This window comes from Amblyomma americanum, chromosome 10, assembly GCF_052857255.1.
Source record: "Amblyomma americanum isolate KBUSLIRL-KWMA chromosome 10, ASM5285725v1, whole genome shotgun sequence".
Classification (NCBI taxonomy): Eukaryota; Metazoa; Arthropoda; class Arachnida; order Ixodida; family Ixodidae; genus Amblyomma; species Amblyomma americanum.
The window spans coordinates 80,219,739-80,291,827 of NC_135506.1; the positions used below are offsets into that span (position 1 = coordinate 80,219,739).

Below are 72,089 nucleotides of genomic sequence, written 5' to 3' on the forward strand. Positions count from 1 at the left end.
AGGAACAAGGTCCAGCGCTGGATTCTCGCAGCCGCCATCGGTGGTATTGGTTTGCCTGGATTGAATAAGCCAGTAAGAGGCTTGTGGTCGGTTACTAACACGAACCGATGTCCATACAAGTAGTCCTTGAACCGTGCGACGCCGAACACCAGTGCTAGTGCTTCTTTTTCTAACTGAGAGTAGTTACGCTCTGCCTTTGTGAGTGTCCTGGACCGGAATCCGATGGGGTAGTCAACACCGTTCACGCGGTGGGACAAAACGGCCCCAATGCCTACTGATGACGCATCGCACTCAAGCCGCAGTGGCTTATCCGGGTCGTAATGAGCAAGGAACTTGGAAGCCACAATTGCCTGCTTAACTTTCTGAACAGCTTTTTCTTGTTCCTTGTTCCACTCCCACTTGGCCCCTTTAGCTAGGAGGGCGTACAGTGGAGCCAGCACAGTGGCCAGATTGGGCAAGAACTTGCCGTAATAATTTACAAGTCCGAGAAAAGCTTTCAGCTCACTCACTGAAGTAGGCTCTGGGGCTTCGATAACAGCCTTGATGTTATCGTCCTTTGGTCGCAGACCCTTAGCGTCGATCCGATGGCCGAGAAAAGTGACTTCGTCTTGCCGGAATTTGCACTTATCCTTGTGCAGTCGGAGACAGTACTCCCGCAGGCGTTGCAGCACCCTCTTCAGCCTTGATACATCGTCCTTTTTTTCAGCGATGATAATATCATCCAGGTACACCTGAACTCCTGGAATATCGCCCAGCAGCGCGTCCATCCGCCTCTGGAATATAGCTGGAGCAGAACTTATGCCAAAAGGTAATCGGTTGAAACAGAAGAGGCCTTTCTGAGTGTTCAGCACTGCTATCTTTATAGCATCCGCGTCTAAAGGTAGCTGGTTGTAGGCTTGGCGTAAGTCCAACGTCGTAAATACTTCTCCGCCATTCAGCTTAGCAAAAATGTCGTCCACTCGAGGCAACGGGTACTGTTCCATCACTGTGGCTGCATTCACTGTCATACGAAAGTCTCCGCACACTCGGAGAGACCCATCGCCCTTTAAAACGGGTACCACTGGTGCTGCCCATTCGGCGGTTTTCACAGGCGCCAGGACATCTTGCGCAACCAGTTGGTCCAGCGCTTCAGACATCTTGTCCCTCAAAGCTTAGGGAACCGTACGGGCCTTAAAAAACTTTGGACACGCATTCTCTTTCAGCTGCAATGTGACCGGTGGTCCCTTGCATACGCCGAGTCCTGGAGCAAACACGTCAGCATATTCGTTGAGCAGCTCTTGCAGTTCCGTGCTGACAGCTTTTATCTCGATTGGTTGCACACTCGCGACCACACTCGACAGCATTGCCACCCCAGCCTCGTTGAATGCCTTGATTGTGTCTCTGCCGCACAAAGATGGTCCGACGCTGTCGACCACTACGACCGTACCCGGAATGCCTTTCCCGTCGCATGTAGCCGTCATACTGAGCTGTCCGACAACTGGAAGTTCGCCCAAGAGGCAGGATAACTTAAGCTGTGATTTGCGCAACGGCGGCCACAGCGCCTCGTACTTCCGGAACGTCGCTACGGAGATGACACTCACGGGTGATCCTGTGTCCACCAGCATAGTAAGAGGGACGTTATTCCAATTAATGTCCTTGTAAATTGGCCGAACCTTGCGGATGCTGGCTTCTTGGTGGAGAACCGCTGCAATAGTGTACAGGGCTTCGCTGTCGTCCGAGCTCGTGTCCCCTGCTGCTGCCATTGCGTAGGAGCCCTGGCGTCGTTGGCCTCCCGGGTGCGATGCGTGCCGAAGGAAACTTGTGCTGGACTGGCACATTCGGCGCAGATGTCCTCGTTTGCCGCACCGGTAGCACACCGCGTGAAGGTGTTTGCATTCCGCCTCGGTGTGCGACTCGCCACCACACCTGCCACATGTATCGCACTTCTCCAGCCTTGGGCGCGGCTTCGATGAACGACTCTTTTGACGGGCAAAATGTACCTCTCCTGGCTCTGAAGAGTGCATGCTTTTGGCGTTCTGGGAGGCTTTCTGTGCCGAGACAACAAAGTCTTCCGCCTCTTCTAGTGTAAGCTTCCGTTGAGTCAGTAAGTGTCGCCGGACGTCTTCATCTTGCACACCGCACACAATTCTGTCCCGTAACATGCGCTCCAGTGACGTTCCGAAGTTGCACTTCTCCGCTAGCCGCCTAATTTCCGCAATCAAGTCCTGGGCAGACTCCCCGTCTTTTTGCGAGCGCCTGAAGAAAGCATAACTTGCAGCGATCTCGTTAACTTGCGGAGCATAGTGGTCTTCCAAATGCTGGACGACTTCTTGGTAACTCAGCTCATTCACTTGTTTTGGATGACACCGCCCCTGCACCACTCGCACCGCACTGTCTGTGAGCGAAGCTATGAGCAGCGCTCGCTTCCTCGTTGGTTCCGCGATGCTATGGGCTTCGAAGTAAGCCTCCAGCCGAACACGATACGTAGGCCACGTACCTTCTGCACCCGTGAATTCCGGTGGCCGCCCGGCACTCATTCTTGCGCACGTAAGTTCGCCTAGCGCCGGCGCGCTATCTCGTCGCCACTGCAATATAGCATGACATAACAAGAAGGACCGATTTATTCAGGCAGCCCCTTTTATAGCCCGCCGGTGAGGTGACGTTGTGATCACGTGGTCAAGCCAAGGTTTGCCGACGACGCATCAGAGACGACCGCTCACTACATCCTGTGTGCCTCACTATGTCCGTGTGCGCACTTTTCCACTGTGTATTCCGGAATATGCACTAACACGCCCAATTACGAGTACTAAACGGCGGCTATTTATTGTCTTTTTACGCCATCTCTCAATTTCGCACTTTATAGAACGCAGACGTGCAAACGTTTCACAGTCACAAAATATTAAAAATCCTCCACATACTACCAACTGTCTGGAATGATCAAAAAATCTTGATGTACAGGCGCGGCAAGAATAATACGGAGCACGCGACAGGCGACGCGTCAAGGAGAAACTGCATCTAAGCGCCACCTATCAACGACAGAAAAAAACACTTGGCTCTCCGCGCGCAGCGAGATTACCCGCCACCGAGCCCCAATATTTGCTTCAACCGTGGCGTTATCTTTTCTCGAAAGATGCTGAGCTGTTCAGAGCAATTCCGCCAGGTGATGCCTTCCTCCAAGCGGGCCGAGTTTATCGTCGATGTCGCGCGTGGAGCGCCAAGCTGTGCTGCGCTACGAAGCGCGCAGCCTTTCCTTTGCTGCAGGCACGCAGACTATGCGTTCAGCAGTGATGCCGATAGGCCTGCGGCAAAAAAGTGGGTCCGTGCCCCGGCGCACCTCTGCGCGTGCCGACACGAATAGTTCCCCACGCTCATGCTAGGTAGCGCGCATAAGCAGTACCCCGCAGTTCTGCGACCGTTCCTGTGCTCCGTATTATTCTGGCCGCGCCTGTACCTTTTTATGGAACGGGTTGCAGTGGACAATTAATAAAGCACATTTACAGACTGGTTGTGAGAGTGCCATTTAATAGTGCAGGTGGTAGAAGGGCGCTTGTTGGACCATAGTCACTTAACTAGACACTCCAACAATAGCAGCGTCTCTCTTCATCCATGATATTATTCACACTTTTAAGCAATATTTAGTCTTTCCAATACAGCAACAAACACTTTCTCTTCTCACTGTTGTCCGAAATGTAATGATATTCATCAGAAGCAGAGGTCCCAAAGGGTTAGGTTCCAATTCGTGCAGTGGGGCTCTTTTAACATCCATGAAAGTGCTGCTTTAGGAGAAGGGAGAACACTTGTTAATAGGTATAAAATCTGAAGCACTAGCTTTGTCCAAAATGTCATGACATTGCTCAGAGGCAGAGGTCCCAAAGGGTTAGGTTCCAATTCGTGTAGTGGGGCTCTTTTAACATCCCTGGAAGTCATGCTTTAGGAGATGGGAGAACACTTGTTAATATGTCAAAAAGCTGAAGCACTAGCAAAATTCTTACATATGAGATATATACAGTGTTTGAAGGCTGGAATGTAACTACCATGGATGAAAAAGGAAGGCGAAAAAAAGTAGTAATTTAATAAAATAGTCTGCAGCTGGGGGTACCCACAAACTGTTTTAAATTGAAATGGCAGTAGCAGTTAGCTGATAAAGTTTCAGTAAAAGGTAACAACAAAAGGCTCTCCTTGTCATAGCGCCCAGACTTTCATTCACAGAGAGGTTAGGCAAAAGCTCTACTTATATAATCGGCAGTGAACGAAGTAAATATGCAGTTTGTGCACTGCACCGATAGGCAAATTTACTAGAAGTACAGATATCAAGCATCAAGTAAGAAGGTATAACAAGTGCGCAATTAATAATAAGAGCCATTAGTACAATTCACAGGAAAAGTGATATAAAAAAATTGTGGTGGTTTAGCTCTGGTTGTACCTGGAGTAACACGATAGCTACAGCTGGCCGTGTAGAACTTGGTCAGTTGAACTTCAAAGTCAGTCTTTCTCCGCTCCGTTTCGCTGGGCGTTTCTTCTTCATCGTCGTCCCACTTGACAGGGCGCATGCACACAGCTGTGGCAGCTCTAATTCGCCGGAGCGCCGCGCCGCCGGCAGCAGCCGCTGCTCCGCGCCACGTGGCTGGTTGCATGACCAACGAGGTGATGAACCACGTGATCAGACACGGCGCTGCGCCGCCGGTAGCTGCTCTGCACCATGTGACCTACACGTGACTGCGGGCGGCGCAGCCGCGGGTTGGCAGTGCAACAACAGGGTGGCGGCCTCGCCACGCTGACGGCGCAAATTTATTTATCTATTTCTGATACCCTCATGGCCCACAGGGCATTATTGAGGGGAGTGGTACATAGATATAAAATGAAACTCTTACAAAAAGGGGGTTAACGGATACATAGGCATGCCTACAAAAAAAAAGGAAGCTAGCTGCAAGAAAATACTTGATTCAAAAAAGCGAAACAATACAATATTTAGGAATACCAACACCAAAACGAATAAATTCACAAAAACAGTTAAAAAACATTTCATGTAAACACAAAGATAAGAACTAGAACATCACCCTTCGTAGAAACATTGAACGGGTACGATGGCAGAAGGCTATTAACAGAACAAAGTGCATGCGAGAAAAAAAAGGAACAGGGCTAAATACACAATATACAAAACGAAGTGAACCAACTGAGGCTATGGTAAACCATAATGTTACCGTAATGCCACTATCGCTACAGAACGCTAGCACTAAAAGACGGCACTCCAGCTCCTGCTTCGTGATTTTACTCAATAGCATTAATCGGTCCTTTCGATGGCCTGGAGCCTTCTTTCTGCATAGGTTCGGAAACACACTTGTTCTTTTTATCATCATCCCATAGCGCTTACCTTCCCTTGAGAGGAGATTACAACGTGATATAATTAGATTCCTCCCGCAAAAGTGCTCCTCTGTCGCCTATGTTCTTCCTACATTCCTATCCATACGTAATTTGTAATTCTCTACTTTACAATACATGGCCCGACAGGTGTTCGTTGTAAACACAGCGATCGGTGGGGTCTGCGACACCCAAGATGCTCGTGCCAACCAACCTCTCTCGACCAATCGTTAAACGCCACCTTCCACGGTGAGAAGTTTGCTCACTCTCCGGTGGGCAGGTTCCGACCCGCAGTGGTGGCCAGGTTTTGATTACGTCACAAGGTTGCGTGAACTATGTAGCTGGTGGGCCACCTGATTATTGCCCTCAACTCAGCACACGATAACGACAACTCTGACGATGCCGGGTTCTCAGCAGGAAAGGAGCCTTAACGCTCACAGGTTACACCATTAGTGATATCCTTACCGAAATCGACAAAAGGCGATGTACTTGACTAAGGCGTCTGATTTAAAGATCATATAATCGATGATCATTTTGATAAAGGAAGGAAGCGTACTGTATTCGAGGAACAGGGATGCAGTCATGAGATCATATGATTTGGGGAGATGAAGTGGCTGAATCTGGCACGGGAGATGTCTAACACAGGTTATCAGGAGCTTTTTTTGTCATATAGTGGGTGCAGCGGGAGTTTTAACTATTAAGATGATCGTATAGGCTAAAATTACTTCTGAATGCGTTTCTTATATTTTCTCCTGTGGCCTCAGAAGTGGTGACATGTTCAGCATAATGACCACAATTATTGCTTTCTTGACAACAGGCGTGGCTGTCATCAGGAACACTCAGGGCTATGTGGGATATATACGGCCGGAGGGATAATTAAATCACAGAATAAAATAGGCCTGTATCAATCATATGGCTAGCCTACCTGTGCCTGGTAACGAGCCTCTACACAATGTGCACATTTTAAAATGCGCAGTGCTGTCTGCTTGTTTGGACGCTTGTTCTCACAGACCCCTGATGGAACTTTTAGATACTACGTCGAGTTCACTTACAGATGCTTTTAACATCAAGAGACCCGCAGTCTACATGGTGGGCCTTTACTTTTTTAAACGTGTAGTGTAAATAAATTATTCCGTAGGCAATCGCAAAGGCTAATTCCTGTCGGGAAACCCCAAGTGTTCAGCTGACACTTTGCAGTATAAGCCCAGCATAGGTTATCCGTGGTATATAATTCGCTTTGTCTGTGCGTGTCACATCTACCGGGTTTATATTTTGTTTGTGGAACGCTGAATAAATGTGGTAAGCATTCAAGGATTCATTAAACAATAGCACTACTCTCTGAACAAAAAGAGCTGGTGGTTGCCCTCAGCAAGGGAACATGCGAATGAGTTCAATAAGACAGGTATGAAATTCGAGTTAGGAAGTGGAACAGTCTTTCGCTTCAAAAGCCGCAGCGACAGATTTTTTGAGAAAGATTCCTATCGGGAGTATGTTCATTTCTTTGCGGAACTTCACAGGGAATGGCTTTTTGTTTCAGTGAGTAAGTGATTGCTAAATGAACCTTGTACTTCATGCAGATTGCAACCTAGTTTTGTAGCTTTTTTTAAACAGCTTATGAATACATTGCTTCTAAGCAGGCGGCTAGCGTTAGGTTGCCTTTTTGCATGTAAATACAACGATTAAAGTGCATCAAATATCAATTTCCAGGAAACTATTCTTGTGAAGCTTCGTATGAGCAATAAGCAAGGTGTAATTCACGGCCAGGTCGAATTTCAAAATTTATCTTTTTGAGCCTCCCATTATCTTGTCTTTCGACCCAGTCAATTGGCCTAGAATGTATTTAGGGTTTTTGGTTATATCACTATACACCAGTTTCTTAGATATGGTACAAGGGCAGCTTTATCATTTTTATGGACATTTAGGCATAAAAATGTGTTGTTGGTCCATGTGCGGTCTTTACAATGGAAGGATTTTTACTTAATTGTTGGGGAGTGATTGCCGCATTTCCTCATTTTGTCGACAGATGTGTAGATCCCCTACTTGTGATCGTGGCTATGAGAGGTAAATATTGTGTACAGTTGTGCCTTTTTGTGTGAACATTTCGGCCTCCGATCAAAACAGTCCATCTAGCGAATCATCCATAATAACGAATCACGAAAGAAGACAACAAAATTTGTTAGTTAAAGCTCGTGCATACTTTGCTTCAGCACATAGTAGTGGGCAGTAAAGCGGAACCTGCACAAAGCGTTGATTGTTCGAAGTGCATTCACTTAGTCGAATTTATCATTAAGTACCAGTCACTTCCTTATCACCACGTTTGAACCATGCATTTCTTATGGCTTGTTCTCTGGAAAAATATTGTTCAGATTGGGCGTTTAAGTAAAATCTTTCGCTCAGAGAAATCCGTCCTTAGGATAGGACAGCCAGGTAATGTGCAAGACATTTAACTATAAGAGTTTTTCTTTTCTCTGCTACCGGTGTTAGATTTCTTAATGTTTTTTTGTTTTTATTTTCAGAATTACAGCTACTTCTTACACCATGTCTCCTCACAAATCAAGGCGCAGCTTTCCTCTTCATTCCTGTTCATCAAAAACCCCTTCGCTTCAGGAGCGCATTCTCCTCACAGCATTCCGAGTATTTCATGTGAAAGACCCTAATGAAGACAATCTCTCTTCAATGCTTTTTTAGCCGCTTTTATAGATCTGCCTTAATATAAGTCATTCTGCAATGGTCTTCAAATCATAAATTTATTAAAAACCATTCAATCTTCCAGAAAAAGCTGTTTGTGCATTGTTCACCGGCATGGACAAATGTTTCCGTGACACGTATATGCGGGTAAGAACAAATATTAGTTCTCCGCTAGCCACTCCGCTGATATTTTTCGAGAAGAAACACCTATGTCTCCTCGTGCTTTATTGATTTTTATTGAACTGCTTTGTCCGGCCGAACTGAACCACAGCTACGTGTGGAAGTGTATATATCTAGTTGTATAGTATAGCTTCGAACAACGCAAATTTAACAAGAACTGTTCTTTCATTATCTCATGAAGTTAACATGTTACATTAGGCAGTTGGCTAAATTGCATTAAAAGAAAACCTATATCAAGAATTCGTGATTAATCTGATTTACAGCCTTTGTGAATCGTAAACAGCTGAAGGCTCCAACATCTAAGCCATGTAATAGGGCCCTAAAGCGTGCTTAGACGCCCTGACATTCAGGTTGGTCAGGAAGAGAATTCAAGCCATGCAATTCAAGCCGGGGAAGCAAAATTTTGGCTTATAAACTTGTTACAAAGGCTGTACTTGTGTTATGTGACACTGTAGAAAGACGAAAGAGAAATAAGAAACCCATAACGGTTTTTACGCTGTAAATTGTCACCGCATTTTCCCTCTGTCCTCCGCTACTGTAGGCTATTCAGTCAGTCTTTTTGAATTTAGTTCGCACAGCTTCCTGGAATCATCAGCTCAGTCTTTCTTTACAGTTTATCAGTCGACTTTCCTTGCTCAAACTTGGCGGAGTTCCTGGCATTTATACATGTTGCGCACTGAATAAACATGAATAACTCGATATGACGACGGAATTGATAGACCTATGTGCTTTCAAGTGTAAAATGGGCATGCTCACAGGTCTTCAGGAATTCAGCTAGTCAATTTTTCATCAAATCACAAGTCCTTGTAGTTGCTCAGATGCCATGGTAAGTTTTGTTTTTGCATTATTTTTCACTTTGTGATAAACTGAAAATTAATTCCTTGCCTTTCCTTCAAGCGCAATATCCGTACTCTCACAGACTTCCCTCTTGCCATGTGGTTTTCCTTTTCTTGCAATGCCTGCAGTAACGGCAATGCCAGATTGACTCGGTCCTCGAGTTAAGGATCCAGCCACTTTTTATCAGTTCCTCTGAGACGCAGTGCCCGTGTGTGCCTGTTGTTTCGTACAATCCTATTTACCTTTCTACATCATCAGTTCATATTTAAGCTGTATTTTTGTTCTCAGAAACATTACATAGAGCAGAGGCCTGCAAATACATACTTTTTTAAGAGTGTTTTTACTATGTTTCTTTTCTGTGAGGGCATGTGCATCTCAATTTGTATTTGCACTGTTTCTAAAACTAATTGCCTTTTACGCTTCTAAAAAACACGAAGATTAGTTATTTTTGGTGCCAGTGAGACCTGTTCAGCTTGGTTTTACATTTAGTGCACTGCTTTACACTATCTGTGCTTGGTGTTTTTATTCCCCATAATTTTGAATTCACGCATACTGAAGTTAGCTACGAGAAATTAGACTCCGATTTTATTGAAAATGAAACTGCCTTAGCTATCTGCCACAATTAGCCTGAACTATAATGAATAAGCGCCGAACTCGCGTCAGCATTGTTTATCGTGATTATCCGTTAATTGCTTTGATTAGTTTCAGGTGCGCATTTCAACTTTACTTTTTCTAATATCTCTACAAACGTTTATTCTCTACATTTTTAGAGGAATGTCAATCTTGGATATCTTTAGTTTGTTACATTATTCGTATTCTTCAATTTCATTGTGTTAAATAAGCTTGGCATGCTATAGATACGAAACCTTTTAAAAGTTACCGATGTGAAGGTTTCAGTTGTGAGCATAACTTAATAAGTAGTATTTCAGTGACAGTCCACTCCTGGTTGAGGCAGCGACTGTGCCAGCTGCACATCTGGCTCACAAATGTCAGAAGCCCAACTGGTCAGGCGACATTTAAAAACCTTTAACAGCCTGCACTTGCACAGAGCAGCACAGCTCAGTCCAGGAGAATAAACAACGTGCCAAAATACATAAATATGACCTTGAATCAGATCGCTTAGCTGCCAGAACATTGAACACTTAGAACAAAAGTTTGTCAAATGGTCCAGGCTGTTGTGCTGGCAGACAGTTCCTTCAGCTAATTTATTTATCCTATAGGCAACAGCAGCAGACCTCAGGCAGTATATAATATGTCCACATAAGCTCCAGGAACTAGGTATGGAGATGAACAAACAAGATAAAAAATTTATCCCCGAGCAGTCACATAAAATGAGCGCCTTAACTGCACTATGGCTGCATTGTTACTACCAAGTTTGTCACTCACCTTGGTAGCATAAGCCGTCAAGTTTAATTGGCTTGGGCTCTTTGTTTGCTCTTTCATTGAGTTTATGCATACGGTGTCATTAAACAACCATGCACAAGCTGCCACAATGAATCTGCATGAAAATAGCTCAAGGCCTTGCTCTTCTGCACAACTGTAGCGGATCTAACAAAAACAAAATATCATGTCAAGAAAACAGGATTTGTGAAACAAACTTTAGCAAACAGCCTGCCCCTATACAAGAAAGCATTAAATGAAAGAAAAAAAGCATCAAGAGTGAGGAGTGTTTACAAAAGTTGAGAAATTCAGCAGGACAGGCGGTCATCTGAAGACCACTGATGAGCAGATTATGCCCAAAATTTATTATAATATTGAAGTAGGGACAATGCCACGTGTACACGGTGCAATGGTTTACCGAAAAAGTCAAGGTGCCCTACATGCCAAGAGGCCACTTCCTTGCATAGTCACACAGACACCATACATAAAGAGCAGCAACACTGAGTAGACTACCTCAGTGCAGGAGCTCTCAACAGTTTTAAAAAATGTTTCACAAGTCCCTGCAATAATGCTCCCGGACTTTCACTATTCCGTAAGCTCCTGCATTTTTTCACTGGGTTCATAACCAAATGGAGACTTAAGGCAAAACACATAGCTTAAGCTTTGGCAGCTAGGCATATAAAAGGCTAAAACAGTAGATAACACAGCTCAGGACCACCCTGAACAAATAAACGGATTTCAGGGAATCATGACAATTAATCGACAAAGTATTGTCCCATATTTTCAACATGATCTACCACAAACATGCCATTAACGGTATAGTGCTGGGGTTTTTGACTTGCTTGGTTTATGCATGCAGATAGCGAATTCCACCAGATAAGTGCAACTAAAGCTTCATGGTCGCTTGTAAATTATACACTGCGGGCTTTAACGTGCCGGAGCGACACACGGGCAACGAGGGACGCCATAATAGAGGCTTCAGGATTGATTCGGAGGTCTATAGTTTATTAACGGCCGCCGCCCCAGGGCATCGAATAATAGCGCCCTTGGGATTGGCAGCTCAACGGAAAGGCACAGAGCAGCACAATGGGTTTTATGATCACTCCATGAGAGATGAGTAGTGCACATTCCATTCATCAATTATAAGCACAATCGAAGCCTTCTAACTACAAGTGTCACCAATGGCAATCAAAGCAAGTTGAATTGCAACACTCATGTGGCCTGATGAGAGTTGCCTCAATAAGCCACATTGAAGGGAAACAAAATGAGGCGCTTGAATTCATCTCTAACGCTTACAATAGAAGTATCTCTTTTACAAACCTACAAATACGACCTGGGCTCCCGATACTAGAAATGCGCCTTAGATACACTGCCAATAACTAATGTACAACATGGTCAATAACCAATCCAAATCAATGTTCATACTGGCGGAAGTCAAGTGGTTTTGCTAGCCATTTTTTCCGGGCCCTGAAAGTTCGAGAATCAGCCTGAATCTGCGCGTAGTCAATAATCCAGCAAGGGCTGTAACGCTTACAGCGGCATATCCGGCGAGTTGAACCAAAAATCCTTCCAGAATAATAAGGAGAACTCGCCCGAATGCTCGCTGTCCACAATGTCATCTTGTGCACGCGCGCTGAACAGTAGTCACAAACTACGTCGTTATTGCTATGGCCAAGTTTTTCAACTTCAGCTTTCGCAAAAAGTGGCATGAGGGCTACAGCGTAATAAATTGTAGTAAATTATTTTCAGATCCGCATTTCGAGTTTTTTCCTTCCGTCATTATCGAGGAGCCACACCGAAAAATAAGTGGCAGATGTACACCTAAGAGAGCACCCATTTGCAGGCAACAACTCTTCATCATCATGAGCTTGCCGCACCTGACAACTGATGACAGTCTAGAGCACCCAATATGGTACCTGTGTCCTAAAGGCTGGCAGCAACTTTAGCTTCGTTCCGCGTCGAACTCATTCTGTGATTAATACACACCTGCCATTCCTACCTAAGTGGCGTCTCAACAAGTCGGAAGCAAAAATGCTAATGCATAAGATTCTTTGGTTGTTTAACGAAAGAAAAATCACCCAGCAACTGTCTCTAACTTAGGTGGACTCCTCAACCGCGCTGTAAGGAGAGGGAGGAAGGCGAGAGTGAAAGAAGAAAGAGAGTAAAAGGTGCTGTACTGGAGGGCTCCGAATTAATTTGGTTAACCTAGGCATCTTTAACGTGCACTGACATCACACAGCACACGAGCGCCTTAGAATGCTCTAAACACATCCGGGGCATTTCACTAACGCATGCCTCCAAGCCCAGATATAGGAGGTGATTACAGCTTTCACAAATGGCGGGACAAGGTCTCCAGACAAGCGCATTGGAGCTACGTATTGTCATGAAGCTCATGGAGTAATGCCAAGCACCAGCTATCCTAATTCTTATACCTGTTAAAGAAATGCCGGCCACAGCTGATATTTCGATGAAATGCATATAACGCGCTTTTTCTGCGAGACGAAAATACTTACCAGCTGCTTTGTGCCAACCACGGCCCTCTCTTTCTCGTTTTTAGCCCTGTTAATATCTTTTCGACAAAAAAACGCCTATTTCTCAATAGAATTGCTTTCGTCCGACTATAGCAACGTGATGGAGGGAAGTTGCATCCTATGCAACACCACATGGCGTTTTTTTTTCTCACTCTGTGCCTGACTTCTGTTTCTTAGTAGCGCACATTCTGCTTGTAAAAAGGCAGAATAGTTCCGCTATTGCTCTTGCACCCACGATGCAGAATAAACTTAGCTGTCAAGGTGTTCGTCGAGTTGTTAAAAGAATGATAGTGCTTTACGTCCGTTACACCGATGGCCAAGTGAAAGCCTTTGCCTGCTTTACTAATATTTTGCTGTTTCTTATCTCTTGTCTTGAATTGTTTCTGGCTGCTATTTGTATAAAGTTAAATTACACATTTGCAAGATTTAATTGCTTAACCCGGGTAAAATTAGCCCAGGTCAAATGTGGACGCCATCATCGTGTTGGCCATAGTCAAATTAGCCTGGTTATCGATATTGTTCTAAATCGACGAAATACTAATTTCAGGGGTTGGGGCGGGTTAAATGTTGGGAATCGAGGTGGGCCAATGTTGATATTGACCAGGGACAAGTTTGAGGACACCGTCGCATTGGCCATAGTCAAAGTATGCTTCCGCACCTCATTTAAGGCTGTTTCTATGAAATCGCTGAGTCCGAAGCTGATTAAAATCGTGAATCGCACTTGGTACTGCGATCGCTCTAAAACGTTCCTATTTTTGGCAACAGTAAAAAGTGACAATTCCTGTAAACAGCAACAAACTTGCACTTATACATTTACAGCCATTAGTGTTAATGATGCCGCTTGAGGCTGAATTCATTATAATGTGCGGCAATCATTAGACCGCTTTTACTATAAAGGATGTAGACGACGAAATACTAAGAAGAAATAAACCTTCTCTTTATACACTCAGCACCAGAACATTCGTCTCGTGCATTCGATACCTTAAGTGCTTTGCAAAACCTGCCGAAAAGCTGCTAAGATCCTCAAAGGAAGAATTACAGCCACAGCGATTCAAGCAGTCAGGGCAGGTCACCAAATAGAACAAGACCGCACACAGTCGCTTTGACATTAATTCGCTCTGTATCATTCGGTCGTTCACGAGCATAGCCAGGATTACGAGCACACACGGACCAACGGGTCCGCTAGAGCTTGTAAGATATCAATAGTGCCGTGGACTAATGTATGCAGTCGGCCCCACAGGGAAACCAGGAGAAATGGGAAGGTTTAAGCTCTTATTGCAGATTTTATTAATGCAAGGATTTGAGGTATTTCCGTTCGGATCCCATTGAGAGAAAATTACTGTCGATAAGATGCGGAGAGGTGGTTGGAAGTTTCAAAATCATACTGCTAGATAACTTCCTCCGAAAGATAATCAGAACTCCTTAAAGAGGTATCTGTGAGGAGATCGGGTCGCGAATCCAGTGTCGACGTCGTAGGCAGGTAGGCCACCTAGGACACGCTACCATGTGGTGTCATCACACGCAGCAAAAATGATTGCGCGAAAACTGATCACCGTGGCAGGTTGTCGTTAAATTAATGATTGGTCTCGAGAGCTTCCTCGGGAAGAGCAACATGGGTCGCATAAGCTGCGCAGATGGCAGCGCCCGCCATCGCAGGGTAATGTTGCATCACTCAACAGCTGCACCACTCCGACGGGAGTGGTGCATCGTTAAAGAGAGAATGACCAGTTCTGCACATTTGGACATTGATCCATTAAAGTTTTCACGCGATACCCTCAACTCTCCCCTCCAATTTTTTTTTGCAAGATGGCTGACGCATAGAGAAACCTACGTAAATTTGCCCCACATAGCTTCAAAATAAAAGTATTTAAACAATCGTGTCCATGCGCGTGAGGAACTAGAGTTTATTATATCAGTTTCAACTCCACCAGTGCATACTTATGGAAAATAAAGCACTCATTCTAAAAAAAATTGAACACTGAATATTTCATCTCAAACATTTAAAAACACACTCAATTCCGTTTCTTTCCCCCCAATGCAATCTGATTTTAAAACGAAGCCAAAATAACTCGCAGACGTCATCCGATTGGACTCTCGCATACGCGCGAACAGGATTGTCCCGGGACAATCTGATTACAGACACTTAACAAGACTCCAACTGCCAGTTGATGCTAGCATGTATCAGTAGATTTCCGCGTTCTAATTAAGAAGAGGCAATTTCAATGGACGCGGAGTTGTTATAAGGTAGAAAAGGCATCACAATCGCAGGATATTTTCTGAAATAGATTTCCTTTATTTCGAAGCACTTTTGCGCCGATGCTTGAGATTGTGCTGTACAACTATTCACTCTAATATTGGCATGACGGATCGTTTTAGGTCTGAAAGCCGTCTGTTTTAATCGTGCAGGCGGGAAAAAAAAACTTCGTATCAATAATTCATGGAGCCGAGCTACAGTAAATAGTTTAAGTAAACAGAAACCAGAAACTCTCACATGGTGACAGCAGGCACATCGACAGATAGGCGCCTACACTGATCTCCGACGACGGATGCACGTGTTCTATTTTGCATTGCCTTCGGCTCGGTGAAAATCAGAGTGGCGAAAGCACTCTCTGAGGTGCTCACTACCATGATTTTTCACTAGAATTAGTAAGTAAACGCCAGAAATTAGCGGTGTTGACCAGATTTCTTAGTGAAAATTTTTGACTAGTGGGATGTCGTAATGTACACTTAGGAACAAACTTCAGGTAAGGATCTATTCTTCTGATGCCTGGCAAAATCTTTCTTTTCAAGTTTTCTACCATTCGCATCGAGTAGTTAGGACAGCAATAGTAAACCAATCAGTAACGTCTTCGACTACAGCAGGAACCTTAATAGCAAAAAATGCAAGCCTTCCGAGGAAGGATCTGCCGATTTATTGATTATTACAGTGGAATCTCGCAATATATGAAAAGACCTTCTGAAATACTAACCTTTAAAATACTCTTGTGCCGAAAAGCTTGGTATGAAGAAATGACAAAGGAGTATCCAATGCTCTTTTTCTGTATCTGCAAGCTGCAACATTGTGACAGCGCCATTCTTTACAGCCGGACAGCACCACATGCACAGAAAGGACATTTTTTTTTCTGAAACAGTCACACCCAGTGTTCACTTCATGATTGTCTGCACCGGGAATCTCATGCCTGGAGGCGTACCTGGATGCTCTAAGACAGCCCCCGTTTGAGGGAAGCGCAGTCTTCAAAGTACCATTGGATCGACTACCTAAATTATGATTATATGGCTTACTGCACTTCGACTAAACCAAGTGTGGATTACAGTACTTTCTCGCACAGTGCTTGGTCAAACTTTACATTCCACACACAATAACTCTGAAGTAGAAACACTTTATTCAGAGGAGGAAAACGTGAGTATTGTACCAGCAGTAAGTAATGAATTATAAAATATTAAATAGATTCTCCGGCAAGCACTAGCACGTAAAGAACAAAAAATATAACTGCGTGCTCGCCACGCAGACCGCATGTTTTTGAGCTTTCAACCAAGGTGCTCGGTGCCTCAGTAGTTATGGTCCTCAGCTGGTTACCCGAAACACATCAACTTGGATCCCTGCCGTGGCGGTTCCATTTCGGTCGCGGCGAAGTGCTGGAAGCCCCTGTACTGCGCGATCTCAGTGCACGTTAAAGAACCCAAGAGGCCAAAAATATCCGAAGCCCTTCACTGCGGCAGCCGTGCCTCATAGTCTGATTCACTTTGGGACGTCAAACACCGCAAAACGAAATCAAATATTCATGTTCATAACATGAATATCTCTCTTATCACGTTGTTACACAGATAATTTCAGACGTACATCTTCTCCAGAAAAAAAATAAGAGACACAGATGGAATTGGGCAGGAGAAAAAATTCTCACTAACTTAATAACCGGAAGCACTGCTAGAAAATTATCTTGACCCAGTAAAAACGAGCCTGTTCTGAAGAGATCAGCATTATGCCCCTCTTAGCAAAATTCTTGTTATTATTCACGCAAATCCCAAAATCTCTTCAATATCGTTGATCCTACTCAGTCTGGTCTATCGAAAGGAATTAATGGACACTACACTCACCCGCTCTCTCAGAACAAAGAAACAGGAAAAAAGCATCCTAAACTTTTCCCTCTCAAAGGTCATCTGCTCTCGAAGGTCGCTGAGTTCCTCCGAGGGTATGGATACATCGGTTTAAAAAATTGGAGGGGACACATCAGCTCCCCCTCAAGGGTATGTAGCGAAAGGGAAATGGGTTGAAGATTCCCTAGCTAGACCAACTTGCTATTCTTTTTTTATTTATTAGTCCTCCCGGGATTTTTCGCTCACGTCCAACGCCTTCGACGCCGCGTGAAGCTGATGCCGCTGATGCTACGTACGGTGAAACGGACGCGTGGAGCGGTAAACGACGTAGAAGCGCTGCCAGGCTCCTTGCCGAAACGCGTGGGACTAAATTTGCAGTCGTAGTTCGTCTGCACATCGTTCTTGACGAACCCCATGCCACGAAAGCCGCATAGTTTCCGCGCCGAATGCGCGGGCACCGAGCCGCAAGCTTCGTGGTGAACGCGCCTTCGAAGTGCACTGCGTTGTTCGGCGTTCACCGCCCGATTCCTGCGTCCCCGCACGGCCCCACTGCGCCCGAACGAGACGAGAGGGAGGCGCTGCCGTCGCGCTCCATCTGGTGGCGGTGTGACGTACGTTGCGAGGAGGAGAATGAGGGAGTGGGTTTAGTGCACGCCGCCTGATGGCGCTTCGTGCGCGCAAAACTTACTCGCTTAACTGCGCCTTCTGTAATTCCCATTCTCATAATTACTAATATACACCACAGTATATGCCTCTGAAACGCCCGTCTAAGACAACACCGTATTCATTAAACGCGCCTTTGTTCATTCCAAACCATCGAGCTGGCGTGGCGGAGTGGTTAGCATGCTTCTTTCGCACTTCGGAGGCCCTGGCTCGATTTCCCAACTCGAACAATTTCCTTCACGGTTTTATCTATTAATACTTCTGAAAGTTTTCGCTCACAGCCAACGACGCCGGCTTTTCTGACACAGGCCCTTAATGCTGTAGCGTTAAATAACAACCAGTACTTCGTGAGCCGGCCAGATATACTTCTTAATAGTCCGCAATACTGCGCCCTCTTCTATGCTAGCTGGTCCGTCTGCGCAAAAACTTGAGGGCACGCCTTTCAGATCGTCTATGCTCATGCGTACCAGTGGACTCTGCATCTTTGAGAGCACCCGCTTCACTGAGCCATTAGGACAACCCTGTCACCATTCGCGCCATGCGCCACTACTCCGAGATTGTTCGGGATTCATGTTTTTTTTTCGTGAGCATTCGCTACACCACCACTTGCTACCTGAAGCGCATGCTCAGTGGGTGCGTGTATCCAATCTGGTCGAAAGTTATAAAAAACAAATTTCTTCCAAATATCTTGCTTGCACCCCAGCGTTGCTTGCGGAGCAGAACTCAAATTACTCGTTTCATCTGCTGTTCTTTGCACCATTCGACTGAGTTCCTATCTTAGCGCTGTCGCTGGCGCCTCAGCTTGGGCGAAAGTCGAAGTAACCAGTCGTTTGTATCGTCACTTTTATTTTATGCGTACAAAATGTCCATTACACTGCACTATCGTTCAGCACATGCAAATAAATGAACACCTAAGCTGCCACAGGTAGATAGTATTCATGAACTACCTACTCTGGTTCGAATCCGGAATTCGCTTACCTCTGAGGAATACAAACGCAGCTTTTTCGTACTACGCATCACTTATTACACTTTAGTCAGACACGTGTAAGTTACACGCGTCCGAATAAAGGCAAGTAATCCCTTTTTCTGCTCGAACGAGTAAGATGTTAAGCACTGTTTCCACCCTGCGTCGGCAAATATCTTCGCTTGAATTTAAGTTTTCATCAAATGCACTCACCTTCAGGTGCTCCGTCGTGGCGAGGTCTTTCTGCGAGTGTCGGCAGATGCTCTTGGAGCGTGCGCAAGAACTGCGAACTGCGCTGGTACGCGGCGAGCTTGCTTAGATATTGCTAAACAGTACGTTCATCATTTCCGCATCACTTGTTTACAGTTGCCCGACACTGACCAGATGTCTGTCATCCGAGGCAATGTCCCGACGTACACATTCACCGTCGCTGGCGCTTGGAAACTGCCTCAAAGAAAACTCCCACCGCCAAGGTTAGGAACTTTGACAGCATTGTCCAGATAATCCAGACGTCAGCGCCAGTTATCATATCGGCCGAAAAAAAGCCGACCGGATCTTCGTAGCGCTGTCAAGGCAACGGTATCACGCGGAGAAAACTTCACGCCTGTGCGGGATTCGAACTACTGTCTTCGAACGCGAAGCGAATTCATTTTCCGGTGCCTCAGATAATTAGGCCACCTCTGCGTTTCTGGCGCTAATTGCATCCGCTCAAATTGTCCCAGTTTAGCCATAAGTCCTTCAGTCACCAGAATGTGCTGGAGTACTTGAGATCGAAACCAGCTGGATTTTCTTGCCCCTGGCTGCCGCCGCACTGTTGAGAGCGTGACGCATGCGTGCCGGGCGTTTTTCATATGAGCACAAATCTATTTTCTGCTTTTTTCCTCTCGACTTTCAGAAACGCTCAAAAATTATCCGCTTAATTCTTAAACTTTCTCAGACATAAACACAAATCGCAATAATCGGATGTGATCGCAGCTTCCGTCCAGCAACAAGAGTCGCTATCCTAGCACACCTGTGTTTCGAGATATTCGCGGCCATGCTTTCAGCTCGATTCCCGTAATTGCGCACGCAAGGTGGTTGCAATCGAGGTTAAACTCTTCTCGGCGTGACGCTGCGTTTAGTCTGACTACGGTGCGCAGAGCTACCGGGGAAGCAAATACCTGTTTCCCTTTCACTTTCGGCTGTCGAAATAGACGAAACGCCAACGCAGCAGCTGTGTCACACTAGGCAGGAGTTTAACGCCGACGGCCACCGCCATGCGTGCGTAACTATGCGAAACGAGTGGTTACCTTGGGGGGCAAATACCTTGGACCCCACTTAGTAGAACCCTAGCAAAGAGAGTGGCCTAGAAATGCGACCGCCTCTGTGTTTACAATGAAACCTTCATGCTAGCCGCAGCGCCTAAAAAGTTCATATTGCTTAACAGGGTGTGTGTTGAAAGTGTTTGGCCGATCACATCAGAAAGGTGCTTGGTCCAGGAAAGAACAAGCACGTGATAAGGACGAGAACTGCGAAAGCTGAGGTGGTGCATGTTGCTACTTTCGTGTCCGTAGTTCGGTACATGTCCTTTAGCGCTCAGGGGTCTGCTGACAACCGCTCATATCGACAAGTTCTAGACGCCAGTAAGAGAGATAGAGAGAGAAGCTCTTTAATGAAAAAAACAGAGAATTTATCCGGTGTTTAAACACTGGCATGCTACACGGCGCTCGGAAGGACATTGGGAGATAAAGGCGGAAGGAGAGGGAGGCGGAAAAAGTAAAATAAAACAACTAAAAATATTAAAAAATAAAATGCAGCCATTAAATGCGTACAAATGTACATCGGCGGTTAATGATGTTACATATCAAATGATGAAGTGCATATTTTGATAAATGAGCTAACAAAACTCACAGCGTAAAGAGTGCATGAGGGCAACATGCAAGGCGAAATTAGAGCGTGTCAAGGTATCCAATGTCCTTTGGATGCGCAAACAAAAAGTTCATTGCATGTCTGTTCCCTATAGCGCAGGCTAAGGGACCTAGAACAATGGCCATTGTTAGAGGCAATGAGGAGAGCTCAGAAGCGTATCCAATATACGCATTCGGACAGAGAGACCCAAATCAACCGCACAGGTGGGTCATTTTACAATCCTTCCAACTTAACCACTCAAGAAACTCACGAAATAAGATGTGCCATACAGGACGCCTCTTTATTCAATAAACATCACAGCACTCACAACAGCATCTATACCGACTACAGAAAAGCCGTCCGCAATATACAACGCGCACTACCGGAAACCCACCCACATGACATTTTAGTGCAATCCTATAAGAGTAATTCGAACATTACAATCACCCTGCGTTAACACCTCGTTTCTGGGATCGGGAGAAATGAGTTGTGCAACAACGGACCCACGACATCAACATTCGGTGCCTTCGATCTCCTGTCCAAATGCAACGTCAGTGGAAGACGCCGCAACATAATAAGCGCATAGAGCTGAACACTACTGCAACACCATAAAAAATCGCAAAATGCTACTCCAACCTCCCCCGTCACAGAAGACGGAACAAGAACGCGTCCTTCACAACAAGGGACTCGTAGTGGTCCCGAAACGTCATATTTCAGAACCCATTTTTGGCGAGTGTACGTTTTATTCATCCGCTATGTTTCCCCTCGTCAGACAGGATTCTGTCGAACCCTTGACTACATTCTCTACTCATGTAACATCGTCATGGCTTCTCCATATTTGCCTTACCCTCCCCGTCTTTACTGGAGTGCTTGGCTTCACTCGGGCTCGGCAGATTGTCAGTAGGCCTTGGCGGAACAAGCGCAGGTCTTAACTGGGCCTTAGTGCTGGCCTCAAAAAAACTTTTCCCTCCTCCTCGGCCCACCGGCAGTGTTCCCCGCGTTAACAATACCTTTCCTGTCATCTCTCGGCTAAGGGACAAAACCATAGGTCACGGGGTTCGCGCTGCCAGCGGAGAGAGGCGTTGTTACCGTAACCTCCGGTGCTGCGTTATTGCTGCAGCCATTTTTCTTCCATTTAAAAGTATAAAATGTGCGGAAAATTTTTAAAGGCAAAATAAACACGCGGAAAAATGAGTATTCTTCCAAATATCTTAGAAATATTGGGAAGATGACGAAAACAAGAATATACAGAACATTTCTGTGCAGTGATGCCCGACATTTAGCCCGAAATTAACCTTTTCATGATCGTCTTGACATATATCCTTTATTACCTCGAGATTTGGCTCCCTGAAAACAGCCCGTCGCTGGAGTGTGGGGTCGATGGTGGGGACAGTTGTCGGCACTCAATATCATAATGAGTCAAAAAAACATGCAAAGCAATAATGAAAGGGGCGGTGTGTGGCCGCCGGAGGGCCACCTGCTCAATTCCTACCCGACAGCGTTTCAGGAATTCACTCAGATTACATTCTCTTCAGAAGCCAAGCAGGTGCAATTGTTGCATCCAGAAGTGTGCAGTCGAAAGCTGATTGAGCCAAGGAAAACAAGGAAGTTGAAAGTCAATCCCATTAATGCATCTTTCAGAAACAACTGTTGAGCAGAATCCACTAGATTCCCAGAATATGCTTGATGAGGCACTCACACAAACGATATGGACGTGTGGGACAGGTGTTTTTTTTTTTGGAGGGGGGGGGGGTAGAAAACCGGTACTGACGTGAAGCAAGTGAGCTTCGAAAGCGAGCATTCGAGTAGACGTCAATTACACTCGCCAAGGGAGCGAGTCTCGGCACTTTAATAGAAAAGGTTGATAAGAAAACCAGTAGAAAATTCTTGGATTGCGATGCCATCACCTAATAATGGTCTTGGATTGCGATGCCATCACCTAATAATGGACCCCAGGTGGACGGCATGGTATGGTATGGAGAAGGTATACGACGTTAAGATTTACGTGACCGATCGTTTAAATAGTGATTTATTGTAAATTATCTGTGTCAAAGAAATATTGAACTATAGACAACAATTTCAGGGAAAAAAACTGAGGACGAAATACGACGAATACACAAAGTAGCGTATGCTTAAAAACAGTACACAGCCTTTATGGACAATAGTGACATACATATAAGCCAAGAGTAATGATTGTGCTCGACTTGGAGGTCAAAATATTAAAAAGCGTAAAATCACCGCGAAGAAATGCTAGTAATTTGCAGTATGCACACCGTCACACATTGGCGGAGGGTTGAACATAGCTGAATTGGCCTAATAAGACTTAAAAGCATACATACAGAATCATGTCACATGATAATGAGCGCCAAATGAATGAAGGCTCGTATTCGAAGACAAACATGTCCGATCGCCTTCTCACGTAACAATTAACCAACGCGTTAATGGTTGACATTTCCTCTCACCTCTCAATTGAGATGAGATCATACTTTGTTGTGTAGAGTTATACTGAACATATCAAGGTATGAACACTAGCACCTCATTCATGCACAGTCATGGACAAAAGTTTGCAGGATTCGGATTCATCAAAGATTTCTGCTCCGTCTCGCTATCCAGTTAGGTTGTATTGTTTCCATTGGATAGAGTGCGCATGTGTCCGCATAAATCTAAATTTTCATTCAAATGATTTTGCCTAATCTGGCTGAAATAAAGTTTTTAAACCTCGAATCTGACACCCGCATACTTTTGTCCAAGACTGCGCTACCTAATAACACATTATCACCTCTGATCCACCACAACACAAACACAGCGTTGACAATAAAGAGAAAAGTGTAGAACACAATAGTTCTGTAACAGGCGAACTGAAGGCAGAAAACCAGAAGCTCGGTTGGGAACTCACAGAAAAACAGGTCCTGAGGAGCGACATTCACTAAACATCACTAGGGTGATCATCATCACAATCACAGCACAGTAGCGTTTTCTCACAAACACTTTACAAGTTCTCTGTGCTATTCCACAATGAGCAGAACAACGCCTAGATGCAAAAGTGTACAGTAGCAACCGTTCAAATAGAGCAGGGCACTAGCTATGGCTTACATCAGCAATATCAGGAAACAGCTGAGAACAAGCGAAGGTAGTGGCTTCGCGCTGTCAATTTAAAGAAGTCCTACTTAGATGTGCACACAGGTTTCACAAAGAAAACGGATAACTTAAGCGCAGCAAGATGTCAAGCATTGCTCTCGGTGTGAAGAGGTGCGGGTCAATCGAAGTAGGTGCACCTCCTCTCCGGGTTCATGGGTGAGCCACTGGGACATTGGAAGGCCCGAGCGAAAGGCGATAGGTTGCTGACCGCCTTGTTGCAGTCTCCTTCCAGACTGCCGGCAGAGCTCCTGCGGCCGCACATGCTGAAGCACGCCGTGATGAAGAACACCTGCGTGTGAAAAAGGAAACTCGTCAAAGAAGGGACGTGGATATCTGCGGCTAGGTCAAACCGGCATCAATTTTCGACCAGTGATTATGAAGTTGATTTAAATCGTCACGTTGTCATGAATGTCACGCAGCAAGTGTTGACGAGAACCTGTAGTAGTGTTTGAATGTTTTGTGCGCTCTTATCCCGAGCAAGAAAGTCGGGGTTAAGTCTTGGTTGGGGAAGTCATGTTTTGATCCAAGTCGACTTCAAAAGATAGCCGTATATTGTACAATATCGGCACACGTTTAATAACCCAAGATAGCCAAATTATTCTTCAGGTCTGTACTGTGGCGCCTCTTTCTCTCTCTTCGCTCTTTCACATCTTCTACTACCCATTCGCTGACAGTGTGGCTAAAGTGTTCACCGGGAATGAAATAGCCCTAGAGAGCTTTAGATTCCTCATAAAAAAAAACTAGTAATATATTCCTGAGGATCGAATATATACAGCGGAAGCTGCCTGTCGAAGAAGCCTAAATGCAAAAAACTAAACGTGCTTTCAAATGTCAGTACCCTTTATATTATAGTAGGTTAGATTATATTTAAGTTGCACACTGAAAGTAAGCCAGCTACTAAGTATTTACTTTCTTCATGATGAGCTTCAATTTGTGCCTGATCACTAAAAGCTCTTTCTTATCAAAAAAACCTCAAAGCGGGCCTTTAAAGATGCCCAAGGTTATAACGGTGCTTTCAGTGACACAGACGGGAGAGCAACACGCTTTTCGCATGAGTGGTTCTCATTATGCCGATTGTATTATCCGAGCGATTCTTACTGGGTTCTGGCAGATACCCATACAGTTCGAAATTTTGACCTGAAAATTCCGCCGTCCTGCAAAAGACAGTTAAGGCGTTTTTAACACAGTGGCCTTTAAAATAAATATAAATACCTCTATAACACTTCTGCCTAATTCAATACGATGTAATCTGATTCGCAAATTTGACAGGCTAACCACCTTCAATTAAGGACAATGGTGATCTGATAATAGGCGGTCTGCTGTTTGCCGGCAGCTTGGATTGTTTCTGGCAATAATGCTCTTGCATATGAGACATCATTCGTCTAAGTGACATCTACACTTGGTTTCACCAAGTCTTTATATAGATGAATAATCAAAGCGATAAATATTGTTGTATATTAAAGCCCAAACTTGTAGTTTTTAAAATTATACACTTAAACTCAACGCACCTTAACCATATGTCATGAGGAAAGCAATAAAGGAAGCAATTAAAAGGTATGTGAGAATTAGAGGCTGGAGCGGGGGCCTCCGGATTAATTTCTGTCACGCGGAAATGATAAAGCGAACTTGCACTGCACAGAGCGTGGCAGACTTTAGGATTTTGCTTCCATCGAAGTGCGGTTGACGTGGCCGGGATATTTTCCTCGCTCTACGTGGTCATTAACGAAATGCCGTTAATAGCCATGGCGGCGAGTCGATTGGCAGAACTCATGCACGATGCATTCTATCGTCTGCCATCGCAAGAAAGCAAAGGCGCCGAAAATGTGTAACTATATGCGGACAGATCAAACTTCGTTGCTCTAGGTTATGAGTGGCGAGAAGGAGCCGAATGTGTCTCACTCTAGTCGACACTTTAACGGAGATGGGAAGGCGTGAAAGCAAGTCGAGAAAATAATCTCTACCACATTCGTGCATCCGTTCGTGCAGAGGGCTGCTGGCTCGTGACTGCGAACTACTTTTGTCCCGACTCCGTATGCACACCTTGCTACGTGGATGGCACCGAGGAGACAGGCTAAACATCGCACATGCCGTTCAGCCCACTTACGTGTTCTAAGGACAGCAATTTTTTGCATATTTTAAGCTTCGCGTCTTATCATGCTACAGACATATTCCGTGGCCTCTCTTTCATCCCCAGATGAGTTTCTGCTTGCTTTCCAAACAAATGAACTGCACACTATGAGTGTGTCATGCCCCACAAAGTCATTATCCACTTCTTCACTTTCCAGCTTCCCCATTAGCGTATCAGGTGCTACAGGAACCGGGCCCACCCTGTTATGATTACAAAGGGCACAGTTTTCAAAGCGCCCAGTTTCTGACACATGTCGATAAGAATCCCTGATTACAAAGGCCTTAAATTTCATTTCCAGATCACCATTAGTAAGGTCGAGAGGTTTAACTAACGGCGGAATAAACCGATGGTGGTACTTCAAACTCTCGAGAAAGTCCTGAATTGGCGGTTGTCACATTGAAAGCGGCAAAAGTAGGGCGTGCCTGTTGGTCGGACCAGAGCGGGGAGAGGCGCGTGCCACCCGCCTCTCGACGGCGGCACCGCAGGAACGCATCGTGGGCGATGCGCAGTGCGGGCACCTCCGGGAAGATGTCGTCGCCGGAGGGAAGGCAGCGAGCCCTCTGCGCTGTGTGCTCGCGCCACTCGGCCGGCACCCACGAATCATCGATGCGGCCGGACGGATCCACCTGCAATAATAGAGGTCTAGGAGCGCAAGTCGGAAGCCCTGTGCCGCCTTGATGTCTCTTCATCAACATTCACCTTGACAAAGTGGCTACAGCAGCCATGCCTCTGAGAAGCATGTGCGTGTTTCGTTCCCGACAGCGGAAAGTTTGATTCGATAATGCGGATAAAAAACGCCCCTGCAAGATGATTCCAGACGTGCCCTAGGATGAGTTCGGTTTCTTCAATGTTGCCTCGAAACTCCAAAAATAAGCCTTTCCAAAAAAGGTAATAAGACCTTTCTGGCGATGGAACTTTTTATGCTTTCGAGCGGATTTTAATGGTCCAGACATAACGAACTAGCAGAGGAGTTTATTTAATGCCTTCCAGAAATTACTCTGGATCCGTGAAAAAGCCTCCAGTCAGATAGGTTCGCATATGAGTGTTTTTTGTAAAAATAGTGACAGAGCTATATTCCACAACATTGGTATGGAGAGTGACATATCGGCCAGGCCTGCATTGACGGTACTGAAAGACTGTTTGGCATGAAAGACAGGAACCGACCGATGTTGTTCATGAGAGGAAGGCAATGCGTGGACTAGATTGTTTTACTTTCATTGGGTCGTAACTACATTATAAACGATACAATATTCTTTGCGCTTAACTATGCGTTGACACTATTTTAGAATTTTATATTGTACAAAGTGTTCACTCTAGCATCCAATCTTCTGGTGCGCCTCTCCACTTACAAGCGTTTCAACCCAGAACGCCACCTATTTTAAACAAGTAATATTCACATATCCTGGGATACATTTATTATAAGCTCATTATGCAAACGTTTTGGTCATATATATTCGCCGATCTGCAAAGCCTGTGCACTGCACCGCTCACCATGAGCCCCGTGCTGTCCACGGCCTTGACCAGCTCCTTGGCGAATGTGAATCCCAGGCCACCGTGTGTCATGGCGGGCGTTCCGTAGAGGTAGAACAGTGGCCTTTGCAGCGTCGCCATGGACACGGACACAACGTTGCGGAGGTAGTCGTAGCGGATCAATGGCATGAGGAAGTTCGCTCGCTGCGCCAGCGCTTGAGCGTATTGCGGTTGCTCTGAGAGCTGCCTCAGGCGCTCGTGGCCGTGCACCCAGTAGCGGGCAAGCGAGTCCTGTGCGGGAGCGAAGCTGCTGTACATCTCGCTGAGGGCACGCCACTTCAGCAGCGAGTCGGGAGGCCACAGAGAGACGCGAAGCTTGTCCAGCTTGCTCTTGGCGGCGGCGGAAGCGTTGGAACTGAACGAATTGCTACCCCAGGCGACTGTGGCGAACCTTTCCCTGGCCGATTCTGTGATGTCCTCCAGAGTGCGGTCCACTATGGAGCGGGCCTTTGAAAAATTATTCATTTATAAAAAGATTCAATGTTATCGCTCCTGAACCAATTCAAAATGAAGTAAATGAAGAGTAAGTATGCAACATTCATTTTTCCTCCCGTAAACTGATGAGCGTTACAAAAAATGACAGAATATAGCATTGGAATCCTCCTCCTCTATAAATCTACTTCGCAGACACATTCAATAATGTCTCCGGAACCACTTAGTGCGCAGCTAATGTATGTGACAAATGTAAAACGATGCGCAGTACATAAGAAGACAGTAAATGATCGGTGGTATTTTGACAATTCATTGGCATAACAGGTTGTAACAAACGTTTCATATGCAAGAACAAAAGCTGGTTTTCTGTCATTTTAAGAGGTGCAAGAGCTGCGCTCTTCCACGGCTGACAGTGTCTTGGTGTGACAACTTTTATTTAGGAAAATGACCGATAGACGCAACCAAGTCTTTAGTTCCTGCCCAAGAAAATCTATTTATGTTAACATCCAGGATGAATGACGGAAAATACTATAAGTGTCAAGGTAAGTTTTCAGAAAAAGAAAACAAAGCCCATAATGGTTTTTACTCATGCTTGAAGTATCGATGCTTGCATGGCAAACAGATTTTGTGTTCAACATGCTTGAATCGAAAATCATATGTGATGATATACTGCGCTGCCATTTTAATACAGGGCATATCAGGTAACATCTGCCAAAATTTGTACAGTAATGCGCGCTATGAATGTTCGTCAGCGCAGAGTTTTAAGCAATCATGCTTAGATGGCTTTAGAAGGTTTACAAAGTGTTTGAAATATACTAAAACTAATTATGTTTTAAGAATTAGAAGAAAACACACTTATGCACATCTGATTTCATTACTAAATCATTAATAATAAAAATGTCAATTTTAATACCCGCGTCTCCCCTTAAAGGAAGCGTGGAATTTAAAACACACACCTTTTTGCAAGTTCTTTATTGTGTAAAGCACATTGCAGCTTGGCAGGTGAAAGTTTTGTTGTCGTCTAAATTAGCCCTCACCGCTCCCAGAGTCATTTGCATATCTGATTCTTATAGCCAGTGAGATTACGAATCGTTTCCGGTTATTTCTCTTAACACTAAACCCCAGCCTACCACCCTATATAAGTGAGAATCGGTCAGCAAAAATACTCTCAGGTTATTACACAATCCAAATGTGATTATGGTTGCTGGTTTTAAGCATCTCTGCCTTAAGGTACAATATCATGACGCTAACCTTTGTCGTGATGAGTGCTTCCAGGAACAGCAACCTGATCAGCACGCCGTAGGATGCTTCAACCTCGGTGGCACAGAAGACCGGCCGATTGCTGATGCCGCGATCGAATTCGCCGAACTTGTTCTTTAGCAATTCGATGTTACCAAGTGGGGCGAACACCTGCGGCACAAAACCTGTTCTGCGGCTGCACTCTTCTGTGTCCCAATCTCTTTACAACACTAGCTGTTGAAACCTGCAGTTTACCCGATATCTAGTTGTCCCCGTTAAGAATTAATTTACGACATCACATAGAAAAGTCACAATGTCACCGGACATACACCGGCGACAAAGGGACACCAGTAAGGAAATCATACCATGCGATATTTTGCATCTCATACGTTGATGTGCCCACCAGCTGCGCAAATTTCGCTGCATGCGACTAGTGTGCCCTTGGCATATTCCCTAATGATGCAAAATGGCCACCATCATTTTCTAGAAGGGTTTGTGAACACGAGTGCGGTGGTGGTAGAAGAGTACGTGCGTCTAATGGCTATGTCACCAAAAAGGCTTTGCAGCTTGCGAAGAGAATATTTCGCCTTTCTGCTTGCAGAGGAAGTGTTAGAGATATACATGTCGTTGTGACTATTTTACATTTTCACTTACAAAAATACCCCATCCCTCAGGCAAAACGATGTGTAGACCTCTTGTAAAACTATGTAAAAACAGATATGTCTCCAGGTGGACGTCAGGTTTGACTGTGCCCTCCTATCAGCTCTTTTGACTCCCCGTAAGCCTGAGGACCCGAAAACTGCAGCACTGTTGCCTCATTTCAAGTTACTGAATACCTGCACGAAGAACCACGCGATGTGCTGCGCCATCTCGCGCCGGCTGTACTTGGCGAAGAGCTGGTCGACCGTCGTGAGAAGCGCTGTGTCCTCGACCAGGACGTGGTCACCAGCACCAAAATCGGGCCACAACGCCAAGTGCAAGCCGATCTCGGACAACCACTCAGAGGAGTTGATACTCGGCGTCAGGCGTTCGATCTCCGACAGAGGGAATTCAGCCGGAGTCTGCGCAAAGGCCCGTCGGGGCAAGGAAAGAATCGTTCTTAGGGGTTTCGAGTCTGCAGCTGTGAGTTTGCGTCAGGATGCACTGCTGTCGCGTGACATTTCTCCATTTTTTAATGGTGGTATGATGTTGCGGGAATTGAAATAAGCGTACGAAACCAAAATTAGAAATAATAAGAAATAGCCCTTTGCACGACATAATTAATGACTACTTTGTACATATACCCTGCATGGAAAACAATAGAAAGGACCATTAGGTAAGTGTCAGCACTGGATGGCCTGAGCAAGCAGCTACAGAAAAAACTTTTCATAGATACAACTACATGATATTTAACTACATGCATGCGTAGTTTTATTGGCTTAAGACATTAGGCAATTAGCCTAGATAGCTCTCTGTTTTTTTCATGTCACGATAGTTTTCGCAGCATATGTGTTTAAATATTCTTTCGCCTCAAAACCAAGAAGATACGAGACCTAGCCGCCTATAAGAATATTAAGAGTTCATGGTATTTTTTCTTGGCCGCTAGCTTTGCTTTTCGTGCGTTCACAATTCTTTCTAAATCACCTGCCTTGTTCTTCCGAATCAGCACCTCCATGAAGCGCCTGAGGATATCCGATTCTATTGCCGCCGTCTTCGCGACTTCTTCTTCAGTAGGCTTCGACTCGTTAACGCCAGCAAAGGCCTCGAAGTAGCTCATGTAGTACTTGTAGTAGACGCGCTCAGCTATCAGGCTCTCTTGGAACTTGGACCAGAACACCATTAAGTTCCCCGAGCGAAGCATGAGCGCGTTCCGGTTTCCGCTATGATTCTCCCGCACCTGCAGCATATGAGAGTTTTTAAATATGGCCCGTGGCAATTGAAACCAAAATTGGCACAGACGTGCAAGCTGGTACGTTTATTTCTGAAGTGTATAACATTTTTGGTTATCTCTAGTAGTTAACCAGTAATCATAGCTCACACCATCGTAAAGTCCTCACAATGGGTAAAACTTCCAGCGAGAAAGAGTTGATGACAGCTTCATAAAGCGCACTAGCATGCAATTAGGCTATTAGGTTTTTTTTCTCCACAATACTCATAAACATATGTTAAACCACAGCGTGCACATTTTAATGAGAGCGTTTCATACTGTCAGAAGTTTCAGAACTTAAGGCACCTGTGGACACAAATATCAAGACCTCTATTGCACTCCTGAATGTCTTTGGATTCAGTGAATTCCGTCGTTAAGAGATGACAAAGTAATCACTGCTAGCAATTGCAGAAAATGGAAAAGATGAGGAAAGGGCCCTTAAATCTTATTCCCTGGTTTGCCTCACTTATCGCAACATTTGAATTTGCTTTTGGTCAGAGAAGTGTTTCATGGGATCCAGCTGAAGATACAATTTTTCTTCATCGTGTCATTGAAATGGTGTCAGTTGAATGAACAGCGCAGCACAAGAGAACAGAGAAAAGGAGAGCACAGTTGTGGTGCTCCTTGCCAAGAAGCCCTAACTACCATTTTATTAAAATGATGGTTCTTGATCGTCGCTAAGATACGAATGCGGGAGCGCCGGCACCATTACTAGCATGGTTTGCTTAAAATCTTCAGTCACCGCGCACTAAAAAATGTCCTTTCCTGAATTTGTACGGCATATTTCTCTATAATTTTCAATCACGGAAGGGGATAAAACTCGTGGATTACGAAAAAAATTTTGAAAATTGATATTTCTCTGCATAGGCATTTTCATTTGCCGAACCCGCCACCCCCAAAAGTTGCAAATGAGTCATTCGATGCTTGTCATAGCTAATCGTGCGACTGAAATGGCACAGATTCGTGGTTAATTATTTTTTTTCCACAATTCTTCCGTTCTCTGGTGAAAACCTTACATGACAAAAGGCTCCTCTTGCGATTCATGGTGTCTGCTGTAAGCTTTAATGTTACCAATTCATCAAGTTAAATGCCACATAAGCTGCGGCAGATTAGCAGACTTGACATTGAGCTGCTGGATCCCAGGTCACTGTATGATATCCCGGACGCGGCGGCCCCATATCAAAGTACTCTACGCAATAAACGTTCGTGTTATTTGCAACCCACTTTAAAGAACGCTCAGCGGTCGACATTTACCCGTTTCCCCCCTGCATCATCTCTCGTTGCCACGTGGACCTTGGCGACATTAGACCTGATATGCCACGCACCACTCCAAATGCCACGTGCTGTCAAGGCCACAATTTGTGAAAACAGCACCTGTACGTGGAACCAGAAATGCGTCTGCCAGTTGAAGGCCAAGTCCAGGAGGATGCCCAATGGACTCGCACTGGCATCGGGCTCTCCGGGCCACGGGATGCGGCGCTCCCGCATGAACGCCTTGAGGTCCGCCATGCCGGTGTCATCAGTGGAACCCATGCGCTCTGTGTCCATGCAGGCTCTGTACATGGCCAGCGCCTTCCTGCCTGTGACTCTCAGTTGGGATCCCTTGCTTAGGAGCGTTTCGAAGCCCTGAAGCGGTGACAAACCGAATGGCGAAAGGGTTAGGGTTCCGCGTGGATACCCTGCAGCTTGCATGAAATATTCTTAACGGATGCTAACTGGACATTGCCCTGAAAATGGCGACAATCTGTTTCATGGTGCTAGCTCACTTTACTAGTACATGTTGTCCTTTAAAGGGCATGCCCCAACATTATAGGTTAAGGACTGACTACGGTGCATGTTTGATGTCGCATTAAGAAATTTTATTGCCATTTCCTTCGATACTGCCACGTTACATTCATACGCACCAGATATCAGTCTACCAGAATTAGCACCGCTCGTCCTGGAGGTTATTGTGAGCATTTGAGAGAGACTGAACCCCGATTACATCGCTTTGTGCGTTTTAAGGCTCCGCAAAATACACGGCACTGGAATTTTTTCGCTCTCCGTACTCAGCTAAGCCAAAGTTCACTTGTAAAACAACGACCAATAGAACATACTGTGCGTAGATCTCAACCGCGTCAGAGAGCGAACGGAAAGCGCACCGCGAATGTGTGCTTGTGTGTGTGTTTGGATTGTAGGGACCATGTCTCGCGGTCGCAACTTGTCACAGAACAGCTCTAAGTGGAAGGGGGTCGGAAAGCTGAAGCCGGACAGAAGGATAGCGGAAGTGGGAACAGATGTAGGAGAGCGCGACGACCTTGAAAGAGACACTGAATCCTCTCGCAGCCATTGCCAGCGAGGCCCGCCTGTTTACAAGTGAACATAGTTGACGTTGCAGCTGGGCCTTCCAAGAACTTGACAGGCACCCGGTGCCGTTTCCAGGAGTGGCGACGAGCAGCAAAACACGGGGGGGGGGGGGGGGCTCGAGGAACGGGAAGTCTTAGACCAGAAACAGTCGCCAGAAGGAAATAAAAGAGAACGTAAACGGGGATCGAGCGGACAACCCGAGCCCTGACCGAGATTTTTTTTTTTGCAATGATACATACATGTAAATCACTTCATTTCCATATTGGTAACCAGTTATTTTTCAGTAGTCAGGCTCGTCAGAAGGAGTAAAGAGCAACTGAAAAGTGGAGAGAATAACCTGCTGTTTAAAAACATATATTGAACAGTCTCTGCGATCCGGCTTTACAGCCTTAGCCGTGAGAATCTTCCAGGAGTGGTCATGATATGGAATTGCGCGAGGGATGATTCGTGTAGTAGGGTGCTTAAGATTTGCCCGCGGCATTGCTGAAAAATTTTTGAGTCTCAATATGCGGAAGTTAAAAGCAGTTCATTTTATTCGCTGTCAGAAACGTTCATTGAAATCTGTCGACTATCAAGCCGACAATAGCTTTCCAATGGTCACGCTCTAAGTGATAAAAAAGCCTATGAGACGCTCAAAAACGTTACAACTTGCAAGAATATGCGTTTTAAAGAGATAAGAGACCGCGTTCATGCACGTGCCTTGAACCACGCTTCAATGGCGTCACTTGTGGTGGCCGCGGCGTAGCTCACAAACTGTTTGGACGGGCTCCATGCCGAGCATGCGTAAGCACTGAAGTCCTGGCACGGGTCCACACTGCCGTTAATGTTTTGGCGCAGGAGTCGTTCGTGGATCACGCAGTCCTCGGTTCGGCAGATCTTCTGCGCTGTCACAATCGCATTGCGGTAACGCGCGAACATGGACAGCGCCAACATAAACGCCACAAATAGACCTGCGCCGACTATGAACGCCAACCAGGCGCCGTGTGCCTTCAGGTAAAACTGCCAGCCGTGAGGGGACGTCTGGGCCGCGGGTCCCATCTGCGGAGAGGATAGACAACACATGTGGCATCAACTTGATACCTCGCACAAATACAACTTTCGTAATAAGCAAAGCCTAATGAAATTACTAGTGTGTGTGGCGTGCTGTGTGATCCGGAACTCACCGCCACCCGTCTAAGACACTGGAATCTTGAAACTAAGAAATTCACACATCATGGGTGCTAGATTAAAACCAATACATGGATTAGAGGAAAAGCCCCTGTTATCTTCAGTCTTGACAAATACTCGTCTTCCTCGGTTACAGAAGGTAGTACTATGGAATCAGTTTTAGGCGTTTGGAGGGTAAACATCAGTATCCACACGTTGCAGGTATACAATGTGCCGACTAGACGCCATGGTGGCTCAGTAGTTATGGTCCTCGGCTGCTAACCCGAAATACGCGTGTTCTAACCCAGCCGCGGTGGTCGCATTTCAGTGGAGGCAAAAAAAGAGAAAGGAGTACAGATGCACCTAGAGCCAAATTTCTTTATGTAGAAAGCCTCCAGGCTGACACGCGCCGTCTTATCTAATCTCTTGCCGAGAATCTTCGTCTCATTAAAAAGCGCCTCACACCAGTCGTAGCTCATTACGTGTGCCACAAAATATGCGTTATCTTTTAAGTCTGACAAATGTCGGGGATGGTCCCCCAAACGATAGTTGATGCAGTGGCCAGTCTGACCGACATAAAACTTCCCACAAATCAAGGAGACAGCGTACACCACTCTTACCGAACACTCGATAAACGGAGTGTCGTGCTTTATCTGGCAACCCCGCTTCCTAGAGTTTCGAATTCGGGGGCACAACTTTTCCGGCTTGTTAGGAGCCGAAAAAACGACTCTCAGGCCATACCTGTTGGTCGCATTCCTCAAGTTGTGCGAGGTCTTGTGTACATAAGGCAACACTAGCGGTTTCTGTGTCCTGAAACGACCTTCCCCGGTATTTCTTCGGGTTCCGTGCTTAAGTTTTTGAAGGAGGGTCTCGCAAACAGCAACCAACACAGAGCAGGGGAACTCAGCCACCGAAAGTCGGCTCATCTAATTGTGAAAGCTATCTTGGAACTGATGCGGGCACGATTTCTTGAAAGAAAACTCCAGGCAATGTGACGCTATTGCTGTTTTTACAGTCTTGGAAGACTTTAAAGACTGTGGCAATTTTTTGTGGGCTTTTAGGGCTGTCTGGAGAACGCCTCATAATACGGAGGTCGAGATCTCAAGCGCAGTTGCGCCCACATAAGATTCCTAATCAGAAATGCTTTGGAAAAGCTGCAACGTGCTGCAACTAAACGAACAACATGTAATGCTCTTTCGTGCCCTACCTATGCAATACACAAATCAATCAAAAACGACCAGTCTGGGCAAGAGGAACTCGAACATTATTGCTTTCTTCGTACCTTAAATACTCTTGTAGGCGCCTATACAAGTGGTGCGCTCGCAAAAAAATGTATGTGTGTGTGCCTTTTGTGAGCCTATTAGCGAGCCAATTAGACGGCATGGCAGAATTCATCTCCCTCAAGATCACTGAGCCAAGCCTTTACGTTACGCTCTCTGGTCGTCTGATAGGTTTTTGAACGATGATTTTCGATTAAAATTATTGAAGTGGTCAACAAAAAGGAGATTTTTTGTGCCAGTCTTCTTTGATTAACTTTGAATGCAAAATAAAAAAATACCCAATGAAGTCGCATTTACATAGGGGAGCTGACCACCAGTTTGCTCATCTGTAAACTTAGCGCTAATCTACAACAACACAGAACTGACAGGAGAGAATTCTCTTCGTTTAAAGACTACCTCTCTTCTTTGCATTCTTATTCGTTCAAGGAAAATTTGTTCGATTTGTTGTCTTCATAGCGCTGTTTAACCGCGATGTGTAGTGATGAGCCTTTTGTAATACAGTGGTACTTTAATATTGGCTACATGAGCTATGCGGTGTCCCCATAAAAAAGAGCTCAAAATTATTTTAAACAATTGTGTTAACGTGCCCAGACGATGCCACAGCACACAGACGGTATGGCATTTTGCCTCAATCGAAATGGGGCCACTGCGGCTTGCTGATCCTTCGGGAGAACGGAATGATTTGAGGGCCTGCCTTTACATATTTATTTTGGAGGTAGGGGGAAGTACACAATTTGGTATATGGCCTTCGTTTTTCTTTGCCTTGTAATTTATTTAGAGACAAATTCATGTGCGAAGCTTTACGTGATTACAATGAGGCATTGCTCCAGAGTTCTTTGGACTAATGTGCTTAAATGAGCTGACTGACAGCTCGATTGGCTAGTAGGACCACTGACATATGACCGAGGGAGGACTAGAAATGATACCAACAAATCCCAGTTACACTGGAACGGCACCACTTAATCCCAGATAGACGGAAACGACACCACTGAATTCCAGCTAGACTGGAACGACACCACTGAACCCCAGCTGGACGGAAGCGACAGCACTGAACCCCAGCTGGGCTGGAACGACACCGCTGAATCCAAGCTTTAGAAGATATTCGTTACCATTTCTTGAAGCTTGCAGGTGGTCTGCCACAAGGCCTGGGCTTCTTTCACTTCTTCGTCGGGAAGGAGGCAGACTGAGAGATCTTCATCCTTGGCGGCAGGCTCCGCTTGCGGCGTAGGAACATGAGAAGTTCCCTGCGAGAAAAACGCGTTGGACAACGTTGCACGAAAGCTGGTATCCTCCTCCTTAGCTATTACCGCGCCCACTTCCTCCTCAGTACACTTGTGGGCCGCATGCCAGCAATGGCACGTGAGGTTGGAACTTGGAAGCGTGTAGCGTATTTACAGAATTTTCCAGACATGTCCGGCTCAAAGATACCATTAGGTCTCCTCTTGAGGGGCGTATTGGGAACGAATGGATTACGCGCGACATGCATTGCAAAGAAGGTCAGTGCGCGGCTTGGCATTCATAGATTTGCTGCGGTCCCTTGTCTGTCGTAATGTCGGGCAGGGGAGGGGGGGAGGAGGACTGTACCGAAATGCTGCGTAGCCATCGATAGGGCGAACGCACCCATCGAATCTGCAGCTTCCATGCGTTTCGAAGGGCCGCGGGCACAGAAAGTTTCGCGCATATGGTGGAGTGTTTTCTTTATTTGCGCCTGGAGTTCCGGAGAGGCCTTTGCTTGATTTTTTTGCGCTGATTTCGTTCGGAAAACAATTTTTGCAAAAGCTTTTCCACCCCGCCGCGGTGGCTCAGTGGTTAGGGCGCTCGACTACTGATCCGGAGTTCCCGGGTTCGAACCCGACCGCGGCGGCTGCGTTTTTATGGAGGAAAAACGCTAAGGCGCCCGTGTGCTGTGCGATGTCAGTGCACGTTAAAGATCCCCAGGTGGTCGAAATTATTCCGGAGCCCTCCACTACGGCACCTCTTCTTCCTTTCTTCTTTCACTCCCTCCTTTATCCCTTCCCTTACGGCGCGGTTCAGGTGTCCAACGATATATGAGACAGATACTGCGCCATTTCCTTTCCCCCAAAACCAATTATTATTAAAAGCTTTTCCACCAGCGCCATCTATCGTCGGAAACGAAAGAACAGAGACGATGCGTCTACGCGTAAGACCACTCGGCCATTACCACGGTTCATCAAGCTATGTGTTCTGACTGAGATTCGCGAAAATAGCCAAGGGGTCAGTGTGCGCTGCCTAGCTGAATACAAAATGCATAGCTGAATACAGAGTGGCACGTCCAGCTCCCGAGGAACATGCCAGTAGCCGTGCGCAGAACCTGCACAATTCACCAACGACCGTATAATAATCTACGCCTTCTCAGCGGAACATTTCATGATTACTGCGACTCTCTACGGACAGGCAGAGTGCAGATCTTTATAGTTGATAAAAACGAAGGCAGTCGAACGGTGTTAACCAGAGAACAACGCAGCTGCCGTATTTGTTCAGATATTTGCGTTCTTCTTGCCACATGACACCGTTCGCACCAAGTTTCTTTGTTGTTTTTTTGGAATTTTAAAACAAAAGCTGCAGGCAGAACGCAGAACTCAAATTCGGCTGTTGAATGGAAGTGTAAAGCGAGAATTAGCTGATCGCTGCGCCACCCTCGGGAGCTATAGGAGGGTGAGAATTCGATGACACACCTTCATCACACTAAAGAAGAATTTTGTACATTTTTGGCCTCACAAACTATATTGCTCAGGCGTGCCCACATTTAGAAGACTAAATCAACTTTGTTCAGACCGGACGGTTGCGGTATGAGTATGATTTCTTATTACCAATCAACATCTGAAGCTGATTTTCGTACAACCGTCGCAAGAACTGCTTAAATTGGAGGTTATATGTTGCTGTCCAGAGATGAATTACTCAGCACGTTCCCTACAAGGCATACCCACTGCAACAAAAGGAATGACGACACGCACGGCGAATCGACGGGAATACTTTTGGCTTTACTACGATAAATCTCGCAACTCCAGCATTTTCAAGCAAGAGAAAAGGCGCGAACATCAGAGAAACGTAAAATGCTTCACAATTGTGCCAATTTACACACGTGAACGTGCCTGCTAATAATTAATATAGTGCAGCTTGTTCAACGAGAAAGAAAATTTTGAGCATTTAAGGGTCAGATTTTTTGGAGGTCTTACCCGCGTTAATTTTTTTGGGGTGTGTCAAAGACTTCTCATAAAAAAATTGCAGAACAAGGCATGTTTTTGTGCCAAGGCTATATTGCAGGCTGTATGAAACACGCTGATGCGACAGTATTAAGGTTGATATTGAATAGCAAAGTTTTTAAAGCAAGCTAAAATAGAGCTACAAAGGGGCTTAAGCATTTTTATTTCATGTAAATGCGTTCAATAGTGGAAGTGCGTTCTCAGAGTAATTCTGTTAAAAGAACGAACGCGGCAGTCACGGAACCATATGCAACGTAACTTTTGCGAGACTTGCAGGTATAACTTAAAACTTATGAGAGTAGTAGAGATTTCGACAACAAACTAAGCAGCCAACAAAAAATTCCTTTAAACCTAAAACGTCACACGCAAACCTACGACATTTGTTTCACGCAACTTCAAAGTTTGAACATGTAATCAAGCCGGATTGCCAGGGGCAGCTGTAAAGTTGTGGCCACGGTGACAGGTGGACAGGTGGTGAAGTGGAAGGGCCTATCATTCCTGACGCCTCACGGTCAACTAAATTGTCGACCCGACGTGATGAAACATGCTAGTTGAGCAAAAGCGCCAACTTTGAACGCTTAGGCCTCCTTTATAAAACTACAAAATGAAAACAATGCATCTAAAAATCTTGTTCAGTTTGGTTTGGTCTATAGGGGTTTAATATTGGAAAGCGAAGCAGGCTATGAGGGACGCCGCAGTGAAAGGCTCCAGAAATTTAGACCAGCAGGGGTTCTTTAACGTGCATTTACATCGTGCAGTGCACGGGCGTCTAGAATTTCGCCTCCATCGAAATTCGACTGCCGCAGCCGCGATCGAACCCGCATCTTTCGGGTCAGCAGTCAGCAATTAGTAATTTCTGCCTTTACTCACTGTCATTGATTGCTTCGACAACGAGTGCCGCAAAGACGACACCGTGGCAGCTCGTTCTCCTAATGAACAAAACTACTGATCGCCTGCTAGAGCAGATAATGGCGTCTTAGCCACTGTGGCTACATTGGGGTGAAGAGCATTAACTGGGCGCCTTGCTGGCTGTCGCTGGAGAACCCGCGAATTATAGACCGCCGTTCCGGCTGAACTTTCTAGCGTATGTACGAGCCTCGATCGGCCTGCCTTCCATAAAAGACAGCAACGAATAACAAACTGTCCTTTGGTCGACCTTACTTCAGCGGCTGGAAATAAATTTGAGACTAGTTACCAACAACCACGGCATGTTTTACGCCAACTATTTGTCGTTAACGCCTACCTTTGACCGAAGCGCAAAAAACGATACGACCCCTTCGAAGGCCCTCAGGGTTGACGACGGGGTGGGTGCTGGGCGGACAGAGGGTGCCTCGGGTGGTGAACTGGGTGCACTGTTCTTGGCTGGGCTTGGCGCTGCGTTCAATGAGCAGGAAAATGGGATCGCTATCTTTCAGCCGAATCACTTTTGTATTCAGCTGTAAGGGCGTCGAATTTGTCTAGTTCGTAAGGACTCATACTCAGGTTGATCACCTCGAGAAGGACGAACACCGAAAGGAGAAGACAAACAAAGCTCTACTTTGTGCTTATCTTCTTCTCACGGTGTGCGTGTTTTTAGAGCAGGTTTGACCCGAGCTTCAATTTAGCCTACGAAAATCGTGCACTCAGCTGGGCATATGGTGCCCTTTTCATGTATACTGTACTAATGTCAACCGGCTTATGATATGTGGTCTTAATGATGTATGTGTTTAGACTAAGGTATTCAGCCTGAAGGAAGCACAGAAGAAACAAAATGGAGAATATCCTAAGCACTCCGCTCCGCGCTAGCACTAGCGTGCAATTCCGCTCCGCGCTAGCACTCGCGTGCAATTGTTGAATTCGATTTCCCATCGATGGGGATATGCGAAATGGTGCAAAAACGCTGTAGACTATGCGTTTCTCTGCATGTGTCACCGCGATCAATCTTAATATGTACAGTCCGGACAAAATATTCTGGACCACGTGTTCCTGAAACAAAGCCGATGGCTCTATTATTAGCCAGCAGGTTGGAGACCAGACTTGTAGAGATGAGAGAACAATATTTTGTTCTTTCATCTCCCCAAGTCTGGTCTCCAACTGCCGGCTAATAGCAGAGCTATCAGCTTTGTTAGAGGAACACGTGGTTCAGAGACTTTTCTTCCGGACTGTACTAGTTCGTTATGATGGCAAATGTTCCGACGTGCACAACCTTCAAATTCATCAAGTAAGCTGCACTCATACGCATTCCTGATATCCTGGGACTAAAAGTTACCACGTTAAACTAGTCTCATCCGTGCCATTGTAACGTTTTAAATAATTAGGATTACTCTCTTCGTACCCTGCATGGCGATGGGCGGAGCCACTGTGCCTGACATAAGAGAACTCAGAGTGTGCATGGGCATGTTTTTGGGCACCAGCTCTAGTACCGCACGGGCACCGGCTTACGCTGGGCACTCGAAAACTCCTATGGTTTTGTGGACACTTTCGGGATCTGGAATATGGGACCAAAAACCTGCTGGCGCACACAAGGAGAACATGATGCTGATGTTCTTATTTCCTCTTTGTTCACTGAACGCAGAGTTAAGAATCATCCTCTCTGCGATATTTTATCACTTCATGTTTGGCATTCTTGTCTGAAACCACGTTTTTTGAAGGTGAACCTCTTGCCTGAACATATTAACAAAATCATTCATAACTATGTCAAGGTAACGTAAGCGGTTTAATAATATCAACAGCGCCTGCCCAAAGTCAGCGTATTTGAATAAGTTCTTTTATGTTCAGCATTCTAACTTCCTATGCATATCACGCAAGCAAACTGTAGAGCGGCATAGTAAAGAAACATGACAAATGTAAATCAAACAAAGGTGGCAGCACGGATTGGTGGCGGAAAAGGCGCACCGGTGCACGAAAAGTAACCGTGTATGATATCTCTGGTCGCCGTCCAGTCTGTGTATATACGAGTAGGTTTACCTTTATGTTCCTTTTTCGAGTGTTCGGATTTCGCCGGACCCCGCACGATGGTCCTGAGGATGTTCGATCCTGGTGTCGTCGTGCCCTTGAAGAGTGCTGCCTGCAAGACAAGCATGTTTTTATCTGGTTGCTATAAATGTAGCCGTGACGGCTCCGTTATTTGGCTGTGCCATTTGCATTTTGATGCAAGAGAAATGCAAAAAGCCTCTGAGTGCACATTAAAGAAACCCATGAGTTTTAAATTATTGCGATTCTTTGTCTCCCACTATCTGCATGCATCTTTTTGGGCAATAAAATTTAAATACCTGTACATAACTGCAATTGTCACAACGGCTGAATTTATTATTTTCATCTGAAGTGCCGATAAGCACTTGAAGACACCAAAAATCTGAAAAGCAAAATCATTTAGTTAACTTCACCTAGAAACGATGAATGACGATTGCATTCGCTCGTTTATGGGAACACGGAGGACGCTTACAGCTTTGTTCATAGTAAAAATCGGCCCTTGGATCATTGCGGCAATTGATAGGCGTTGAATAGAACTGAACTAATTCATTTTTGCAACGAAAAAGACTCCTTCATTATAGCATGATTAGGCCAAGGCACTCAATTTAGATCGGCATTTTTGACGTATAGTTTAGAAAGCATGATAAGAAACCACCCAAAGTAAAAGACAGTACCCATAAGAAACTGGATTTTTGTCTGGGCTGGATGGCTCATTGCCACAACTGATTAATCCCGCACGAAGGAAGGAGCAGACGAGAAAAAAAAACAACAGAGCGTCCTCCTTTTCGCTCTTAATATGTTGTAGCCTAACAAAATAAGCATTTTGTGTAGTACCCCGTGAATACAAAGAAATACAGCCACAGCACATTCTATGAACTAACAAAAACATGCACGTTATCGCTGGAAAAAATAGAATAAAAATGCAACATTTGTTTCCAGTGGCTCCAGTCGAACCAGCGACGTCAAGACCGAAAGCACTCCTTGATAACCATTCCGTAGTTTAGACCTTAAGCACAAAAGCGCCGTGGACATGGCAAATGTTGCAACGAAACTCCTTGCATCTGTGGAAACATACTGATTTTTTGCACCAGAACGATCGCTTGTATGAAGGACAGATGAATTTGACACACAGACTGCTAGATGGCATGGAGACATGTCCCCTGTTTCGCGTGTGCGCTGTTATGGTGCGATGCCGGAGAACTGGCGCGTACAGTCACCTGCATCGTTTGCCTCTTAACTCGAGCCCCAATCGTCCATCCAGTGTTGATCCCTACTCGGTCGGCGTGTACAGCTGGCGTATACAGAGCATCAAAGCTATTTGCGGATGCGATACTCCGGCTCGTGCAACGCGCTGAAGTGTAGAGGTGTCGATATAAGCTTTCGTAATGGTCTCTAGCATTTGGCGTCCGTTGGCGTAATATGGGTTGCGAGAGGCGAATCAGGCTTTAGTGGGACGAAAAGTGCACAGACAAAAATATTGGAGGGGACACTTAAGCTTCGCCATAGGGGCAAATGTTGCGATAACATAATGGGTAAATTCCCATGTATGAAAAGGTCATTTTCTACTTTACATTCAGAGATCCGTGGGAGTCCTGATACCCCTCCTGGCAAAGTGGTGCAGTGGTTAAGCGGCGCGCCACTGTTCTACGATGGCAGTTGTTCCCAGCGGTTGGCCTTTTGTAGTCCAGGTTGCTCTTCGGGGGCGACCAATCATTCTCTTATCTCAGACCTGCCATCGTGTGCAGTTTGCTCAGTATCCGGTGGTCAGGTTGTGTTGACGCCGCAAGATGACGTGACCTACGCGGCCCATCTGCCTCCTAGTTTACTCCCTGGGGACCACAACCCAGAGCCATGCTCGCTATTTTTCGATCACGACTCCAACGCCAACAACGGATGTTCTGGAGAACGGGCCACCACAAGTGACCGAATGCACGAAAGAGGAAATTGAGATGCGCGGTGCAGCGAAATCGTGAAAAATGGGAGGACGAGGCTGGCTGTTTTCTTTCTCCGTGGAGCCGCCGCGGTGGCTGAGTGGTTACGGCGCTCGGCTGCCCGCCCGAAAGACGCGGGTTCGATCCCGGCCGCGGCGGTTGAATTTCGATGAAGGCGAAATTCTAGAGCCCCGTGTGCTGTGCGATGTCAGTGCACGTTAAAGAACGTAAGGTGGTCGAAATATCAGAAGACCTTCGCTACGGCGTCTCTCATAGCCCGAGTCGCTTTGGGACATTAAACCCCCATAAACCAAACCATTTTTGCTCGGTAATCAGAGGAGTGGAGGTCAGACTAGGTGGAAGGGGGGCATGAAGAAATACTTTCAGGAGTGATCGACTTAACTTGATATCAATGCTTAATAGTGCTTTACTCACATTTTAATACTCAAGCTTTGTCGGAGTTAATAAATACAATACCATTCTTACACTGCCACATATCTACACTGTCTCGCATCAGAGTAGTCGGTTGTATCTCTTTGAAGCAGTAAGCGTCGGTCAAACATTCGCTTAAAAAATTGATAACGCTGCTGCTCCCGACAAGCAGGCACTCTGAACTTGTGTTTCAAGTCACGCAAGGCTGTAGCGAAAGGCTGTAGCTGCTGACAACCCCTGGAATAGATAATCTGAACGGCCTGCTAATGTCCTTGGCGTTTTCTTGCGCGAAGGAGCACCTAGTATTAGCCTTCTCTCGTAATAAGAAAGCCGCGCTTGTAGCAATTTCGTTGCGAGCATACAGCGCTGTTTTTTTTCCATTGCGAGACAATCTACATTTCTCTATATGGTGGTAATCAACTGGAAGAAATCAGCAGACTTTGCAAGGACTCTACTCCTCCGTGGCGGTTGCCTGCTCACGATCCGAAAAAAGAAAGCGCCACGTCCCTACAAAGTGAAATGGTAAACAACAAGACCTCAGAAATCCCTTTTTCAAATCGGCCTTTAAGTAAAAGGAATGTACCGTTAAAAAAATGTTGTTGCTAAAAAGCTAAAAAAGAGTATTATGAACAGCTCTTCTCAGACATACGCAATGAACCGAAACTGATATGGGATGCTGTGAATAAAATAACAAGTAGAAAGTCAAGTATCAGGTCACGAACACCGTATCTGGACAAAAGCCAAGTAACAAGCAAGAACGAAAGTTTCCAGCAAGCTGGGTCTTGTGCTTCAAGAGCAGGTAATGAAAGTGTGGCTCATGCAATCGATATCACACCTGTGACTAGCACTATTTTCATGCAGCCCGCAGATAGCGCAGAGATACGAAATTAATAGACAAACTGAAAAGTAATGCCTCGCCCGGACCCGACGGAATTCGGCCGGTGCCGATTAAGTGTGTCTCAAACGAGATAAGTGAAGTTCTAGCTTACATTGTTAACTTGTCAATATCTTCAGGAATTTTTCCGGAGGCCTTAAAAACTGCACGAGTGACACCAATCCACAAAGGCGGCACGAAGGATCTAGTCTCAAATCACCGACCAATATCTGTCCTAAATATATTCTCAAAGATTTTTGAAAGTGTGATATTTGACAGGCTGTGGTCATTTTTCGTTAAACACGATGTGATCTAAGACTGCCAATATGGCTTTCAAAAACATAAGTCGGCCGATCAAGCACTTCTTAGTATTAAAGATAAAATATTGCAAACATTGAAAAACAACGCGTTAACACTCGGACATTTTTTAGACTTAAGAAAGGCTTTCGACTCAATTGATCATAAAGTGTTATTACAAAAATTACAAATCTACGGGATATGTGGCATTGCTGGTGATTTAATAAGAAGTTATTTAACGAATCGAAGCCAATTTGTGCAGGTAAACTCTATTTCTTCTGACATTTTGTCTTTAACAAAAGGTGTACCTCAAGGCTCAAAACTGGGCCCACTATTGTTCTCCTATACGTAAATGACATTGTACGAATACCTGACCCACCAGACATGGCAATGTATGCCGATGATAGCAATGTGTTTTTTATATCTAGTGACATTTCCGAATTTGCTTTCAGCGCAAATACTTATCTAAATCGTCTGTCAGAATGGCTGAGCAAAAACAGCCTCGATCTCAATACAGCAAAAACAACATACATTTTATTCAGGCCTCGTAACAAAAACATGCATAGTGACTGACTTAAATTTTAATGACACGGAAATTAAACGCGTTAAGTAACAAAAATTCTTAGGTGTATGGCTTGATGAACATTGGTCGTGGAGTTCACATATAAGCAGGTTATGCAATGATATTTCGAAATCCGAAGGTATTATTAAAATAATAGACCACCTAATTCCTCTTTGGCTCAAACAACAGTTATACAATGCCCTTTTTTATTCAAAGCTCTGCTATGCGATCTTAGTATAGAAAAAACAACAACGAACTACAAGCTAAGTCTTTTACAAAAACGCATTCTTCGTATATATAGCAATTACCATGGTCGTTACGCAGATCTTGAAACCGCTCTATTATTCCAGCGTTATTCACTTCTTCGCGCAGACAAAATTTATTATAAGAAGCTTCTGCTTAGAGTACACAAATAAATTATTCTCTAAAACATTCAATACAGATACATCTCGGCACCTTCTACGGCGAAACTTCCGACACAAGCCGAGAAAAAGAACAAATTATGGGAAGGAAACTTTTTTATATGTCAACTATAATATTAAACAAGGTTGAGGAACTGTTAGACTTTAGCGCTCCATTGGGTACTTTCAAAAAAGCGTTAACCGCATTGCTACTAGCCGATGTTGTTTCCTTTTCTTGATCAATGTCATTCAGTTCCATTTATGCTTGTTTGTATGTACATATATCCCGTCACAAAATGAGTATATACAGTGCAGTTGTGATATGTGTGCATTGTGGCTGTGTAGTGCGTATTACAAGTGTAATATGTTTGTACTTGTGTAAATTTTGTACTTTTGCCTTTTGTATGTATTTCCTTCTTTTATCACTGCTGTCGAAACTGTTTGCTGTAGGGGACTTGGACCTTTCGTCAGGTCATTTGTACCTTTATTCCCAATCTCCACTCGCTATGGCGAGCAAATAAAGTTCATTCAATACTTTTGATAACAGCCAGCATAGGGCGCACCTGTATTATCCTTTTTTATCGTTGCGTAAATAAATAAGCTTCATAAGTGAAACAATCCTCCGTTATTAAAACGCAGTCGTCTGTTGACAAGATCAACTTCAATTGGTCCTCAAACCTTCATTGGGAGATGGAGAAAACTTTTTGGATTCGTTTCTTGGAGCAGGAAATAGCTCATGATGAACTGAACGAGCAGCTTTCGGATTCTCGTAGTTATTCTGCATTTTCAAAGATCAATATAAGAAACTTTTTCTTTACAATATGCCTTTAGCATACCGCTACGCACGCGAGATGAAATTTTTTTAAGTAGCACAGCAAGCGAAATGTCACAGTAACGCGTCCCCAATTAACTGGGATTCCTTTGCAACGTTCGATTCGTTTTCTACACACACTGAGCAGCCACCGCGTTGTTACCTAAAAATGATTTGATGTCTGTAGAATAAAAGCACCCATGCCCAAATTTCGGTAACAAAGGTAAACGTAAGGACTACATGGTCATCCATGACAACATATTGCAACGAAAAACATAAAAACAACCCACAGATAGGTTAAGGCACAAGTTGTCAGGAGTCAGCGTTCTTGTCTCAACTTGTCTAAGTTCTATTCTTTTATGTTGTAATTAAATTCTTCGTCAACTCTCGGTGCAGACTGAAGATGATTACAAACTTAAGCAAAAAAGAAGGTAGATCTCACGTGAGTCTTTCTAGGACTCTGCTCAGCCGCAGGATGTTCAGCCACAGGTGCCGATGTTGGGACAAGCGCCTGTCCTGAAGTTGAGCCGTGCCCCAACCCTGACCCCGAACTCTTCGAAGCCTCCGCTGCCGCGTCCGGAAGTACTGGACTCGGTGAGGCCTCTTTCCACGCACCGGTGGCTGCGAAAAGAAGCCTGTAAACAAAGAACTCCTCCCGAAAAGGAACAGCATTCTTTAATTCTATAAGGCAAATAGACTTTGAAAGCAGTCAAATTAGATTTAATTGAATGCTGAGGTTTTTTAATTTAGCGAACTCTGCCGGTGTTTCACACGAAAAAGCCTGAACAAGATTGGCCTTATACGCAGCAACCTATTTATTTCGTCGATCAAACTGAAAAAATTGTCAGTATATTGCAGTTTTGTTGAATGCATGCAAGGCTATCTGATGGAGTACCTAGCAGATGCCTACTAAGCCTGCCATGGTGTATCGCCACGAATATACTTTTCTCTGCGTGCTAACCTAGAAGAACCGTTGCCGCAGTCTGGCACTCCATCTTACACAGTGGATGTCACTTAAAAGGAGTTCTTGCTGTATGATTACTAATGGTACTGCTTAGAAAGTATATGCGCCCTGCACGTTCCACGGCGAAGTCACCAGCGTAGATAAACCGTTGCGCTCGCGACTTATTCTACGTGAAGTTTGAAATGGGCTCTGAGTTAATCTCTTTCGTCAATATTTCTTTCGTGTAGCATTCCTTCGTAAAGCCCCGCATGGTCTATAGTGCGCCTCAGAGATGTCGTCCTCATGAGGGAGAAGGCGAAATGCAACACAGTTATGGGCGCCATCCATGCCGAAATTCCTCGCAGATTTCGGAATGCCTGGCAGCTTGTAGTGCCCTTTATGGACCGTATAAACCACGAGGATTCAATGAGACCGAGACAACTATACCGACGGTTGTAAGCCGACTTTAGCTCTTCTCTGTCGAGAGGCTAGTGGGCTGAATAAAAACCTCTGACTGCGAGACCCGGCACTCCTACGGCCTAACATTTCAGTCTGAGAACTGTCCGTTTGAAATAATGCCTTCGGACGGCTATGAAATTTGTCTGCGGCTAATCGCAACGGTTTTTTGAATAAGCAGCCAAAATAAGCCCTAAGTTTGGCCCAACACCTCAGTAAATCCAGTCGCAAAAATCATGAGTTAAGTAAAAAGAAATAGATTAATCCTCTGTATGGTAAACCTGCAGGATTGCGAAACTCGGTCGAATCTGCTGCATGCTACACTCACTCGGTTCACGGTCTACGGCTGTTGGTGAGCGGGCCTTGGTAGGCCTGGACAGCCTGGTCTTGGCCTTCTTCCGTGGACTCATTTCCGAGCTTCCCGCGACGAATCTTTTGGTCGCCGATGAGCCTGTACGCTTGGGGCTCTTCAGGGAAGGTTCACCTGTCTGCCCGGCGGAATCCATTCTGTATTTTTGGTCTCGTAATAAAGAATCTGGCCCTGTGGACGGGTGCTGCTCGTCAAAAGCTGCTTCTTCTTCTTATCACGCGATAGGCGCGGGGCTCGTGACGTCCTCATTTTTCTCTTGCTTCGAAACACGTGAAATTGACTCATGCACATTTTTACAACGCAACTAATTACTAATAGTGTGTCGTTTTTTGATGACGTACACCAAAAAGGAAAAGATTATTGGTTAAATCTGCTCTTGGTACAGCCCAAGAAACCTGCCCTGAAACTACTGGCGCGAATTCTCTAGCCGAGAATATATCGGGAAATTCCGCTCGGGGGTATGCCGGACTGGCGTCGTGAGGCGCGCCAAAAAGGATGATGCTGGTCATTGCCTCACAAGGAATTCTCTTTGCTTCTACGTAGCAGTTCTGCCCCTGAAAAGCGATCTGAGAGACTGGCCTTTGTTCCTATCATGCGGCGCAACGTTTACTGAAAATGAAAAACCTCAATAGAGAAACCCTACCCAGAGGCTTGATATCTTCCTATCATGCAGCGCAACGTTTCCTGAAAATGAAAAACCTCAACAGAGAAACCCTACCCAGAGGCTTGATATCTTGCTCATTCACACCAGAAAGGAATATGAAACATTTTATTTTGTTAGCCGCCACGATGGCTCAGTGATTATGGCGCTCGGCTACTTACACGAAAGATGTGGGTTCGACCCCGGCCACGGCGTTAGAAATTCGATCACGGCGAAATTTTACAAGCGCGTGTACTGCGAGATGTCAATGCACGTTAAAACCCCAAGGTGATCGATATTTCCGGAACCCTTCACTACGGCGTTCCTTATAGCCTGAGTCGCTTCGGGAAGTTAAACCCCCATAAACGACACGAATATATATATATATTTTTCAAATAATGCAAGAGCGAATCATTTTTTGTATGCTGCTAAGTTAACAACATGAATACTTCTCGATGCAGTGAATCATATTTCCCCAGTAGTTTTAATTACTTTTACTAAAGCACCGGTGACTTGAAACTAGTAGCACGCCAGTACGCGAGTGTGCTTCCTTTTGTGCTAAAGCAAAACAATAGATATTGAGGAATGCATTCACATTTATGGAGAAATTAACATCAGATTGATCAGCGCAGCATTTAAGCAAAGTGAGCAAATAATTGCCTTCATTTATATATATAAGGTATAAACTGTGAAAGCAAGGTGGCAGGCGAGGCAGGTATTTATGAAGCATGACAAAGTGCGAAATGTGAATTGAGCATCAGAGTAAATTTTTTAATCCTAAAGAATTTAAACGCATCTGCGAGAACCTTCATTCCTCCTTTACCGCTTCGATAACTCGGGAGCGTATTTTGGTATCCGCAGCTAATGATGGCAGCTTCGCGCGAATTATCTCTGAACATCTCCAAGAGCCCAACATTTTGACGCATAGGCGTTTATGCAAGCTTCGCTACCACTTCATACCTACTTTGATTGCTGCTTCAAACCTCTCGATTGTTTCTTGCGTATCAAAGAACGCGATTGTGTGGCTCTTGCGGAGGCGCTAGACAAAACACATGAAAAGAACAGTCAGCACGTCCATTCAAGGGATAATACAAACTTCAACAAAAGCCTGGGTGGTGCGACACGTGTAATGCCTGTTGGGGCGTTTTAGTAATTCGGTACGGGTGAGTACAACTCAGTAACTACGGAGTGTTAATTAGAAATCAGCATTAGGAGGAAAATTAAACTGAGAGGAAAGGAAGGAGACAGAACAGTTATTTATAGCGGATGGCACTCATGACGAATGGTTTTGATGCACGTGCCATATGAAGCTACAATGACAAGCAGGAGAGGAAGAAGGGGGGGGGAGCTGTGTTAATACGGATAGCTGATGCTTATCGGAGTGCCTCTGTCCCTTTCTGTAGGGTAGTGGGAATTTTCGTACTTCGTTTTAGGAACTCGAAGCAAAAGCGCAGTAAGTTTCATTTTACAGCGCCTTGGTCTGAGATAATAGGTGACCAAAAGACATAATAGGTGACACACACGACAGAAAATAGATAATAGGTGACACACACGAAAGAAAAAGATTGTATGTGGGATATGAGCCGGTCCCGAGAGGCACAAGTGCACCACACAGCCAAGCATCAAGAGGTCAGGTATTTCGCTTTGCTGTGTGCTCATCCGTGTGTTCTGGTAGCGAGAGCCTGGATAACTGCACGTCACGACTTCCGAGATCCTAAGACATGGAAGAGCGTATATAACAATGCAGCTTCTACTACTCACAGACCCCACGTGACCCATCGCAGGAAATATGCGCAGCATGCACAACTAGCGTAAACGCAAGTCGTGTGATGCTTCATAACTCGCAGGCAACTAGAAATTTTGCAGTATTCTTGGTAAGGATATGTGTTGCATGGCAAGAGCGATTGAGTTTACAGATCCTTTATCCGCCGATCAGCTTGAAAACCGGACGACGTCCGTTGCCGTGTGCGCGGAGTTTCACCCGCCGCAACGTCACCAACACAAGCGCACGCTGTCGACGCCGGGCCGTGCAGGTAGCGCCATTAAGGAATTCCCGAAGCGCTGCCGCTGCGAACCGGCGAGAATGGACGGACGACACTAGGCGCATGCGCGGAAAGCGCAGCCGGCCGTGCTTGCTGCTCATGTTTGTTCACTGCCGATTGTTTCCAGGTTTGCGAAACCCTGAAGCCACGAGCTTCTGTCTCATGTTTAATTTCATGTTGCCGACCCATGAAATTACATCAGAGGCGGAAGTGTTACGGCAGACTTTCATAGGCCTCAGTTGCGACAGGCGCCACTATGCAAAGAATCGCGCCGCTCGTCAGTATATATCAGCAAGCTTTTCATTGAAATGCGGCCGCCGTGGTCCGGACTTCATCCAGGGACTGTGGGTAGACGAGCCGAATGTCAAAGCTACGGCGCGACTCCGGCCAGTTGGCTCTTAGCGCGATGGCGCTAAAGCCTCCGTTCCCCAGACAATCCGGTGCTGGCGTTGCCGGCGTCGGCGTTGTGAGCGAAAAATTAGGAGCATGATTCTCGCAGGTGGTCACTAGAGAGCAACCTAAGAGGTGGGTCGGCCACTTAGGTCACGTGACCTTGCGGCGTCATCACAACCTGGCCACCAGATAGGCGGAAAACTGGCCACTGTGGCAGGTGCCAGTAAATTAATGGTTGGTCGCTCCGGAAGAGCCACCTTGCCCCCTCAAGGCACCTCTCGGGAGCACCTACCATCGCACCACTACGCCGCAGGGGTATGAGAACTGTCAGGGATCTAAAGGGATGTAAAGTGGAGAATGACCTTCTGCATATACTGAAATCATACCATTATGTCATCGTATAATGGCTTAGTTCTCGGCGCTTGATTCTTCGTTGACGGGAAGCCTTATGCCAGGCAATTACTTCGGGGTCGGTAGAGGCAGCTTCCCGCAGGCTCTGAAGATGTCGCTTGCAATACACGCGGCCATCAGAAGCGACGTATGTTTCCATTGCACCTTGTCCGAAGGCGAGCGGCCGCTCCGCAGCTTATATCCTCCGCGGCGGCTTAGCCGCTACCAGCACAGCGCATGCGCACTTCCTTTCCTCAAAATCATCGGCGCCTAGAAAGTTATCAACGCCAACGTCAACAAACGCAATGAGCGCCGACAGCTTTCATTTTGTATCTCCTGGGTTTGCTACGCCAATCCACATTTATTTTTCGTTTTTGGGTCAGTATTTGTACCATGTTTCATATAACAGATGCTTTCCTTTAACTTCGGCTTTCTTCTGGTGACTTCTGCTTATTACTTCTCTAGGGTTTATGTGTACTTGAAAAGAATAATTATTGGGACACATAAGCTCCGCCTTACGGGTATCACGTATTAGTGTGAATCGTTATTAATGAATCCATCACCGTCGATTGCACGCCATTCCTCAGCGATGTCACTATGCTCTAAATGACGCCAGCACTACACCATAAGATTTTGATGTCTACAGCAAAGGAGAAAAAATAAAAATTCCTCAGAAGGTACCGGGACTCGAGCTAAGGAACTCCAGATTTCGAGGTACTCACGCAACCCACCGACGAAAGAACGGCGTTGTTTTAACTGAATAACGGTGAACCTTGTGTATCCGCTTTGTTACGTGTGTACGCTAATAAGCAGGCGTTTCATTAGCAAGGGGGGAATCTTCAATGAGCATCGGAGCAGAATTCATTTCGAGGCAATGCTTTCGCAATCAATGCGCGAAGGCACTCTCAAGTATATTTTGTAATTTTTGCTTCTTTTTCTGAATTGGTACCACTTTCTATTCACACTGATTCGTCTATAACAGTATCCATACTAGGCCACGTGGTACCAAACCAACCTGTCTCAATGGCCTCGGGCCAGCCAGTCTGACTGCCAACGCAAGGGTCACGGCTACTATTCCCAACTCATTATCCCAGATTTCTTTAACACGGAATAATTTACTTTATTTCATATACGTCACAGTCACATTTTAGTCATGCTTTACCTCAACATTTATCGCTTTCTATCCACACAGTAATGACGTTACAATCCTCGCCGCCAATCTTGAATTGCTTTGACCACTGGCACGGTTTTTCCTCCCAACGTACGCTCTAACACTGCTGCGTTAATATCACATTTGCCCTGGTTTTGTTTACTTGTGCGTTTTGTTTTTAGTTGGTGCCGCATGATGGCGCCACACCTAAAGTTAAGAGGATATCTGCGAAGGTTATCGGATTGGTGGCTAAAATCAAGACAAGAATAAAATTTCACAAGTCATGGCTCGGTGGCTTGAACCACCGCCCGATTAAAAGGGTTATGCCTTATCCATCCACCCACCCATCCAGAGAGCGTGGGAATGGTCGTCAGACCGGCCGTGCTGGGAGCAGCATTCACATAGTTCACTTTTTTGCGCTTGCTACGCTGTCTAGCTGCTGCAGAGGCAGAGTACTCACAAAGTTCTAGCCCGCTGAGCAAGCCCACGGTGCATTGAACGACGTAGCTGGATTTCCACACCTACGAGCCATACCTGAAGAGAGCCAAAGTAAGTAGATCTGCTCTTTTACGCAACCCTCACCTCGTGTACTTATGCTCATACACCGCGAGAAGCGTCGCGCGCTCCTGCCTGGGTCTTGCAGTCGTCAGCACACCTTCTTAGAGCGCTGGAGTAGGGGGCTGCGGAATCAACGGAAACCTCCACTCAGCTCATCTATTGCTGATGCTGAAGGGCAGAAAAGAACCGCGACAGGAATCGGTCGTGGGAAGAGAAGCGGACAAAATGAGCGGTGCCACTCGTCAGAGCAAATTGTGCGTTACTCTTGCTTCGTTCCAACCCAAGCATTGTCTTTAGGGCTGCATACCTGTTGAAATATTACCCTGCCTTTGTGTGACAAGGCGGCGTTCAAAACATCTAGACGGACGTGCTTACGACTGTGTTAGCCGCATGTGTTCTGAATGTAGGCAAGGAGCCTTCACCTACAATGCAATTACCTCAAGAAGCTAAACCGTCAGCTCTCGCCCAGGCAACACGTTCTCGAGCGATACCAATTCGGAATGAATTTATATCTGCTTCTGGCGGAAGTTCACACCACCAAGTGAACAAAGAAAGTGGCTGGGAATTTTAGTCAACTGCTTAAGCTTCCAAAATGGTTCAGAATGTTTGGTGGCACATTAACGCCGTCATGCGGCTTTATCGCGTTGTGGCGCGTGATTCAATGAGATTTACCTGGAATTATCGCAGCCAAGCACAAGTTTTTGTTTGAACAGCGGTATTGCTGACATTGCTTTTTACGTTTTACCTTGGACGTTTTTTTTTAATATACAATAAACCGCGGTTGTGAGCAGTGGTGATTCTGTTCGCAGACGGTCGGCGAGCAGGGCTTTTCCTATCGCCGGTGGCTGGTTCTTCGAATCTTTGTGGGCGGAAGTGAGCTCTTTATCGCGTGCGCTTCAAGCTCATTACAGCTCTTTGTAGAGTGCGCCACGTAAGACTACTCGTTTTTTTCACAACGGCTTTATCATCACTCTATGTTTTTTTTTAGTACCGGGCCCCCTTATTTCGATAGTGTCATATGCAATGGTGACCGCTGGTTTTATGGTTCTACGGATTCAAAGGGGCCGTTCAGCGAAGATGTCGGCATCAGAATTGGCGTTCGAGAACATCGCGATTGATCAACCAAGTTGCTGCATCAACACCATATGATCTAGCGTGGGCAAATTCCGACACCCAATTTCGTTTAAAGGAAAAATGGGGAAGCCGGATTCGAACCACTGCTCCTTAGGCCGTAAGCCGGTGTCTTCACCCCTTTACCTTTGAGGAACATTGGTTCGACATGGTTAAAGGGGGGGGGGGGGGAGGGCGAAGAGGGGCTTCTCTCTCTTGTGCAAAAGAAGACAATAACTGGGCAGAAATAAAAAATAGGTACACGACATTCCCAGCGTCTACGAAATTATGTGCAAAAAAGGAAACCAGGCCACTGAAATGACTCATTATGGCTATCGTGTGATGCCCTTCAGGTGGAGATTGCCCCCCTAATTTTTTTCTTCTGATACTTAGCTGCTTCTGCGTACACCAATTAATTGTTATTTCCGTACCGTCTGAAGAGCTTCGGCGTGGCTTATCTGCGATTCTGTGTAATTAGGGGGGCATGTTCTTTCGTGTTGTAACGGCACTTATTTTCGCATTCAATCTCGATGAGATTTTCTGTGCTCACTCATGGAATGGGTCTTTCGCTTCAGTGTATTCTAAGCTCCCTATAACAGTCATACCCGTCCAGAGGCTTTGGAGGCATTTTATTTGACTTATTCTTTGGACCTTGGTTAGTTCTGCTCCATTGTGCAAAACCAAATGGTGCTGTTGCTGGGTTGATGTTTTCGAGGCTAAACATGTAGACGAAGATTTGTATGAAAATATTATCGACACGTTGAGGCTGTACATTCGTGTTAAGGCAGCAACGCTACTGGCCAGCATGGTGGGGTTTTCACCTGATCAGGAGTTATAGCACAGTTCGTACGGTTTTTTTTTTCTAAGAGGCCACCTCGTCTGCTTGAAGTAACGGGTAATTATTTGAGGGGTAGCAAAATCGGTTTGGTTGTCCATCTGAAAGAGGTTTAAGCCGAATACTTTTAGCATTTCCTTATTCGGCAGAGGCATACTGCTCGATTTCAGCCCTTTTCCGGGTTTGTTCTTCACGGTTCTTGTTCGTATTTTTATCACAGTTCTGATTTCTCCGCAGCGCAAGTATTTGTCTGCATTGAGTTTTACTTCTCAGCGTTACTTTATTAACTTCTTGTATATTTTGTTGCGTGTGGTGGTCCAACCGTTTCGCTGATCATATCAGTACATCGTCCGCATATAGGGCGCGCCTCAAATCAGAAATTTCATCCAGCCGTGACGAAAACCCCAGCATCGCTAGCTGGAGCCATTTCCCCGAACCCCTCGGTGTCCGTTTTCCTGTCAGGCGGATCCTGTTGGTTAGTGTGGCTGTTCTCAAGGATAGCAAAGCTCTCACGTGCAATTTCCTCAGCTTGTTGCGGCCAGGCCCTCCAGGACAGCCTCATGAATCGCATTATCAAATGATCCGTTGAGGTCTACTGCGAGTACCGGTTTAGTCACGGTCCTTGCAGTGTGTTTTATGGCACACAGTTTAATTTACAGAATTATGCCTGCATTATAGGGATGCCTTCGGGAAGCAAGCATTTTGTTTTGCTTGTTGTGATATTGTGCCCTGTGTGGGGCAGGACAACACTGGCTAGTATAGCAAAAATATATTCCTTAGAAAGATAGCTATGCGTGCAATATCCAATCTCGCACTCAGTGAAGACACAGAAGTAGTTATTTCTTCAGGTTAGATTACTTCTAATAGAAAAAAATGTATCATAAGAAGCTTCCTATATACATAAGAAACCGAATAAAACAAAGCGGACACATTTTCGAGGAAGCCTCTCTTGACACCCCGCAAATTTGTAACTTTCAATGTAATTCGTTCCACCCTTCTAAGTCCCGCATATATTACTGCCATCAACAGCTGACGTCTATAATTCCCCGTGTTTTACATACCTACCCCGAGCTATTCACCACGATGTTGTAATCTCAGATACACTGTATGTTTAAACGATTTGTTCGTAACCAGCTATTTTTTGAAGTCTTCTTACTATTTCGTATGTAGATCGCACTGCCCAATCATGTACGTAAACGTTTTGAATTGGTCATTATTATTTGTGTTAAATGTTGTTTGTCATTCGAGCTTGTATAGTGCTTAGTTAAAAGCTGGCATTGCCAAATGTGTGGAATTTTTTTTAAGAAGCCATGCCTTAGACAGATATTTTGGAACGCCTTTTCCCTACATCCGCTTGGCTTTTGCGTTGTAAGCCAAAAATTGAAGAGATAAAAGTTCGTTGTTTTCGAGGCGAACGCGTAATCGACTGAGTACTGCGTGTTCGATGAGATTCTGGAGGCTGCCCGGTTTGCCCGGCTTGCGGATGCAATTTAACTCCGCATATCGCCATCCCTCTGGGAGTGGGTCCGCTCTCTAGACTCCATTGTGATACTCTGTCAGCGCGGTTATCGGTTCGTCGACCTCATGTTATAACATTTTCATGGTTGTTCGCCGGCCTCCCGCGCCATGCTTTTGGTTATTTCTCTGAAGGGCGCTTGTCCTGTGCCTCTGTGTGTCGTCATTCATTACTGTCCCCTCTGTCGCATACGGTTAGCTCGGGCACTGCTGCTTACGGCCCTTCTCTATGTATCTGTCTTCGAGTACGTGGATGATCGCTGCTCTCTCGTGCGCCTCCTTGTGCAGTAGTTTAGGGACCGCCTTGCAGGTCTCCGTTTTTGTTATGGTTCCATATGTGAGCCCTTTGACAAGAGCCCGCGTTGGGCTGTCCCCATTAATGCCTGTATTTTATCACTCTCTCGATTACAGTTCATTTGTCAGCTCCGCCGCATACAGCTCTACCTCAGTCGCTATTGGTGTTATCCTCAGTTTTAGTTTGCCCTTCATCTTTTTTGTAGACGCCACCTTCGGGTCAGCCCTCTTCTCGCCTCCCACGTGTGAAGCAACTATAGGTCGCCTTCAGAAGAATGGCAGATTGAGTGCGTTGGAAATGCTCCATAATATTCAAACAGCGCTAAGCAACAAGGAAAAAAGCAAAGGGAACACACACAGCGGAAGAGACACAGCACACACGTAAAACGTTTTTCCTTTGTTCTTGGTCCTTCTTGCTCAGTGCTGTTTTGATATTATCGGTCGACTTCCGCATTGTTTGCAGTAGCCTGTACCCTGTTGTCACACCGGTTATATCTGCCTAGAGTTTCTTGAACAATTTTGCAGGAGCCGTCTTTTTTTCCTCTTTCTCTCGGGCTACGCTCTGGTTCTTAAAGTATCCCAGGCGATCAGTTTTAACGTACGTTTTCTTTTGGACTACGGTGTGCAGTGTAAAATGATTTCTACCCCAATTTTTCGCTCAATTACTCCACCCACACCGTTTTTTGAATCCATGCCAGAGTCAAGTCTGGGTGCGCGTCCAGATTAATGTTCTTTGCCAGTCTTGTCGAGTGCTGTTGTTCAGTTTAGCAATGTTAGTTTTTTTTGGGCCACAGGTTCTCAGTCCTACACCCGCTTAGAATGTGAGCCGAAATAAAGTGCCCCATTGCCACGAGGGAGTTTCATCTAGGTATAGGGAACATAAGTGCGTCATTGAAAAACTCCTCAGGCGTGTCTCATTTCCATCTTCCAGGCGCTTGTGAGCATTCAGTACGAACATGCTTTCTTCCTTCACATTGTACATTAATTAGAGCAGGACGTGAGGTATTCTCGCGTGTCTGACCATAGCGTCATCTAAGACTGTCTTCTTTTTAGCCTGGCAGGTTACCCACAGCCCGTTGGGCAGACTTCAGATGACCGAACAGACAAATGAAGAAAGGAGCACACAACTGCTAAATGCAAGAAAAGCCACTAAAATCAATAATGCACTAAAAATTCCAGTGCACAGTTAAGCTCCTTCTGATGGGTATAATGCCGTGTCGAAAATTGGTCCCTGAAGTGGCCTGGAGTCCGCATCTTTTTCGTTTAGAGAAGCAAGCCCTGCAACAAGCCATAGTTATCAAGAGGTATTCGTAAAGATTGTGTTTCTTAACTATACCGCTAGGATCCCCAACTCGACGTCTCTATAAACTTCCCTCTTTACCGCTGGTAGAAAGTCCGCCATAAATCTTCGGGGCACACTTAGGCTCACGGCAGATATATGAGGGCACATCTGGAGAAGGAAGTTGGGAGCATGGTGGGAAGGAAGTGGAAGTATTTTTCAGACTTTTGTGGCCAGAAAATTGGCTTTAACATAGTTTTCTTATGTAAAATTTCTCGATTGATGAGGGAGGGCGGGAGGGCTGGCCACCTGCACCACCCCTATGCTTAACATTCGTGTTAAGGGTATGACACGAACGCATTATACGGTCCCTTCAGCGGCCTGCGCTCCTCTTTGTGTGTCATTTCGCAGACACCGCCCTTTGCTATTTACATTCATAGATAGCGGGCAGTAACGGTGCCATTTTCTGAGGCAGTGGTGCCGCAGTTAAGCGTCCGGCCAATGCCCCGACGGGTGGCAGTTGAACATTGCGTTGAGGAGAAACCGCTGTGTTGTCCCAAGCGATAGGAGCTTGCACCTTTTAGCATACGTATATACCGACGCTTCCCGTTAATGCAGCAGATAAAACAGAAAGCATTAGAGGCGTTCTCAGGTTTCCTTCTAAGTTGCCATGTGCTCCGAGGAATGATTGAAAAACGATAGCTAAAAAAATATTTTGCCACCCTGCTTATAGAAGTGATCGCTTCAACACAACCATGTATTCGGTCAACGTTACAACTTCTAAAAAAGCGAGTATCTCGTAAAGTGCAACGCAGCGCTGCTTGGCGGGGTGTCCGTAGCTTCCCGAAGGGCATCCCTGACGAAGTCAAGAGCCGGGGGACGCTTGCACCCGTTTTCACCGTCAGAGTGAATGGCGTAAAGTAACAGCGCTAAGTAACAGCTTTTGCGGACACCGCTGATCCGATAAACAGTGTGCTATATAAAATCACTAAATATTCTTGATGTCACGGTAACATTTCCAGATAATTGTATTACTAGCTTTACATATATCGTCGAGGTATCGAAGCACCGACGATACACGAACGAGTGTCTGTGTCGGAAGTCACTTTCGGTTCTGTACCTTGTATCTGTATCGGAAATACAATTATCGCCTGTATCGGGTTTTGGTATCGAAGATACTTTTTTTCAGCTTTTTTGCAGAGGCCTGCAACGCGGAACCAGCGGCTACCGTCATGCGAAATGGGTTGCGCGGCTGCGGGAGCTTCGGAACTTAGCCGGATATGCTTAGCTTGAGACGCAATACCTTTAGCTTAATAGACTCGTTCTTTCTTGGCTGAGTTCTTTCACTCCAGTGTTCAGGGTAAACGTAAGGATTTGCAGTTCTTTCAAGAGCATTAATAAGGCTTTTCTGCCTGTTAGTTCTTCAGTTTGTTGCACACTGCTTTGAGGGATCGTATTGTATGTCACATTTTTATTGCACCAGCTGTGTTTAATTGCCACACTATAGATGACCTTCTGGCATGCTGTGAGGATTATGCTAAACATATAGATACTGAGGTGTGCTTTCATGCAATAATAATTGAATTCGTCAACAGGAAATGCCTCATCGAATAATGTACCGTTTGCTTAACAATGAAGTAGATCAGGCAAATATCTTCAACTTTATCGGAACATTGGTCCTTAGAAATGCTCTCATTGCAAACGATCATCCCAAAATACTCAGATTTCTCTCCGCCTAGTCCCGTTGAAGGCTGCAGCGTTAAAACCATCGTTTAGGTGAAAGACCGCTGCCTATATTGTGGTCTGCTGCTGCACAGTTTCAAAGATAATGTTGTACAGTTGGTTATTATATAGAGATGCCTTCCCACTGGGCGAATTGAATATACTTCGAGCACTGTTCACATACAACGGGCATAATTTGAAAAACTCCATAAATACATTGCTAATAGTGCGTGATGCCGTCGACGTAGTGTGCTTCCTCAATTTGCCCTTTTAATTTCTGTTAACTTAGCATCAGTCTCTGCCCGAATATTGTTTCACTGCAGCCAAATATCCGGAATGCTTGAGCCATTGATTGCAAATGACGATGAAGGATTAAGCAAGACAAACAAACACACCAATTGTTTTTTTACCGTGCTAATTTTACTATCTTTATTTCCAGAAGCGGCGTGCGTTCCTCCATTTCGTCACACAAGTTCGGTTCTGGGCACATTGGCGGCAACGACCAACGTGGAAAAGCAGCGAACGCAATTCCAGCAAAGGCGCTTGGTTCTCGAATTCCTTGATGGAAAGCAGTTGCTCGATTTCGTCACACAAGTTCGGTTCTAGGCACATTGGCGGCAACGACCAACGTGGAAAAGCAGCGAACGCAATTCCAGCAAAGGCGCTTGGTTCTCGAATTCCTTGATGAAAAGCAGTTGCAAGAGGAGATCTCTTCAGGTGCGGGCAATGTCCGTACACTTCAGCGAACGATGCCGATGTTAGGAGACACGAGCAGGGTCACACGGGAGCACAGCCCTTTGAAAGCCCGATAGATGCAGTGGCGCTTGTGAAGTGTGACTACAGCAGCCAAATTCCGTGCTATACAAAACAACGACCGTTTAAACCCGAAATGCGCCCTTCCACAGCTGCTGAGTCTAAACTTACAACTCCGCAGAAGCCTACAAACACTGACGAGAGACAGTTCAAGTGGGACCGTTGCTCTTATGCATCTATTTATATTTTTAATTTCCGTCGCCACATGCTCGGACATACTGGCGAGAAAAACTTCAAATGTGACATGTGTCCTTATGCTGCTGCTCACCATTCAGGTTTAACAAACCACCAGCGCTGGCACAACAGCGACGGACCCTTCAAGTGTGACTAGTGCTCATATTCAACTACTACGCGTCAATCTTTCAATCTCCACCTGCGCTGGCATTCTGACGAGGAACCCTTCTAGGGTGATTTCTGCTCATTTGCTGCTATTCAGTCTGAATATTCAGCTGACCAAACGCAAGCACGTAGTGACGAGCGGCTACTCAAAGTGACAAGTGCTCTTTTGCAGCCTCTGGATCTCATAAATAACCGCCGTGTTCATATCTGCACGCACACTTGCAAGTGACCTTTCAAGATTGACTTGTGGTGTTTTGCTGCTGGTAAGTCTGCAATTTAATAATCCACAAGTGCAGGCACAGTACCGAGAGACCCTTCAAGTGCCACAAGTCCTCAAATACACCTGCCAAGTCTTCTGATCTCACTGCCCACAAGCGCACGCACAATGGCGGAACCGTTCATGTGTGATTTGTACACTTTTGTTGCTGCTCAGTCTATGGCTTTAACTCAGCTCAAGAAAACAGATAGTGGCGAGAGAGGCTGTACAAGCGCACTTATTCAGCTGCTGGTGTGAAAACCTGTGTCCATATACTCACGCATACTGGCGAGAGACGCTTCAAGTGTGACATGTGCCCTTTTGCAGCACTTTATTCTGAAACTAAGTCAACGCAAGCAAGCGCCTACTTGGAAGAAATCCTTCAAGTGTGCCGTGTGTGCATCTGCAGCAGCTCATTCGATACTAACTAAACACAAGCGCACCCACAGTGAAGAGAGGCCCTTTAAAAAGTACAACTGTTCCTTCCAATCTGCTGGGTGTGGTAATCTCTGTGCTTGCCCATGTGCTTGGTCTGATAATCTCAGTGTGCATATGGACACACACACTGGTGAAAGACCCTTCAAGTGCGACTTCCGCCCTTTTGCAGCTGCTAATTCTGGACCTATCTCAGCACAAGCGCACGGATAGTGGCAAGAGTTCCTTCAAATTTGACGTGTGCCCATCTGCAGCAGCTCAACTGAAATTGACTAAGCACAAACGCATACATAAGGATGAGTGACCCGTCAAGAAGGAGAAGTATGCTTTCCCATCTGCTTGGTTTGGTAATCTCTGTGCTTTCCCATGTGCTTGGTCTTATATTCTCAGTGTGCATATGGACACACATACTGATCAGAGACCCTTCAAGTGCGACTTGTGCCCTTTTGCAGCAGCTCATTAAGGATGTATCTCTGCAGAAGCGCACGCATGCTGGCAAGAGGTGCTTCAAATGTGATATGTGCCCATCTGCAGCAGCTCATCTGAAATTGACTAAGCAGAAACGCATCCACAGTGATGAGTGACCCCTCCAGGAGGACAAGTGTTCTCTCCCATCTGTTTGATTTTATAATCTCAGTGTTCATATGCGCACGCATACTTGTTGAGAGACCTATCAAGTACGACATGTGCCTTTATCGGTCAGCCCCGGGTACAAACAAGATTCAGCTTCAAACTGTCACAGTGGGCAGGTTCCTAAGTATAAGAAAGGAAATCCTCCTCTCCGCTTGGGAGGGAAGGGTGGGACCAGAAAGTGGATAACAGGACTGCCGTCATGATATGGGAGGTTTAGTGGCGTTGACCCATTTTCAAACTCCGCATCATCGGGCTCGAACTCGGGTAAAACGGAGCGCATATATTTATAAATACTGTAAGGCTAAAGAAGAAGATGCGTCGGATGATTTGAAAAGACGAAGACGAGGTGACAGTGTTCTCGAGAGTTTTTGCCAGCGCTACGCTTGTGTGTCTTTTGCCGATCTGATCCCAGACTGCTGCCGTTGCCGTTCCCGTCGCCCCAGTACCTCGTAACAAACCCCCCGTTACATTTGGTGGAGGTGCTGGGTAAAAACATCGGCCCTGGAGCTCCGTAGTCGTGCTCTCCCGGCGCGCACGATGCCTGAGGACGTCCAACACCAGGCCGTACAAGTGGGCCAGGCTGTCATCTGTGCCGGCTCTCTTCGTCAACGGGACCCGACCATTTTCAGCGGGACTGACGAGAACGATGTGGAAGATTGGCTCACATCGTACGAGCGGGTGAGCGTATACAACAAATGGGACGATGTGACGAAGCTAAACAACGTCATCTTTTATCTCGCCGGTGTGGCTAACCTCTGGTATCGCAACCATGAGGCAGATATTCAAACCTGGTCCATTTTTAAGACTAAATTTGCAGACGTATTTGGTCGACCGGCTGTCAGGCAACTCCGAGCCGAACAGCGATTGCGTGAACGATCTCAGCAGGCTAGTGAAAGCTTCACTAGCTACATTGAAGATGTCGTCGACTTGTGCAAGCGGGTCAACGCTCGTATGTCGGAAGCCGACAAGATCCAACACATCTTGAAAGGCATCGATGACGACGCTTTTCAGATGCTTCTAGCGCGCGACTTGCGTACCGTTGCTGAAGTCGTCACGCTGTGTCAAAGCTTTGAGCAGTTGCGCAAGCAGCGGATTCTGACACGCCAGCGGCCACAGCAGGTTGAGTCGCTCGCTGGGCTCACGCCTGCTCCTGACCCCTCGCTGCTACAGCAGATTAAAGACTTCGTGCGGGAAGAAGTGGCACGTCAACTTTCCTTTCTGCCGAGCGCTCACGACCGACCATCATAACTGACTCCAGCGCTCCGACATACAATTCAAGAGCAAGTTGCTGAGGCTCTTCCACCGGCTCATCCGTCACCACCTGTCACGGTTCCGCTGACATACGCTGACGTTGTCGCCAGACCACAACCTGTGGCGGCTCCGCTCACATATGCCGAAGCCGTCGCGAGACCGCCTCCTGTCGCGGCTCCAGTGACATATGCCGATGTCGTAGCAAGACCGCAGCCGCCAATCTATAGTGCGCCTCCGGCGTATTTGCGAGGGCCAGTGGCTTACCGACGACCTACTCCAAGGGTCAGCGATTCCTGGCGCACAACGGACAATCGGCCGATTTGCTTCTTTTGTGGTCTCCCAGGTCATGTAGCTCTGCATTGCCGCCGTCGTCTCCCGGACGCGGAAATTCCTCCCCAAGCTCCTGGGTACTGGCCCCCACCGAGTCAGTACTCTGTACCAGCTGCGCCGCCGCAAAGTCGTACTTCCTCGCCGGACCGTTCTACCCTCTCCAGCCGCCGGCCCTCTTCTCCACGACGCCGGTCTATTTCGCCTATGCGACGTCGCCCCACCGCTAACCAGGAGGAAAACTAGGCGCCGCAGTTCCTGAGGCGAGAACTGCGTCCACAACGAACTTCGAAAGGCCTGATCCGTCAGCCGCTAACCTCATTGAACTTTCCGTCGACGGCGTTTCTGTCATGGCGCTTGTCGACACTGGTGCTGCCGTCTCCGTCATGGACGCAAAGCTGTGTAGTTCTTTAAGAAAAGTAAGGACGCCAATTGCTGGACTCTCACTGCGCACCGCCAGCGCTCAGAACCTCCAGCCGTCAGCAGCGTGTACCGCTCGCGTTGTAATCCAGGGGACCATTTATGCCGTCGAATTCGTCGTACTGCCCTGCTGTTCTCATGCTGTTATCCTGGGCCGGGATTTCCTATCGCGCCATGCTGCTATCATCGATTGTGCTCGAGCTGAAGTCGAGTTCTCTCACCTGCCCGAAGCTGTCTTGGACACTGCCCCTCCTGGTGCCTGTGTTAAGGCCCTAGTTGCCGAAGACATTGACCTGCCTCCCTGCTCTTCAGTCCTCGTACCCCTCTCTTGCGGCCCTCTTCGCGACGACACTGTCCTCTTCACTCCGTCCCCTATCTTTCTGCACCGCAAGTGTCTGCCTCTGCCATACGCTGTACTGACTATATCCGCTGGCCTCTACGTACTGTTCGTGTCTACCCCATTCTCGTTCCCCAACGCCTTGCGTCTAGGTGAATGTCTCGGCACGGTACAACCATTCGCGTCTCTGCTCATCCGCGAAGAGACGGACGACGCGCCGCACCTCTCCATAGCCGCACTCAGCCCACCTACTGCTGCGCCCGATCCCTCCTCAACCGAAGCATTCCTTCGCTCCATCGACGACAACCTTCCAGCGCCGCAAAGGGCACAGCTTCTCACTTTACTTAATCAGTTTCGCTCATCATTTGACTCACATCGAAGTTCCTTGGGCCAAACTTCCACTGTCACCCATGCCATCGACACAGGTGACCACGCACCGCTGCGACAACGTCCCTATCGTGTGTCTGTCGCCGAGCGCCAAGTTATTGAAGACCAAGTCGACAAGATGCTCCAGAGCGGCGTCATTCAGCCCTCAAGCAGCCCATGGGCGTCGCCTGTGGTGCTCGTCAAAAAGAAGGATGGCTCCAAACGCTTCTGTGTAGATTACCGCCGCCCTAATAAGATTACGCGCAAAGATGTCTATCCCCTCCCGCGCATAGATGACGCTCTGGACTCTTTGCAAGGGGCCGAACTCTTTTCATCTCTTGATTTGCGTTCCGGGTACTGGCAAGTTCCTATGAAAGAAGCCGATCGCCCAAAAACCGCCTTTGTGACACCGGATGGCTTGTATGAATTTACGGTGATGCCCTTCGGGCTTTGTAACGCCCCCGCGACTTTTGAGAGGATGATGGACACCATTTTGCGCGGACTTAAGTGGAAGACATGCCTTTGCTACCTCGACGACATTGTGGTCTTTTCCCCGGACTTTGACACCCACCTCTCCCGTTTGAAGCACGTCTTGACCTGCCTCTCTGACGCCGGCCTGCAGCTGAACTTAAAAAAATGCCGTTTTGCCGCTCGTAAATTAACCATCTTAGGTCATGTTGTCTCTAAGCAGGGCGTCAGTCCCGACCCAGCGAAACTTCGTGCTGTGGTTGACTTTCCCAAACCTACCTCCATCAAAGACCTGCGCAGCTTCCTGGGTTTGTGCTCATAATTCCGCCGGTTTATTCGCAACTTTGCGTCCATTTCTGCGCCTTTGACTCAACTGCTGTCTGGAAGTGCGGATTTATCACTGTGGTCTCCAGCGTGCGACGACGCATACACCACCTTGCGCCGTCTCCTCACGGCGCCGCCCATTCTGCGCCATTTCGACTCGGCCGCTCCTACCGAAGTGCACACGGACGCCAGCAGTGTTGGCCTCGGCGCTGTCCTCGCCCAACGAAAACCTGGCTTTGACCAATACGTCGTTGCTTATGCTAGCCGCACACTCACACCAGCAGAACGCAACTACTCCGTAACTGAAAAAGAGTGTTTGGCGATTGTATGGGCCCTCGCGAAGTTTCGACCGTACATTTATGGGCGCCCTTTTGACGTTGTGACCGACCACCATGCGCTCTGTTGGCTTTGCAACCTGAAAGACCCCTCCGGCCGCCTCGCTAGGTGGGCCCTTCGCTTGCAAGAATATGATATCCGCGTCGTGTATCGCACCGGCCGCAAGCATCAAGACGCCGATGCACTGTCACGCTGCCCCCTTCCAGCCGAGGTCGCCAGCCTTTCCACCTCCGACGCTTCTCTGCCCTTGCTTCGCCTCAGCGACATGCCTTCAGCGCAACGCATGGATCCCTGGATCGCTTCCCTTCTCGACTTTCTCGCCAACCCGACGGCTGCTTCACCGTCACGTGCGCTCCGCCGCCAAGCTGCCCATTTTGCGATCCGTGACACCCTACTTTGTCGCCGTAACTACAACTCCGAAGGTCGCAAGTGGCTGCTCGTTATTCCACGTCACTTACGCTCGGAGATATGCGCATACTTCCATGCTGCCCCCCACAGCGGTCACGCGGGCGTTTTCAAGACCTACACCCGCATACGGCTGCGCTACTACTGGCGCGGAATGTACACCTTTATCATGAAGTACGTGCGCGCATGCATTCCCTGCCAACGTCGCAAGACACCTCCCCATCGTTCTGCTGCTGAGCTGCAGCCGTTACCATGCCCTCCACGCCCGTTCGACCGCGTTGGCATTGATTTATACGGTCCGCTTCCATACACTGCAAACGGCAACCGTTGGGCTATAGTAGCGGTTGATCAGCTTACACGATATGCCGAAACTGCTGCCCTTCCGGCTGCCACAGCGACGGACGTCGCCTCCTTCATTTTGCTCCGATTCATCCTTCGCCACGGTGCACCTCGTGAACTGCTCAGTGACCGAGGCCGCGTGTTCTTATCTGAGGTGGTGAAGGCGCTTCTCAAAGAGTGCAACACGATTCACCGAACTACCACCGCCTATCATCCGCAGACCAATGGCCTCACTGAGCGATTTAACCGCACACTCGGAGACATGCTCTCCAAGTACGTCGCTTCTGACCACACGAATTGGGATCTCGTCCTTCCGTACGTTACTTATGCTTACAATACCGCTACGCAGTCTACCACCGGATTCTCTCCTTTCTTCCTACTTTACGGCCGCCAACCCTCTGCTACTATCGACACTATCCTCCCTTACCGCCCTGATGAATCCGAATATCGGCCTGTTTCCGAGGCCGCGCAACACGCCGAAGCCTGCCGCCAAATTGCCCGGTCACTCACCACTGACACCCAGCATCGCCAGCGCTCCCGCCTCGACCAAGACCAAACCCCACCGAACTACACTTCTGGCGCACTTGTGTGGCTCTGGATCCCTTCAGGAACTCCCAGTCTCTCCTCAAAATTTCTTGCGAAGTACCATGGTCCCTACCGTGTGCTGGAGCGCACCTCTCCGGTTAATTATATCGTGGAACCCCTCACGCCGTCTCCTGATCTCCGCCGCCGAGGACGGGAGACCGTTCATGTCCAGCGCCTCAAGCCCTACTACGACCCCGCCGTCTTGCCATCATCCTAAGTCGCCAGGATGGCTCCTCTTGTCCCCGGGGTGATTGTAAGGCTAAAGAAGAAGATGCGTCGGATGATTTGAAAAGACGAAGACGAGGTGACAGTGTTCTCGAGAGTTTTTGCCAGCGCTACGCTTGTGTGTCTTTTGCCGATCTGATCCCAGACTGCTGCCGTTGCCGTTCCCGTCGCCCCAGTACCTCGTAACAAACCCCCCGTTACAATACCATTTTCACTTCAGGTGGGAAATGCATGAGATAAAAAAACTACGTACGGGCAATTACGTTGGAGCAAGGTTGAAATGCCGCCGCGGTCTGTAAGCACGGGCCAGAGGGAACTTTGTGCTTTTCTCATATCTCTTTGGAATACATACCACCAAGCGGCGAATTTCAAATTTTATCGAGCTGTAGTGAATGGCAAACGTTGCAAGCGATCGGGTGCGGTGGGGGTGGGAGGGTGTGGGGAGGGGGGTGGCGGCGAGGGGGCGTGCAGACGCCGCGTAAGCCCAGCAGTTCAAGCGGAGTGATGTTGTTCCACGCCACAAAATGGAGAACCTCCAGCCAAACACGCGGGCCGTGGATTCTCTTTAAACGAACACGGTGGAATCAAATAAAATAGCCTCATTATATAGGTGGTCAGAGCGGCAACTGTGCATTCGCGTCCACTGTTTCTCGACGTGCAACGGAGGAAGCAAAGACGCCTGGTGAACGCCTTCAGAGCGACTTACGGTGAGAATATCGTGAAGTGGGGGTGAGTTTGTGGCTCACTTATGTTTACGAATGGCGACTTGGCACCGCTCTGAGCATATCGAAGCAGGTGTATGCATATTCGCACCTCTGACCAGCGGGACTGAAAATCCGCGTCGACAAGGCTCCCTCATCAGTCTCGGTATAAGCCATGGTGTTTTTTTTTTGTGTGTTAAAACGCGTCCGGCGTTACAGACATGACCAAGCTTGTCTAGAACAATTGAGGAGTGTGCTTGGAACAATTTACAGTATTAACGCACTTAGACAGGGTTAAGAATACGTTGTTAGTGAAGTTTTTTTCGATTGTATGGTCATCTGTCGCCGTTCAAGCGCCAGAATTGTAAGGATAATCTCTGTAGCTGCGCGTTGTATTCGCCTTTTTTCACACCACAAAGCACCGCACAAACACTCTGCACAAGTCTGTTCACATCTGCACGCAACTTCACTGCTACAAGAGGAGATAGGTGTTCGACATTTTCCTTATTTAACGCACCTTGAAGAACTTGTCTCATTTTTATTCCCCTGGATATACGTAGCATTTTCCTGTCCTGCTTTCTTCATGGATGCGCGCAGGAAGCGATATGTTGCATCGATAATTATGCATCTTGTTTTAAAAACCTTTGCGCTTTGTCACCAAAGCTGTAAAAATATAATTTCGCCAATTGTGCGCGACACAGCAAACACCTTAGCCCGACGTATTTGTTCTCACATGTGCCGCCATCACAATTAGCATTCAATCCTGATTCCTCGTCAGTTTTAGTCAGACAGCGAAATCAAATGTCACTCCAACAAGCGTGGAAGCGAGAAAGATGCCTGTCAGTTCTCACTTCTGCAGCGACAGCTACACTACGCCACCTCTTCGACCCTTCAGCGTTGCACCACCTGAGTTCTGTTTCTGCGCCGTTGGCCACGTGGGTTGATCACATGGTGCGGCTGTTGGCCACGTGGTTGGTCACTGGGTTGGTCACATGGTTAAGAGCAGCTTCCGGCGGCGCGGCGGGCACAGCTGCAACAGCTCTGAGCATGCGCCGTGTCAAGTGGGACGAAGATGAAGGAGCCAAACCACAGCGAATTTTTCGTGCGGCTTGTTAGGTCATAAGCACAATATGTGTAGTGAGGAGTGCGAATACAACCGCTCATTTAATTCCAAGTGTTTATGGTTTATTGTTTACGGTAGTTTAACGTCCCAAAGCGCCTCCGGGTCTGGAAATTTCGACCACCTGGGGTTCTATAACGTGCACTGCCATCGCACAGTACACGGGCCTCTAAAATTTCGCCTCCATCGAAATTCGACCGCCGCGGCCGGGATTGAACCTGCGTCTTACGGGTCAGCAGCCGAGTGCCATAACCACTGAGCCACCGTGGGGGCTGTATTTCCAAAGTTTCACCTATTTCATGGTCGTTGTCAGCCTATTAAAAGAATCATCAGCAATTTAAAGAAGACTACAATGTTTTTGCAGTGAGGTTTCAGTATCAACTCTAACTAGATACGCATTTTTAGTTACTTGGTTCTGTCCACTTTATAACCTATGAATTACACTGAAGCCGCATCCTTTTCGTATACAAGCAGTGCCAAACACCGTAATAAAAAGAAATAAAGGTCTATTCATTTTCTGCAAAATAATATGGAGCCACTTGAGGCGCAGACTGCGCTTAAAGCATTGATGTCCCCAGCTTCGGCAAAGCGTACGTTTCTTGAAACAAATCCTTAATCAAAAATTGGACTAGTGGGAGGCACGCCGTCAAGCCGAGCTGGCTGCTACGCGAGACGCTTCTTCGTCGCAGGCACCTACGCAATTGCACTATCTTAAAGCTAAGGCACGCAAATATGAACGCGACCTCTCTCGACGGCAGTGGCATGCGTGGGGCGAACAATTTTAGCAAAATCCTCGAATGCCTGTCTCTAACGAGCATTCCGTACAATGGAACGCGGTCGCCGTTCGAACTGACGCAGCAGCAACCGCATGCTTCGCGGCTAACTTGTCGCCTGATGATTTCACCAGAGAAGCAGCGCGAAAGCTTTTTCGGAATACGATGCTGTGCCTTCTTCATCCGCTAGTTAAAATATGGCAGGCATCCCAGTGCATGTATTTCAAATGCCGTCTGATGTCGACGTAGATGGAATTGCGTGTCCATTCTCTGTGCCTGAGTTGCTGGCTGCAATAGATGATGCGAAACGGAAAAAGCGCCCGGGCCGGACAATATTCAGTACGAGGTGTACAAGAACCTGAGTAGCGCTGCACTCCCTCAACTACTTGACACCATAAACAACGTATGGTTGGATGGCGTAGTGCCCGAGAGCTGGAGGTCCACTGTCGTGATTCCTATCCCGAAACTAGGAAAGCCTCCGACGGACCTTGGAAACTTTCGACCTATCTCCTTAACTCCTACGCTGTACAAGCTGGCGGAGAAAATGCTAGCCACACTATTGTCATGGTCGCTAGAGCAGCACGGTTTTTGTCACCCCGCACATATCGGCTTTTGTCCATATATTGGTACAGAGGATGGGTTGGTTGTCTTGGCATCTGCAGTTTTGTCATCTACACGCAGCCGCAATGTGCGTACCGTTTTAGCAAAGTACGTTAAAAAGGCATATGACAACATCAGTCATGCAGCC

At 46.5% G+C, this 72,089-nt stretch overlaps 2 protein-coding genes across 2 annotated transcripts; both read right to left on the reverse strand.

Moving 5' to 3' along the window:
- Positions 1 to 23,818: 23,818 nt before the first annotated feature.
- Positions 23,819 to 32,592, reverse strand: LOC144108446 (endothelin-converting enzyme 2-like). The gene is made up of 6 exons (XM_077641683.1): positions 32,310 to 32,592; positions 29,866 to 30,090; positions 29,042 to 29,200; positions 27,320 to 27,805; positions 26,251 to 26,454; positions 23,819 to 23,989 (listed from the first exon to the last, which is right to left on the reverse strand). Exons 1-6 carry the CDS (start codon positions 32,496 to 32,498, stop codon positions 23,819 to 23,821), a joined length of 1,434 nt encoding a protein of 477 aa, XP_077497809.1. The 5' UTR covers positions 32,499 to 32,592.
- Positions 32,593 to 33,968: 1,376 nt separating this feature from the next.
- On the reverse strand, positions 33,969 to 49,096 carry LOC144108447 (uncharacterized). Its single transcript, XM_077641684.1, has 6 exons — positions 48,919 to 49,096; positions 47,634 to 47,812; positions 41,878 to 41,977; positions 40,175 to 40,305; positions 36,817 to 36,951; positions 33,969 to 34,319 (listed from the first exon to the last, which is right to left on the reverse strand). Exons 1-6 carry the CDS (start codon positions 49,094 to 49,096, stop codon positions 33,969 to 33,971), a joined length of 1,074 nt encoding a protein of 357 aa, XP_077497810.1.
- Positions 49,097 to 72,089: the final 22,993 nt, after the last annotated feature.

Bases quoted from the DNA above. Each gene is read 5' to 3' on its own strand.
- LOC144108446 (XM_077641683.1), bottom strand. From the start codon at position 32,498: ATGTACAGAGCCTGCATGGACACAGAGCGCATGGGTTCCACTGATGAC. The intron at 29,201-29,865 runs GTATTCAGTAAC...TTTGTGCCGCAG, and splicing joins TCGCGTGGTTCTTCGTGCAG to GTGTTCGCCCCACTTGGTAA. The intron at 26,455-27,319 runs GTGAGCGGTGCA...CTATTATTGCAG, and splicing joins TGGACAGCACGGGGCTCATG to GTGGATCCGTCCGGCCGCAT.
- LOC144108447 (XM_077641684.1), bottom strand. From the start codon at position 49,096: ATGGATTCCGCCGGGCAGACAGGTGAACCTTCCCTGAAGAGCCCCAAG. The intron at 40,306-41,877 runs GTAAACCTACTC...CATTGAACGCAG, and splicing joins CTCGAAAAAGGAACATAAAG to CGCCAAGCCCAGCCAAGAAC. The intron at 36,952-40,174 runs GTAGGCGTTAAC...TTTTTCTCGCAG, and splicing joins TTTTTGCGCTTCGGTCAAAG to GGAACTTCTCATGTTCCTAC.